At 40.4% G+C, this 60,948-nt stretch overlaps 4 protein-coding genes across 8 annotated transcripts; 3 read left to right on the top strand and 1 right to left on the bottom strand.

Annotated features, from left to right (window-relative positions):
• Positions 1-7,420: 7,420 nt before the first annotated feature.
• Positions 7,421-9,656, bottom strand: DHRS1 (dehydrogenase/reductase 1). The gene has a single exon (XM_060753227.2). The coding sequence runs from the start codon at positions 9,639-9,641 to the stop codon at positions 8,478-8,480; it is 1,164 nt and encodes a 387-aa protein (XP_060609210.2). The 5' UTR covers positions 9,642-9,656; the 3' UTR covers positions 7,421-8,477.
• A 6,667-nt stretch (positions 9,657-16,323) lies between these two features.
• LOC132760904 (amine sulfotransferase-like) lies at positions 16,324-35,527 on the top strand. 3 transcript variants are annotated; one of them, XM_060753226.2, is made up of 8 exons: positions 16,324-17,083; positions 20,298-21,255; positions 23,687-23,839; positions 27,929-28,137; positions 30,688-30,814; positions 32,758-32,852; positions 33,436-33,616; positions 34,834-35,527. In XM_060753226.2, the coding sequence occupies exons 3-8, from the start codon at positions 23,698-23,700 to the stop codon at positions 34,956-34,958; spliced, it is 879 nt and encodes a 292-aa protein (XP_060609209.2). In that variant the 5' UTR covers positions 16,324-17,083; positions 20,298-21,255; positions 23,687-23,697; the 3' UTR covers positions 34,959-35,527. The 3 variants fall into 3 exon arrangements, with proteins under 3 accessions (XP_060609209.2, XP_067323082.1, XP_060609208.2); XM_067466981.1 differs by having other exon boundaries at positions 16,325-17,083; positions 23,690-23,839; XM_060753225.2 differs by lacking the exon at positions 16,324-17,083 and having other exon boundaries at positions 20,295-21,255; positions 23,690-23,839.
• Positions 35,528-38,893: 3,366 nt separating this feature from the next.
• Positions 38,894-46,585, top strand: LOC132760901 (amine sulfotransferase-like). Its single transcript, XM_060753219.2, has 7 exons — positions 38,894-39,054; positions 40,866-41,015; positions 41,766-41,974; positions 43,542-43,668; positions 44,046-44,140; positions 44,303-44,483; positions 44,615-46,585. The coding sequence occupies exons 2-7, from the start codon at positions 40,874-40,876 to the stop codon at positions 44,737-44,739; spliced, it is 879 nt and encodes a 292-aa protein (XP_060609202.2). The 5' UTR covers positions 38,894-39,054; positions 40,866-40,873; the 3' UTR covers positions 44,740-46,585.
• Positions 46,586-50,092: 3,507 nt separating this feature from the next.
• LOC132760902 (amine sulfotransferase-like) lies at positions 50,093-60,711 on the top strand. 3 transcript variants are annotated; one of them, XM_067467012.1, is made up of 8 exons: positions 50,533-50,718; positions 51,336-51,384; positions 51,540-51,731; positions 53,731-53,939; positions 56,016-56,142; positions 57,764-57,858; positions 58,928-59,108; positions 60,553-60,711. In XM_067467012.1, exons 3-8 carry the CDS (start codon positions 51,590-51,592, stop codon positions 60,675-60,677), a joined length of 879 nt encoding a protein of 292 aa, XP_067323113.1. In that variant the 5' UTR covers positions 50,533-50,718; positions 51,336-51,384; positions 51,540-51,589; the 3' UTR covers positions 60,678-60,711. The 3 variants fall into 3 exon arrangements, with proteins under 3 accessions (XP_060609203.2, XP_067323113.1, XP_067323109.1); XM_060753220.2 differs by lacking the exons at positions 50,533-50,718; positions 51,336-51,384 and adding an exon at positions 50,093-50,515; XM_067467008.1 differs by having other exon boundaries at positions 50,533-51,384.
• The last annotated feature ends 237 nt before the right edge of the window (positions 60,712-60,948 follow it).

The following is a 60,948-nucleotide window of genomic DNA, read 5'->3' on the forward strand; positions in this document are numbered from 1 at the left end:
TAGGAGTCTTTCTGGTTGAACGGTGGGGTGTAAAAGCTCCAAATCACTTCCCAACCTTTGGTCCTCCAGATGTTTGGGACTTCAGCTCCCTGTATTCCTGACTGTTGGCCAATCTGGTTGGGGTTTCTAGGAGTTAAAAGTGCAAAACACCTGGAAGACTCAAGTTTGGGAACCACTGTTCTAAATAAATAATTGGGACACCAGTTCTTTTTTACCCCAGCAGCTGGAAATGTAGGTAGTTCACAGTTGACTGAAGTCTCATTCTCCTTTCATTTTGTTTTGATAACTAATTTCAATAATCACCAGTTTCATAGCATTCAAGCTGAACTTGTAAACCAGTGGCTCTCAAACCTTCCTAATGCCTTGACCGCTTAATACAGTTCCTCATGTTGTGGTGACCCCCAGCCATAAAATTATTTTCGTTGCTACTTCATAAATGTAATTGTGCTACTGTTATGAATCCTAATGTAAATATCTGATACAGAGGATGTATTTTCATTCACTGGACCAAATTTGGCATAAATACCCGATATGCCCAAATTTAAATACTGGTGGGGTTTATTTATTTGTCGTGTCAGGGCAACCAGTCACTTATATAACATTTCTAACAGAACAAAGCAAACAAACAGACAAAATACAAAATTTGTGAGTTTGGTAGTTGATTAAATGTCCTTTGACCAGTATCTGGCTACTTGGAGTGCTTCTGGTGTTGCTGCAAGAAGGTCCTCCATTGTGCATGTAGCAGGGCTCAGGTTGCAATGCAGTAGGTGGTCAGTGGTTTGCTCCTCTCCACACTCGCATGTCGTGGATTCCACTTTGTAGCCCCATTTCTTGATTGGCTCTGCATCTCGTGGTGCCAGAGCGCAGTCTGTTCAGTGCCTTCCAAGTCGCCCAGTCCTCTGTGTGCCCAGAGGGGAGTCTCTCATTTGGTATCAGCCATTGTTTGAGGTTCTGGGTTTGAGCCTGCCACTTTTGGACTCTCGCTTGCTGAGGTGTTCCAGCGAGTGTCTCTGTAGATCTTAGAAAACTATTTCTAGATTTAAGTCATTGACGTACTGGCTGATACCCAAACAGGGGATGAGCTGGAGATGTCTCTGCCTTGGTCCTTCCACTATTGGCTGCTACTTCCCGCTACTTGTCAGGTGGTGCAATACCGGCTAAGCAGTGTAATTTCTCCAGTGGTTTAGGGTGCAGACACCACAAGATAATGCGGCATGTCTCATTAAGAGCCACCTCCACTGTTTTAGTGTGGCGAGATGTGTTCCACACTGGGCATGCGTACTCAGCAGCAGAGTAGCACAGCGCAAGCACAGATGTCTTCACTGTGTCTGGCTGTGATTCCCAGGTTGTGCCAGTCAGCTTTCGTATGATATTGTTTCTAGCACCCACTTTTTGCTTGATATTCAGGCCATGCATCTTGTAGGTAAGAGCACTGTCCAGAGTGACTCCCAGGTATTTGGGTGCGCTGCAATGCTCCAGTGGGATTCCTTCCCAGGTAATCCTCAGAGCTCAGGATGCTTGTCCTTTCTTAAAGTGGAAGGCACATGTCTGTGTTTTAGATGGGTTGGGGATCAGCTGGTTTTCCCTGTAATAGGCAGTAAGAGCACCTAGAGCTTCGGAAAGCTTCTACTGGTGGGGTGGGATTGGGAGGGGGGGTTGATTTTGTCATTTGGGAGTTCTATTTGTTTTAATGTATATACCAAACTTGGCACAAATAATATGCCCAAATGTGATCACTGGTGGAGTTTGGGGAAAATAGACCTTGACATTTGGGAGTGGTAGTTTCTGGGATTTATAGTTCACCTACATTCAAAGAGCACTCTGAAGCCAGCCCACAATGGATCTGCACCAAACTTGGCACACTACCTACATGGCCAACATTGATTACTGGTGAAGTTTGGGAGGGGGCTGTTTTTGAATTCTGGGAGTTTTAGTTCAACAACACCAAAAAGGATGAGAAGAGCAGGCGGAGAGATCTTCAGCCTTCTCTGCCAAAAGGGTTCCTAAGACCATCAGAAATACGTGTTTTCTGATGATCTTTGGTGACCCCTCTGAAACCCCCCAGGTTGAGAAACTCTGCTGTAAACCAAGAAGGTTGAGGAGTGAGGCATTGTTGTCCTTTGACAGGTAATTGGAACTTTGTCCCCTGCTCTTTGTGATCAGTCCACTGTCAACTTTAATGAGCCACATACATCTTGGGGTACATCTACACTGGAATTAATTCACTTTAATGCACTTTAACTGTCATGACTCATGCTATTGAATTATGGATCATATTTAGTTTTCTTTGCCAAAGAGCAATGGTGCTTGCCAAACTACCACTCACAGGATTCCATAACATTGAGTCATGGCAGTTATAGTAGTGTCAAACTACATTAATTCTATAATGTAGAATATGCACCTTTATTATTTTTTTCCATACAGCAGGCCTATAGGTCTATCTTGGTAAGGGCAGTGCACCAACTATTGCTTTCAGACACTTCTTATAACATAGATTTTTGGGTAAACAAATGCAAAACTGGTTGGTGAGGATGAGCTTTTAGCAACACAACATAGTGTGAATGGGACATTGAAGGGTGTACACTGTTCCTTGACTCTTAGTCTTCATTATGAGATGTACAGACTGGTGTGGATCAAAGCTGATAGGAGTCTGTGTTTGTACTTTTCAGACACAACTGCATTTTTTCCAGGTCCCTCCATCTTGAAAGGAATGCACTATATTCTAATGACACCATTACTGATAGAAAATCCATTTTTCATTTCTTTAGCTCTAGATCATTCTTCCCATCTGCGTTTGTCCTGCTGAATTGCTGATGTGTTTACAAGGAGACATAATCTAATCGCTTAGATACATTCAGAAACTATGTCATCTCCATTTGCTAGCAATAGCAGCTGCTTGAGTGTTTACTGTGGGTAACACTATAATTAAAATTAGATGATGTTTTGCTTTTTGTTAAAATGATAGGCTACATCTCCCTTTTTCTTTTAATACCTGCACTAATAAAAACGAACTTGCTTTCAACTATCCTTGGGAAAGATGCTATTTCAAGTAGCACATCCTATTTCCCTTGGATTGGCCTTTTATGCCCTTAGCCCCAGTCTGTTATTTTGGGCTGGAGGGAGAAGAACATGAAGGGCCTTCTACATATGGCTAAAAAACCAGGAGTAACCAGGTTAGAAAGGTGGGTCGCTAAACGTTTAACCAAAGTGCATGTGAAATCGGAAAGCATGTTAAAAGGGTGTGCTTAAAACTCGATTCTGCCTGAAAAATGTGCATCTTTGCATGGCTGTGTATGCCTGTAGTCATGCAAAACATCCTTTCCTTCCCCCTGTGTGGACTACTCCAGTGCATGTGTGCTTTTTAAAAGCCCATAACAGCAGGTCATCTGATCAAGCTGTCTAAACATGGAGCCACGGTCACACAGGTGGCTCAAGGGAAACACAAGTGGAAAGCAATTAGAAATCTCTGAAAGTCTTTCTTTTAAACTTCTTAATATTAAAGAGAGCTTGAATTAACAATAAGGTGATGAGAGGGAAAGATCTGACAAAAGTTTTTTTTTAAAAAAATCACTTTGTTATGCGCTGGACCTCATATGTGCACATGCAAATCTGCTTGGTTTACATTAAGATATTTGCATGTGTTCATACAAGATCTAGCACATAATTAAGTGATTTTTTAAAATAATAATAATAATTTCTGTTTTTGTTAACTATCTAGTTTACCTATTGCATAGTTTGCTAGGCCTCCATGAAGTTGCTTTGTTTATGGTTGGGCAATGCTGTTTTTAATTGAATATAATAATTGATGTAACCCAAATTTTGTTTTGCGCTCACTCTGCCTCATTTGGAGATCTTTACAATCCAGATTATATCTTCAATTTGTAATTACAACATGTTGGTCCTACTGCTTCTGACTTGTCTTCCACAATCACAGAAAATAAGTTTTTAAAAAAGAAATAAGGCTAAATCCATCTGAAAGTAGCTTTTGTGTCCACTATCAGCATTATATTTGAGAGTTTACTTGCAATGAAAGGGAAAGGGGATAAAGAAACAATATAATGGAAAAGTAGCCCAAGCCAACTGTTGAGTTGCTAAGTTACTATTGCCTGCTTCAAAACAATGTAGGAAAGAGGCTGACTCACAGATGAGCAGGGATGATTCACACACTAGAACTGATATATTTCATGTTATGTAACGAAAAGACAGCAGGGGTCCAAAAAAGGCAAAGCTCTTAGAAAGTTGTATGATATATTGTTATTTGCAAATGCAATATAGCTCAGAGCACTCTGCCAAAAAAGTGCTGCTAAACATGCAATCCCAACTAATACTGTGACCAAAAAACCTAATAAACCCATTACATTCTTGAGCATCTTAAACTGTGTACTGTTACCACTCCACCCTTGGTAGGTAGTTCGGTATTATACACAATGTTATTAAATGGGATTCCTTTATAGGCATGTACAGCCTATCTTTACATTGCAAAATGCTCTGAATGACCTCGTTTTAAGTTATTTCCCTCAGTAAGGCTTTTGATAGAGGTCACTTGCCTTTTTTGTGCCATGTGGAGACTGGGGCCCCTTCCACATAGCTGAATAAAACCCCATATTATCTACTTTGAACTGGAATACATGACAGTGTGGACTCCAATAACACAGTTCAAAGCATTGTAGATTCCAATAACCCAGTCTAACGTGGGATTTTCTGCCTTGATATTCTGGATTATAAGGCTGTGTGGAAGGGTCCTGAGGATCCTTTCAGACATACCGTATATCCCAGGATCTGATCCCAGGTTTTCTGCTTTAAACTGAATTATATGAGTCAGATAATCTGGGATAAATAGAAAACCTGGGATCAGATCCTGGGATATACGGCCTGTCTAGAAGGTCCCTGAGACAAAGTACAATAACATTTTAACTCCAGGATGTCCCAGTCTTTTATGAAGCCACATCTCAGTCCCCACACAGTCAAAAGAGAGTGATCTCTGCTTACGTCAGAGGAGCAACAGAAACATCTGACAGAAAATATATGCCTGAGACCTCAACACCATCTTTTCCTTTATTTGATTTTTAAACATCTTTTGCTGGAGGAAGGAGCTAATGGCACATCAAGTGTTCAATTTTGTTGACCAATAACATAATTGTGCTTTTGTGCATTTTATTTTGATTTGATATATGGCTGACACAGCTACTCCCAAAATGTTAAGAGGACATAATATGCACTGTTTTCAAAATACCTTTCTTATTTAGGAAATAATGATACATGATTGTGTCCATCTTTAGATTCTCTTTCAGACTTTGTTGTTGTTGTTCATTCGTTCAGTCGTCTCCGACTCTTCGTGACCTCATGGACCAGCCCACGCCAGAGCTCCCTGTCGGCCGTTACCACCCCCAGCTCCCTCAAGGTCAGTCCAGTCACTTCAAGGATGCCATCCATCCATCTTGCCCTTGGTCGGCCCCTCTTCCTTTTGCCTTCCACTTTCCCCAGCTTTCAGACTTTAGGGGAGAGATAAGTAGTAAATCTCTTTCAACAGCATTTAAACCTAAATGCAGGTGTTAATCCCAGCTAGAGACCAGTGAAGCAATGGGAACTTGGGAACTCTATACTTGCATAACTTCTTTTATTCATTCAGTCTGTTGGGACTGAGGCCTAAGTTAATTTGTAAAATTTACATAAGATTTCACATTTGTTATTGCAACATTTGCTAGCTAATACTGGAAATGCAAGAGATGCTGAAGTCCAGATCAGTAACAGTAATTGGAGGAACAGAGCTTTATCTTCCATCTTGGCTGAGTGGATCAAAATCCTCTTTTAGCAGTGAACCTGTCTAATGAGTCAAAGACCAGAAGATTAAGACGAAAAAGGAGCCATTCAACAAGGAGACACAGGTGTTGCCTCACAGAGGTTAAACATGAACTAAGCAGCTTTACAGATGATATTACTGTCCTAAACCTTATTAAATGAGATTCTGATCCAGAGCAGGTGAAGAGTTTACTGTCAATCTCACAGGTAAGAATAATCTCATGCTACTAGATGTGCATGCCAACACAGGCTCTCGTGAGTTTCCAATGGAGTTTGGATCTGCATTTGGAAGGGGGTAAGGGTCTGTCTTGGGGTTGTATCTTTAAAGAAGAGATTGAGGCAGTAGGGTGAACCTGCCAGGCCAAATAAATAAATAAATAAATAAAAAACAACAACAAACTTTCCTGTGGCTCCAGAGAGGATTCAAACAAACAAGATTGTACATACAAATAAGGAAATTCCAGTTAAAACTAGGAAAGATTGGCTGATGGTCTAAGCTATTTGGCAGCAGAACATGTTGTCTTGGAAGGTAACAAGTTTCTCTTTCTTGCAGGTGTTAAAATATTGGCCAATAAATGCCTTATGGAATGCTGTAACTATGTACCTTGCACAGGCGGGGCATAGGTTAAGATGACCTTTGAATTCCCTTGTCAGTTCTGATTCTACTTGCCAAAAGGGGCATATCAATTGAAGGGTGTGTATGTGACCTGCTTTGTAATGTTATCTAAAATGTTGCAAAACAAATCTTGAATGCCTGCAGCACCAAGTGTGTCAAAACAGCATAGGGCAGTATAACTTTTGACACCATTTTGAAAGTGCTGAGAACCTAACTGGAACTGGGAAGCTGTCCTGTGATCCAGTTCCATAATTTATTTTTTATTTTATTCTTTCAGCTCCTCCAGAACTCATGAGGGAAGAGCAGGGAAAAACGTTTCAGATTGGCTCTAATTACTTCTTTCACTATGGTTAGTAGCAAGATCATTGTATTAGTAATTTTTTCAGCACCCTGAAATAGCTATGCAACCTAACATGCAGAAACACAAGCACTAGGCTTTGTACAGACATCTGATTGGCCATTACGAGAGAAGAAGGCTGAGTAGGTAGGCTCTTCATCTGATCTAGTACAACTAATGATGTTTCTCTGCTATATTTCAAAATAATATAGCAGAGATGTTGTTCACCGCTTTGAGTGCCTGAGGGCTGAGAAAAGCGGTATATAAATAAATAAAATAAAATAAATAAATAAAATAATAGCCTGGACCATTTAAGTGTTAGGAGCTAAAACTCAGAGGCAACTGCAGTATGTTAACCCTAGCAAAAAGAAGTTGTTTAATTGATGCCACCCCTTTAAGTCACATATGAGATTGAAGTCAGACAGAATTGGGGGTGGGGAGAGGACCACCATCTTTATCATTTCCTTTGCATATAGACATTTTCTGTACAGTTGCCTTAATAGGTCCTATGTTAGGTGCAGGTTATATTAGTGTTTATGCCTTGTATGCAGTGACACTAGCAGGCCCAGGCCAACCACTGGGTGTGTGGGAGGAAGAAGAGAGAGCAAATGGCAGGAAGAGGAGGACTGCGGCATAACAAATTGGACAAAATATTCCCTGACAAAAACTGCCAAAACAAGTCCGTTTAATAGCAAAATAGTGCAACACAGCTTGCTCTGATACATTTTAATGCAGCCAAAGCCTCTAAGAGTTAGATGAATAACTAGATAGAGAATTAAAGTTCCCGTTTCCCAGTCGACATGAAAAAGGGAAATGAAACTATTCAGTTCCTTAAACTTATTTTCCCCGGAAAATCTACAAGCAGTTTTCAAACTTGTCAATTCCATTCTTGCAAATGATTTAAGGTGCTTCCATACTATAGAATCAATACAGTAGTAATACAATGCCCATTCAATACCCCACCACGATATCTCAGCCCATCTGCTGTCTGAAGGGTGGGGGGGCATCGCAAAGGCTCGTCTACTCTATAGGATCAATGTAGCTTGACACCACTTTAACTGCCATGGCTCAACGCTATGGTATCCTGGGAGTTGAATTTTGGTGAGGCACTAGCCCTCTTTGGCAGAGAAGGCAGAAGACCTTACGAATCTACAACTTGTATGATTCCATACCATTGACCCACAGCAATCTGAGTGATGTCAAAGTGCTTTAATCCTATGGTGTGGATACACAATTGGGGAGGGATAAAACACTGCATTGATTAGGAAATGCCAGAAAAGAAATCCTGACCAAAAAAAAGGTCTGCTGCCTATATTGCATACCAGGCATGGACAAACTCTGACCCTCCAGGTGTATTGGACTCCAACTCCCACAATTCCTAACAGTCACTGGGCTGTTCGGAATTCTGGGAGTTGGAGTCCAAAACACCTGGAGGGCCAAAGTTTGCCCATGCCTGTTGCATACAGGACACAGTGATGCATCACTGTCAACCCAACACAGGCATCAGCCCTTCTTTGAAGAGCATTGCCGTGTATACAATACAATCATCAGGTCTTTTTAAAGGAACATCACCACCTTTGCAATACAGGTGCCAGTCCTTTTTTGAAGGACCATCATCACATTTACAATACAGGCCTCAGGCCTTTTTTGGAAGAGCATCATCATGTATACAATACAGACGTCAGTCCTTTTTTGAGGAGCATCACTATGTAAGCAATGTAGGCCTCAGTCTTTTTTTGAGGTTTTCAGATTAGGCGGCTGGATGGGTCGGTAGATGGCAAACTTGCTGGAATAAAGCGCGAGGGCCCACTTTGGGACGGTGAAGAACCCGGGGATGAGGCGGAAAAGGAAGGCCAGCTTGGGCATGGCTTCGGTGAGGAGGGCCCGGATGGAGATGTAGTTGAAGACCTCTTTGCCGTCGACATCCCGGAAGCCGTACTGGCGGGCCAGGTCCGGGCTGAGGAGGACCTTGCCGGAATGACGCATGACGTCGGGGTCGGAGGCCAGGGCCACGATGCACTTCCCGCTCACTTCGGGGGACTCGGCCATGGTGCTCAGCCTCTCCCTCAGGACCTGGTAGAAAGGCTGCGTGCCCTCCTTGGCCTCCTTCTCCAGGATCTCGGTGCGGACCAGGCCCGGCCACAGCGCCACGCAGGCCACGCCGAAGGGCCTCAGCTCGACGGCGCAGTCGGCGGCCATCCTGTCACAGGCGGCTTTGCCCACGCCGTAAGGCACGTCGAACATGTAGCGCATCCCACCAGGCGAGGAGATGACGACGATGAGGCCCTTCCCGGCGGGCACCATGAGGCGGGCGGCGTAGACGGCGCAGAGGTAGTGGCCCCTCAGCCCGGCGTTGTTGACCTGGTCCCAGAGAGTGGTGGCGCTCTCCCAGAAAGGCAGGCCCATCTCCCCGGCGATGGCGGTCACCCCGGAGAAGGCGTTGTTGACCAGCACGTCCAGCCGGCCCGCCTGCTCGGCCCGCACGCGCTCGAACAGCGCCGCCACCTCCTCCTCGCGCGAGGAGTCGCACACCGCCGCCACGCACTTCCCGCCGCGGGACCGGGCCTCGGCCGCCGCCCGCTCCAGCGCCTCCCGGCCCCGCGCCGTGATGTACACCGTGGCGCCGGCGGCGCACAGCTGCAGCGCGATGCCCTTCCCGATGCCCCGCGAGGCGCCCGTCACCACGCAGACGTGGCCCGACAGCGGACGCGCCTCAGACGCCATCTCTGCACCTCTGCGCCCTCCCTCCTTGGCCACCGGCTTATATGCTTCTGCCAGAGGCGGAGCCGCGCGCGCCCTTCTGGCCCCACAGGCGCCGGCCGGCCCTGCCCACCGCCGCCGCCAAGGCTTCGGGAGGGAGCCGGGCCAAGCACGAGCAGGCACGCGCATGCGCGCCACGCGGCTAATGGCTCGACGTAGCCTCCAACAGCCTGGCCAAGCAGCTGTGTTGCCAAGCAGCAGCAATCTCACGCATGCGCACAACACAACCTGTCAACCGTCAGCTCCTTCATTTAGGAGGGGGCAAATGCGCGCATGCTCATAATACTCTGTCAACTCCCCGCTCCTTGCTTTAGGAGGGAGCCCTGCCGCACAATACGCAACACCAGGCCTGGGCAAACTTCGTCCCTCCTCCAGGTGTTTTGGACTTTAACTCCCACAATTCCTAACAGCCGGTAGGCTGTTAGGAATTGTGGGAGTTGAAGTCCAAAACACTTGGAGGAGGGACGAAGTTTGCCCAGGCCTGCACTCCACTGTGAGCTGTCCGCTCGAGTAGAGGCAAACGCGCGCATGCGCACAACACTTGCTTTGGAGCCTTGCAGCAGGAGTCAACGCACGCAGGATCCTATCTCATCTATGTGCCAGTAATTTAGCCTCGTGGTGCATCCAGGCATGTAGCCAGGGGGGGGGCTCGGGGGGCTTCAGCCCCCCCCGAAATTCTCATGGTGGTTCGCGAAAAGGCCTTACTGGTGCATTATTTAAACTGTTATGTTTATTAATATCATGATCTGATCACCATACTCAATATATCCCATATGCATGGGGGTATTGGGGTAATGATACAAAAGGTTTGCTAGGCTACACCCTCTTTCACTCAGACTCAGCCCCCCCCCCGAAACTCAGCCCCCCCGAAACCCCCCCTGAATTTTTTTTAGCCCCCCCCGAAACGAAATCCTGGCTACGGGCCTGGGTGCATCTATATATTATTTATGTATTTACTATATTCAATGCCTTATAGTCACAAACCAAATCATAAATCAAACAACATATATCTAAGCATAAATTCTATAGGAAAAAATTCACCCTAAGATAAGAGGCCATTTAAACATGAGAACACAAAAATTAAAAACACCTAATAAAAACATTAAAGGGTTGCTGGAGGTTTTCCGGGCTGTATGGCCATGTTCTAGAAGCATTCTCTCCTGACGTTTTGCCTGCATCTGTGGCAGGCATCCTCAGAGATTGTGAGGTTTGTTGGAAACTAGGAAAATTGGGTTTATATATCTGGGGAAAGTCCAGGGTGGGACAAACCCGTTTGTTGGAGCTAAGTGTGAATGTTTCAGTTGTTCCCCTTGATTAGCATTTGATGGCCTGACAGTTTTTAGGTGTGGCTTGTTCCTGCCTGGGGGAATCCTTTGTTGAGAGGTGATTAGGTGTTTCTGGTTGTTTCTTGTCTGGAGTTCCCCTGTGTTTGAGTTATGTTCTTTATTTACTGTTATAATTTTAAAGTTTTTAAATACTGGTAGCCAGATTCATTTTCATATCAACAGGATACCAAAATCCACAGATGCTCAAGTTCCATTATATACAATAGCATATGGCAGCAAAACATACAACAAATCCATACTTTCCAATAATCTACATGTTGGTCAGTATGCCACCTGTTACAGCACCTACACTCGCTGCCAATATGTTTCTGAGCCCAGTTCAAGGTGCTGGTTGTGATCTTTAAAGCCCTAAATCAGGGGTCCTCAAACTAAGGCCCAGGAGCCGGATATGGCCCTCCAAGGTCATTTACCTGGCCCTCGCTCAGAGTCAACCTAAGACTGAAACTACTCAAAAGCACACAACAACAACAACAACAACAACAACAACCATTCTATCTCAGCCAAAAGCAGGCCCACACTTCCCATTGAAATACTAATATGTTTATATTTGTTAAAATTGTTCTTCGTTTTAATTATTGTATTGTTTTTAAGTGTTTTTTGCACTACAAATAAGTTATGTGCAGTGTGCATAGGAATTCATTCATGGTTTTTTTTTTCAAATTATAATCTGGCCCTCCAACAATTTGAGGGACTGTGACCTGGCCCTCTGTTTAAAACGTTTGAGGACCCCTGACCTAAATGGTTCAGGCCCAACTTACCTATCAGACTGCATTGCCTCTTATCAACCTGCCTGATCATTAAGATCTTCTGGAGAGACCCTTCTCTTGCTGCCACCGCTGTCACAAATATGAGACAGAGGGCCTTCTCAGTAGCCACCCTGGCCCTCCCTCCCCATTGAGATTAAAACAGCCCCTTCCCTGATATCTTTCAAGAACCAGTTGAAGACCTACCTGTTCAAGCAAGCTTTTGACAAATTCAATTGTTAATGACAGCAAGGTTGATTTGTACTGAACTTAACGAAATATGCTATTTAATTGATTCTCCACAATAATTGTAATTAGTTTTACATATTTTTCATGCTTAATATTTATTTATATCTTATTTCTGAATGTCATTATGGTTTGTGTGATTTTTGTCTTGTATTTTATGTTAAATGTGCTTTGATTTTTATTGTATGATGTTGTGAGCTGCTTTGGGTTCTGTTAGGGAGAAAAGTGGGATATAAATAAAGATTTTTAATGTTATTATTATAAATACGGGAGCCTCCACTTTATCCCATCACTTTGACATCAAAGTTACTACCACTGTTAAATTACCATAACTAGCTCCAATTGCCTGAACTCAGCCACTCCATAGCATTCTCAGAGGTGTGTGCATATATCATGAGAACAACTCATTCAGCAGAAATATAACATATAGTTAAAGAATATCCTTGTTTTCCGATGTGCTTTGAATCCAGGACCAAAATCCTGGATGCCCAAGTCCCATGACAAACATAGGCCTCTTAAAATGGCACCCCTTATTATAATAAAATGACAAAATCAAAGCTAGCTTGTTGGATGTTTTAAAGTATTTTCAAGCTGTGGGTACAGAATCCAACTGTATATCTAATGTATATCTAATGGTTGCATAGAAGGAGGAAGTCCTTTTCACATCACATCTGCTGATCAACCCTCTTCTAGGCAGCCTCTATAGTAGGTACTTTTACAGGCTCCATTGCACAATTGCCTCACCTAAACGCTGAAGGAATGTACGGGAGCCTCTTCTTGAGAGTATTTTTTATTTGGAGAGGAAGAGGAAGAGGGTGTTGCTTTGTTTGGCCGTTAATTGAAGAAGAGCTATGGTTTGATTCACACCATCAAAAAGGCAGTGGTAGTTGTTTGTTGAGTAGGGCGAGCACACATTGGTCCAAACCTAGTAGACAGCCTAATAGGAAGAAATCCAAATACTGGGGATATGCCGTTTCCTTGTCCGCAACACACATTTGTGAAGGATGATGCCTAAGCAAGCAAGAGGAGACATAGATTTGTCTTAACTCATTACATTTGGATTCCACCCTTCCTCCAGGTAATGCAGAGCAGTAAACAACACAGAGATATCTTTTCTTTATATCTTTCCCATGAGTCTATGAGGTGGATTCAGATGCAGTCTTACAGTCCAAAGTTACTCATTCAACTTGATGACTGAAGAACTTGAACTGAGGTCCAAGGGCAAGATGAAGCATATCTAATTGACAGGAATGATATTAAACTGCAACCTCATCATGTTATGGCTCTTTTTTTTTCTAAAATGAAAACAAGAGTGCTATAATGTTATTTATGTTCTGCACTAGTCTCAGTTGCATCTGAGAGACTAGACCTCTCACAATTGGTTTCTAAACAGTATACTTTCTATTAGTGAAATATTAATTGTGATGCTCCCCTCCCAGGCCTTCGTGTATAAGATAACTCGTTCGCTCATGTAACAGGACCATTATAGCTCCCTCATGTCAGTACTGAGAATCCATCACATAATCATAGTGGTTCATTAGAATCATGCTGTAAAATATATAGGATATGCTCTTGGCCTCAAGAGTGCTGGATCTAGTTTGGGGCTATGTGCAGCACTTTGGATAGCTCCCCAGACCTTTAAGCTCAAGGAACTGATATTCTCTACCATAGAGCACAGATCCTTAATAACAAGATCACTATGCTAGCTTTTGTATTGGATCTTTGTATTTTCATCTTTGTACCATGTGTTTTGGTGTGTGTATTTTTAGTAGTGATAAACTACTACCAGACTGCTGATTGGATAGTATAAATACACTCGAGCCTTGTTAGATCACATTAGCCCATTTAACAACTTTGGCCATACAATCAACTCACACATCTGTGAACCTTCGTGTTGTTTTGATATTAATTTGGATGTTTTATATTCAAGTTCCATATTAGTTATAATTTCCAATTGATTATGTTTTATTTGAATTATAGTTGTTATGCTTAAGTTACTCTTTATGTGAAGTTATTTTGGGTTATTATATTTGTATTTACTGTTACTGAGGCATTGAATGTTTGCCTTTTTGTTTGTTGGAATCTGCCCTGAGTTCCCCAGGGAAGATAAGACAGAATATAAATAAAGTTATTATTATTATTATTATTATTATTATTAAGAATAATCAATACAGCATCAATAGAATACAAATCAAAACTCGTGGTTTGAAGTTGACTGGGTAGGCCTGCCAGAAGAGTTGGATCTTCAGCTTTGTCTTAAATTCTGACAACTCATTTAACCGTTGACTCTCTCCCAGCAGGTCATTCCACAGTCAATGCAGCAGCCAATGAAAAGGTCACCAGTTGGGTTCTGGCTAGTTGGAGTAAAAGTCCCTCAGAGGCCCGCAGTGTTCAAGGGGCAGATTTTATGGGAGAAGGTAATTATGTAGGTAACATGGACCCAAATTGCCATGCAATAATAATAAAAAAAACTTCATTTATAACCTGCCCTATCTCCCCGAGTTAGATAGAGCTTTAAAGATTACAACCAACACTTTGCACTTTGTCTGGAAGCAAATTGGCAAGTCAGTGAAGTGACTTTAATATGGATGTCATATACTCACTCTAGATGTTACTGTGACCAATCTGACTGCCATGCTTTGAACCAATTTGAGTTTCTAAGCTTGGTACAGAGGTAGCCCAATGTACAGCATATTGCAGAAGTCCAAACTTGAGGTTAACAGTATGTATACTACAATTCTTTAGGTCTTCTAAATAAAGAATAGTCCTACCCTAAGATAATTCCCCTTTTTTCCCCATAATCAAGTACTTGTATAATCCCTGAATTATAATATTAATTAAATGTTAATCCATAAATTGAAAAATGATCACTGTTTGGACCACTATCCTCCTAAAGGGATATGTCTTGCATTTAAGAATCTGACTTGATGTAGCATTCTTATCTTATCTCATCTTATAGTTGTGAACATTTTATTCACCACTATAAATGGTCATGATGGAATTCCCAGTAGAATATAAATATCCCTCTGCTTTCAAAGCAATAGATGCCGTGATATTCTTGGTCTGAAGTATGTGGATCAGTGTAGAGTCACACCTGCACTACCTATTACCTGTTTTCTGCTCTACTTCTTAGGTTTTATATAATTGCTTTTTTCTTTGGGTGGTGTGGGTTGAAATCATAATGGCAGTATCATTATGAAGACATTACAAAATTGCTTCAGAAGCTTGCACAACCGTGCAGTGACGCATTCCTTCTCAAACCCAAGAGGCAAATTGTAGTGTTTACTGCCTTCTCACATTGTAGTGTATCAGCAGCTTACAAATGTGTTCTTATTGAGAAAAGTAACTTAATTAAATTGAAAAAAGTATTTTCCTTACCTACATACATGCATGAAACCACTGCAGCACTGTACTTATAAGCTCAGATTAATTAGTCTCATACTATAAAATATCACAGTCAGAGTTGCAGAAAGTCATTGAGAGTTGTTAGCAGCATCACACTTTGTTGTTTGATGTTATTTCCCATCAGGTTAGCTATGACTTAATGGTGATCTTATGAATGAGAAACTTCCATGACACCCTCTTATTAAAAGGCTCACAAAGGCCTTGCAAACTCAGGACTGTAGACACATCCACACAGGGAGAACAAATGCGTTTCTCATGTCTCCTAAAAGGCAGCCATTCTTTTTTTCAAAAGTTGTTTTGAAAATTTTGTTATTTTGGTTACATACAGATATAGCTTACTTTATTCTCCTCGGTAGAGGAGATGCAGGAAAGATGTATTCCACAGTTTTTAAGCTTCCGCCACCAGAGAACAGTCTCCAGATTCATCTTTTAACAACAGGTGTTGACATTTCCGCTGTTGAAGGTGCTTCTTTCTTGCTACACACTAAACCTATGAACACCAACCTGCATTTATAAGTGAGAAGTGTCATATCTTAGCCATAGTCCTGGCAAAATACTTTTCTTGAATCTACTGTGGAAGTATTATGTTCAATTAACAGGCTCAACTAAAAATTAAGAGCTTTTTATGCCAACGCAAGTTACACAACGACATGAAATTGCAGTGGTTAGAAACTCTTCACTTAATAGATACATTATTTGGGTCATATGGGTGTGTGTGAAGCCTTAAATAATAGTTAATATCAGCTTGGTATTGGATTGCAATCAGAGTAATTGCCAAATTTGTCTCTTCAGTATAACATATATATTGAGCCCATACAAGTGGTCCAAAAAGCTACAGCCAGGTTGCTCACTGGGGCTCACTGGGACAAACCTCCTGTTGCAGCAGCTCTACTGGCTGCCAATCTGTTTCTGGGCACAATTCATAATACTGATTGTGACCTTTAAAGTCCTAGATGTCCAGGTACAGGCTATATGGCTAACCGCATCCCCTTATATGAACCTGCCCAGACCCTGAGATGCCCTTCTCTCGGTCCCACTTCCATCGCAAGCTTGGTTGGTGGGAATGAGAGAGTGGGCCTTCTCAGTGGCTGCCCCACAACTGCAAGTGCAGCATTTTTCTGAATGAAGCAGAGAGTGTTTGAGGACCAAGATATCCGTAGGGAGACCAAGGTTTGTTTATAAAGCCATTGTCCTCCCAATTCTGCTATACGCCTTCGAAACGTGGACTGTCTACAGATGTTATATGCAACTCCTGGAAAAATTCCATCAGTGCTACCTCTGAAAAATCCTGCAGATCTCTTGAGAAGACAGGCAGACAAATGTCAGTGTGCTGGAAGAAGCAAAGACCACCAGCACTGAAGCGATGGTCCTCCACCTTCAATTCTGCTGGACTGGTCACATTGTCTGAAAGCCCAATCACCATCTCCCAAAGCAGTTACTGTACTCCGAACTCAAGAACAGGAAAAGGAATGTTAGCAGACAGGAAAAGAAATTTAAGCATGAGCTTAAAGCCAATTTTAAAAACTGTGGCATAGGCACCGAGAACTGGGAAACCCTGCCCCTTGAGTGCTCTAACTGGAGGTCAGCTGTGACCAGCAGTGCTGCAGAATTCAAAGAGGCATGAATGGAGGGCGAAAGAGAGAAATATGCCAACAGGAAGGTGCATCAAGCCAACCCTGACCAGGACCACCTTCCACCTGGAAAACGATGTCCTCACTGCGGGAGAAGATATGGATCAAGAATCGGGCTCCACAGCCGCCTACAGACCCACTGCCAAGAAACCACATCTGGAAGACAATAATCCTCGAGCTACGAGGGATCGCCTAACTAAGTAAGTAAGCTGTGATTTTCTGGGATGTACAGCCATGTTCCAGAAGCATTCTCTCCTGACGTTTCACCCACATCTATGGCATGCATCCTCAGAGGCTGAGAGGTCTCACAACCTCTGAGGATGCCTGCCATAGATGTGGGTGAAACGTCAGGAGAGAATGCTTCTGGAACATGGTCATACAGCTCAGAAAACTCACAGCAACCCAGTAATTCCGGCCATGAAAACATTCGACAACATAATAATTTTTCTTAGATTTATCAAGAGAGTAACACAAACCACAATAACAAATTATAAACCATCAAAATAATATAAAACACACACACAATAATACACAGAACATAGAAAATAAGATAAAACAGAAAAAGAATATTTAAAATGAATCCTATGTCATTCCCACCCCATTTCTACCCCTCACACCTCTATCATCTAAAACAAAAACAAATTATAATCCCCATTTTCTTTTCATTTCAAATTAAAAACACAATGACTCCTCATCTCCTCAGACAAAGGTAACAATGATACACTGTCCGGTATCAAACTAGAGCTGAAAAAGTAGGCAAGAGGAGGCATCCCATCTGAAACCCTGTGGCTGCCTCCTTCCTGCAGAATCCTGAGGGTTGTAGTTTAGGGAGGGCCTTTAAAATGCTCAGCCAAAGGGGCCCTGGAAATCACTAAAGCCCCGGGATTCTGCAGGAAGGAGGCAGCTACAGTGTTCCAGATGGGACGCATACTCTTTGCCTCTTTCAGCTCTAGTGGGATAAGACACAGTTATACTTCTTATTTCTACCTAGTGGCATTTCTGCTTCTGCTAAAGAAATGCAAATATGTTCAGAATTAATACATAACTCATGAGTAATATTAATATAAACAATTTGACATTTAAAACTAGATTTCAATTTCTTATTATATACTTTTTTCATTACTTCAATATTCTGCCAGCCCGATTTTTCCCTTTTAATTTAAATTAATCTTACCTTGTTTCACATATCATATTTCTTTGTATTTCAATCAATCTCTTTAACTACATTTTATTTCTGTGTAATATTTTATTTTATTCCCCCTTCATTCCTAATATTTTTATTTCACCAATACACCCCTACGCAGAAAAACCTTTATTTTTATTTTTATAATTTTATTATTAGTTTGTTTATTGCATTGTATTCTTCTTAATCTTCTTGTAAACCAAGTCTTCATGTTAATAGAAAATTGTCAATTTAAGTTCAACATCTTTCTCCCATCTAAATGGACTTCCATAGATTTTACATAGGCTTTGTATCTGAACAGAACTTGAAGGCTTCTTCCATCTAAATGGGCTTTCATATTTTCAGTGTAAACTTTGTCTATTTGAACAAAGCTTAAAGGCTTGAACAACTTTTCTTCTAATTTTTGTAGTCTTTTTTTGTATCCTTTTTGGTCAATCAGTTTTGTGAATTCTAAAATGCTCATAGATTCTTTTACTATAACCTTAAGATCTTGTTTAATTCTAACTCCTGTTCAATTCAATTATTCTTTGAATTGTGATTACAATGACAATATCTGGATTTTTGCCAACCTCATAATCATTCACATGTTTTCTTTTATTAAACACCTTTCAGTATTTTTTCACAAATAGCAAAGAAAAAAAGGAAAATAATGATGTAAAAAGATAAAACGTTTCCACTACTGTGTTTCTAAAATCAGTTCTTGTAAAACGATGCAAGTGAATGACAAGCTGAGAAAACACTTTCTGTTTTCACCAGCAGAGGCCATAATTTGTTCATCTGTTGAAACTGGTTTGCAAGTTCTTAATGCAAATTCCAACTGAGAGCAGAAACTGTGATTGTGCTCCTGGTTTGAAAACAATCTTTTCTGCTTCTTTTTTTTTAAAAAAAATTCTCCATATTGATTTACAATTTTTATAGTTCAAAACATATAATCATCACCTTAGCTTGGGGTTACAGACAGTACCCGAGTTACAAACATCTGAATTGCAAATGACTCACAGTTAAGAACAGGAGTGAGACAATAGGAAGTGAGAAAAATCTACTCCTAGGAAGGAAAATTCACTCTTGAAAGAGTTATAATGGGGAAAAGGTGTCTCCACTAAAGCTTTATCACCAATTCTTGTTTTCACAAGAAGCCATTTTTTAATAAATCCAAATCTCAGAGGAACAGAAAGTGAGGTGAAATCTTCTGAACAGGAACATAGAGCAAAACAAGCACTGCAGGAGTATTAACCTTCCCTGTAAATTTATAATTTGTGGTTTAAAATTGACTGGATAGGACTGCCAAAAGAGATGGATCTTTAGTTGGGTTTTAAATTCTGACAGCACATTTAGATGTTAGAGCTCTTCGGTCAGGTCATTCCACAGTCTCAGGGCGGGCGATGGAAACATCCTCTGGGTGATGGTCTCCAGTTGGGTTCTGGCTGGTTGGAGTAGCAGCCCCACAGAGGAACTCACTGTTCTGGGGGCAGATTTCTGTATCATTTCACTGATTTCAGGTGATTCTGTAGGCAATCTGAACCCAAACCACCTGGGCTTTAAAAGTTATAACCAACATTTTGTTCTTTGTCCAGAAACTAATTGGCAAACAGTGGAGGGACTTTAGCATGGGTATAATATGCTCCTAGATGTTCTGTAAGCAATTTGGTTGCCATGTTTTGAACTAATTGGTACAGAGATAGCCCAATGTATAGAACACTTCAGATGTCCAATCTTGAGGTTACCAGCGAGCATTGGATGGCTGTGTGGAGGGGCTACATCATGAGATAGAGAGGTCTTCAGGCAGTTGGAAAATCTTTGTTTAAAACAACTCATACAGATCAAAAATACATATTCCAAGGTTAGACTGGCATATAAAATTAATAGGATTTTATTAAGTCTGTGGCTCAACAGCCTCATTAATCGTGCTTACATATAGCAAGATATGCATATTCTTGAATAATTAACATGAATGTGCCATCAAAGCTGCTCATAGACTGAAATAATCTCTGGGAGATTCAGATTATTCATCCTGGAGTCAGGAACATAAGGTTCATTGGAGGTTCCATGGAGTTGGCATGAGTTTTAGGAAAATCCCAGGAGATCCAGTTACAGTGCTCTAGTGCTTTGTGACATTTCTATCTGGTATCTCAATGGGCATGGGTTAGAGGGCAATATAGTAAGTATTTTGTGATTTTTAAACCCCTTTCCCATTCAGAATACATGATAATAACCTTTTCTCTCTTGAACAGGTGCAACTGGAGACTGGAAAAACAAGATAACTGTGGCACAGAGTGAAAAAATTGACAATGTTTTAAAAGAGGGTGGAAAAGCTGCCCTTGTGGAATATCAATGAGGAGTTATGACATCTGTTGGCAACATTTGCTGAGCAAAATGATTTTAAAAACATTTATTGCAATGTCTCAATATTAAATACAATTTTTTGAAATATGCACAATTTTGAGAAGCATTTCCCCCCAAAATGAATTTGAAATTGACTCATTTAGTTGGAATAATTTATTATTGTATCTTCTGTTTTTTTGGCAGTGTAGATTCGTATAATCCAGTTCAAAGTAGATAATATGGATTATTTGCTTTGATAATCTGGATTTTATGGAGGTGTAGAAGGGACTAGGGTAGAGGCCGAGACTGCTATCCCATTTCCACACTCTTTCCCCAGCTGTACACCACCTTGGTTAAACCTGAAAAAGTGAAAGGATACAGAAATGCATCTGAGTTGCTGCAGAGCTTGGACTGCACATACACCAGAAGCAAAAAGGAGTGGGTATGTGTTTTAAAATACATCAATTTCACTAATACCAAAAAAAGAGAAACACACCAAAGGAGATTTCTGGGTGGTATACATTAAGACCAGTGATCCAATACAATAAAGACCAGTCTACATTTTGAATGGATAGATTTAATGACATTTGAGTTGACCTGAGTTAACTTTTCTACCCATGGGTTCATTCTTGGCAGTCAGCAGTGTTTGTGTACAGCAGGTTATGTAATGATGGAGTTGCTTATGCAATGATTTACCACGGCACACCCTTTTATTTAAATATCAGGCTGCAATAAAGTAATTCACACGCCCTATATGCTGTTAAATAGTGGCTTCCTGGAAAGCGACAAGAGCAGACTTTATAATTAACTGTAATAATCCAAGCAACAGAAGATTCTCTGCTGAATTTAGCAAACAAAATTAACTAGGTAAGTGCTGTTTGATAATAATTATTTGTATTAACTTCTGAACAAATAGACAAACAAAATGCAGGTCAAAGTTTGGGGAATGGGGTTCAATGAGGCCACTTAGTGTTCTGTATCTATCAGCTACTAGACATCCCAGAGATTTAATCAGGAAGCCCTGAGATGTTTTTAGGGTCCCTATTAAGGTCATGGTATGTTTGAGTGTATGTGTGTGAGGGGCCGGGGGGGGGGGGGAGTCATCATTGAAAGGTGATGTCTATATGTAGATACTTGTAGGGCAGAACATTTTCCTTTCACCATATGTTATCACTGAGTCCAAAAAGTTAAAAAAACAAACAAACCCCAAACCCATTATTATTCCATATAGTTATACAGATTTTTTCTTGTATTTATTTTTCAGTAATCAGAGTATTAATCATGAAATAATACATTTTATTTCTTACCTACCTCTCATCAAGGATTGAGACAGGATACAACATTGTTGAAATACATAAATAAAATACATAGATAAAAATATAAAGCCATTAAAACACATATTAAAAGACATAGACAGGATGACTGGTTAGGCCTGCTAAAAGAGAGAGGTATTTGGTTTTGTTTTACATTCTGAAACTCATTTAGCTGTAGAATATCTTCTGGGAGGTCATTCTGCAGTTTAGAGGTGGCCAATGAAAAGGTCCCCTGGGTGACAATTTCCAGTTGGGTTCCTGCTGCTTGGAGTAAACGTCCCAAGAGGACCCGATTGTACTGGAGACAGTGATCCTGAAGGTAGCCTGGACCCAAACCATGTAGAATTTTGAAGGTAATGACCAACACTTTGTACTTTTCCCAGTAACTAATAGGTAGTCGGCAGCGTGATTTTATTATAGGTGTGATATGCTAGTGATTGTACTTACAACCAATATGGCTGCCATATTTTGAATGAATCTGAATTTCTGAACTTGGTAGCCCAATGTAGAGTGAGTTACAGAAGTCCAACCAGTGTACTTCCATCTTTAGGTCTTTAAATTCTAGAGAGGGGCACAGCCAAAGCTGACAAGAGTACTCCTGAATGTAAGAACTGCCTGGAGAGACAGATCAGGAGCACTCCCAGGCTGTGAACACAGTATTTCTGGGGGGGAGTGTAACCCCATCCAAAACTGGTTGAAACACTTCCAACCCCAGGTTATTGAGCTGTAGAGCTATTTGCATGTGCACGGGCGATACACCTCCCCCTGCCGGCCTGAGAAAAACCACTCACACAAGGGTGTTGGGATAAACAATGGCCACAACTCATTTATTGATAACAGGAACAAGGGTTGGCAGCCATGCATGGGTCCTGGATCAGGATCGGGCAGCCCACTGCTGTCCGATACCGCGAGACACGCCAGGGTGCCGCCAGCACCGTACCGGGCCCAACATAAAATCGGCACCCCTGAGACCACCAGGCATTCCCCCTTACCACTAGGGGGGATACCAGACCAGATCCAGGGCCCATGCCCCACGCCAACCAGGAGTTGTGATGGGAAGCATCAAAAACAAGCAAGAACAGGAAACCGTAACAACTTAACAAAACCAGCTAACCGTAAACAAATACTTGAACAACATGCAGGGTGGGTAGGGTGGATCAGCTGTTGCAGGCCCAGTGCCTGCTTGAGAGCATGGGGCAGCCTTAAATAGGCTGCCCATGAGGGAGGGGAGGTCAGCTCTAACCTCCCCCGCCTGGAGGCGTGGCTAGCAGCTGATAGGGCCACCCTGCTGGATGGCGGGAAACCTTCCCGCCGAGCGAGGGGGCTTCTGGGAGGAAGAAGCCCCCTCAGGCGGAAATGGCGGCGGGGGGCGACCTGCACCGCAATTTCCCTGGCCCAATAAGTCGGGCCATGCCTTTTCCCACTGTGTCTCCAACTTTACCCTTTGTTCCCACACTCTATCTATGCTCCCCCCAGTCTCTTTATTCCCCAAATTCTTCTATTCACCCTGAGAATTGCTCCAGTGGTAAAATATTCTTCTTAGATTTTGCTTTGGAAAAAATTTTCCTTAGAGAAAAAAATATTTTGGGGACAAAACCGTACATGTTTACAGAAAGAAAACATGTGCATATTAAGTAACACAAAAACACATGTGTTTGTTCTGTCCAGGCTGCATATTTGATTAATGCCCTAGGTTTAAGGGATATTTGTTCCTGGGTAGACATCAGGAAATAACACAGTTCCAGGATGTCTCACATATATCTGGATATGTGTATATGCGACATGAACACATGCACTGTCTGAGATGGACATCTCTTTTTCTCTCCCCCTCCCTCCATGTCATTAACGTCTATTCATGGAAAAGTGAGTGAATTTCATGTAAATTTGGAATTAAAAATTAATTTTCTGATGTTGTTTTCTTGTTTTTCATTCCATCCAAGTAGTTGAAAGAACTATTGGCTTTTTTTTTTGTATTCTCCTGTCAGCAGCACCAACAATGGAGCCATCAAACAAGTTCCTGTTCAAACACAAACAAAGCTATTTTCCCTCAGATTTGGTTACACCAGAATATATTGATTTACTGGAGGATTTTGAAATCAGAGACAGCGATATATTTCAGGTCACTTTTCCAAAATCAGGTAGGAATGAAAATATTTTACTTAGAGAACATGATATTTGTATGATTTCATATGAAGACTGAATGGAGTGAAAATTTAAATTGATTAAATCATGCATCATCATTTTGAGGTGAGAGGAGAATGTACAATATAGAGGGTGTTGGAGCATGTAAGGAATCAGTGAGTGTGTATGTGTCAACTGTAAAATAAGATGCCTGAAGCTGATTGGTTGGGCGTTGCCCAGGGAGCAAGCTGAGCCTGGGACTTTTGGATACTGTTACATTTTTGTTCAGGCTTCAGCTATGCAGATGCAGAGAGAGAAGCAGAAAAACACAGAGTTTGGAGTGTGCTCTCGCTTCATGAGTTGCTGAAGGAGAGTATCCACATGAACAAAGGAAGACAGTTTTAAATCTCTCATAAGGGATATTATGTGAGTTGATGCAACTGACCACATGGTACATTAATAATAATAATAATAATAATAATAATAATAATACTTTATTTATACCCCGCTACCATCTCCCCAAGGGATTCTATGCGGCTTACATGAGGCCGAGCCCACAATACATCAATACAGGCAATACAACCACAATACAAAGCAAAATACAAATACTAATACAAAGCAATTAAAATAAATCTCATACATAAATAGCATAAACATTGAACAATAGCACAACACACATTTAAAATCTATGGCTGGGCCAAATGTAATTAAAATTAAAAAATAATGCTGGGCATGAACAAGATAGAGGAGGTGGGGTATTGGTGGAAACGGACAAGCAATCCTAAATCACTATAAAGTGCTTTAGAGGACATAATGCTAAGGGTTCATTTTTCTGGGAAGGCACACTGGAATAACCACATTTTCAAGCTCCTCCTAAAGACTGCCAGAGTTGGGGCATGCCTGATGTCCTTAGGAAGTGAGTTCCAGAGTCGAGGGGCCACCACCGAGAAGGCCCTCTCTCTCGTCCCCACCAATTGCGCTTGCGATGTAGGTGGGAGCGCGAGTAGGGTCTCTCCAGATGATCGAAGAGATCATGTGGGTTCGTACAGAGAAATGCGGTCATGCAGGTAGGCAGGTCCCAAACCATTCAGAGCTTTGTAGGTAAGAACCTGCACCTTGAATTGGGTCCGGAAAATGAATGGCAGCCAGTGGAGCTCCTTAAACAGGAGGGTTGACCGCTCCCTGTAAGGAGCGCCAGTTAACAACCTGGCCGCCGCCCGTGGGACCAACTGAAATTTCCGAGCTGTTTTCAAAGGCAGCCCCACGTAGAGCACATTAAAGTACTCCAATCTGGAGGTGATTAAGGCATGGACCACCCTGGCCAGATCCGCCTTCACGAGGTATGGTTGCAGTTGGCACACGAGTCTTAATTGTGCAAAGGCCCTCTTGGCCACTGAGCCTCAAGCATAAGTGATGAATACAGGAGGACACCCAAACTGCGAACCTGTGACTTCAGGGGGAGTGCAACCCCGTCCAACACAGGTTGCCACCCTATACCCCGATCCGGTTTACGATCGACCAGGAGGACCTCTGTCTTGTCGGGATTGATCTTCAGCTTGTTCATCCTCATCCAGACAGCCACAGCGGCCAGGCACTTGTCCAGCACCAGAGGGCTTCCTTGGAGTTAGGTGGAAAAGAGTAGTAGAGTTGCGTGTCATCTGCATAGAGATGGCACCCAACTCCAAAACTCTGGGTGACCTCTCCCAGTGGTTTCATGTAGATGTTAAAAAGCATGGGAGACAGAATGGAACCTTGCGGGACCCCACCGGTCAAAGGCCAGGAGTCCGACCAGGTGTCTCCCAACTTCACCATCTAGGATCGACCCTCCAGGAAGGACTGGAGCCGCAACAAAGCTGTGCCTCCAAGGCCCATCCCGGAGAGTCGTCTCAGAAGGATATCGTGATCTATGGTATCGAAAGCCACTGAGATGTCAAGAGAACCAACAGGGTCACACTCCCCCTGTCCAGCTCCCTGCGGAAGTCATCCACCAAGGCAAACAAAGCCGTCTCGGTACCGTGGCCAGGTCTGAAGCCGGACTGTGACTGATCCAGATAGTTGATGTCATCCAGGAAACCCTGGAGCTGAGAGGCGACCACCCACTCCAACACCTTGCCCAAAAAGGAAGGTTGGAGATTGGTCTATAGTTGTTCAAGACCGTGGAGTCAAGGGAGGTCTTTTTCAAGAGTGGTCTGACCACAACCTGTTTTAGTCCAGATGGAAAAATCCCTTGCTCCAACGATACATTAATGATCAACATAAACCAATCAGTCAAACTACCTTTGGCTGATTTAAGTAGCCAAGAAGGGCAGGGGTCCAGAGCCAACGTGGTCGCCCTCACAGCCCCAAGGGCCTCCTCCACGTCCCCAGGATGAACATATGTTGTTATGAACTACGGAGGGCAAACTGCTTGTTCACCTACATGGCATATTCTCTTACTCTGTCAAGGCAATGTGTGAGCTGATCAAATGTGAACTACACTTGGCTTATTTTTGCATTATGCCGCAGAGGGGAAGGTGATAACACAGAAAACACTTGGATTAATGGCATTTTTGTCAAGATGGGCTTCCTTTCATATTAACTACTTGTGATTGGATATAAATACCAAACAAAACAGAAACCTGGCAAACAAACATAAACAAACATAAAGAAACATAAAAAATGAATAACATATCTGAAGAAATTACAAAAGAAAGCACAAACACATTAAAAGTATGACATGTAAATGATTGTAGTTGAATCACCAGAGAGAAATATAAACATCCCCTTTAAGAATGTCAGTTTTCATAAAACCTAAAAGAAAAGTGATACCCAAATTCTCATCTTCTAAAATTCTTCTAATATTCAAGTCAACAAATTACTATCAGCTCACCACTTCAGCAATTCACCCATGTCACCTAAAGCAAGAAGATATAGCATCTACTCAGTAAGGTCATGAATTTTCTGTTCTTCAGCTTTCTACCAAAGTAAACTGTCAGAAAAAGGAGGTTCCATCTGGTTACAGGTTTTTCCTTGCAAGGTAGCTTGTGCAACTGCAGTTGATGACTTCCTAGAGGGCTTCCTCAGACTTTTGAAGCAATTTATAATCTCTTCCCCAACAACAGAAATTGACTAAATTTCATGATAATTTAATATCAGGAGAGATAATATCACCTCTTTTAAAATGCACTGGTGATTTAGTAATTACCATTATAGTAATGGGAGTGTGGCCTCTCTAGAGGACAGAAGAATAATATTATTTGACATGCCTCAGGCTGTGTTCTAGGACTTGACGCTACCATGGGGAGAATGGGAAGAACATGTGTATACTGACCCAGCCAGGGGCTTATGGTCTTCAGACAGGAGAAAAAAAAGAAATTGCAGTGTTAGAGTCATGGGCCTGCATTTTGTATGTTGTTTTTGTTGTCAGTTAAAAGGGCCATGAGAGATATCAATGCAGCCAGAAGGTATTCCTATCTTTTGCCATGTGGACTCTGAGATACAAAGAGGTTTAAAATCAGGGCAAAAAAAATTCATGTCTCTCAGCTACAGAAACAGTAACTGACTCCAGCAAAGCACTCCAGCAATGCGGAAGTACTTCATCAGTGTCGCAGATGGATGATTAAAGCGACAGCTCCCCTGGCAGCCAGAAAAAGCTAAATAGCGTCTGACTGTTTGTCTATATCTGTTGTGTGTCTTTGGCATTGAATGTTTGCCATATATGTGTACACTGTAATACGAAGAGGTTTAAAATCAGGGCAAAAAAATTCAAGTCTCTCAGCTACAGAAACAGTAACTGTTTCCCTCATGACTGAAGCTACCCACTCCTTTCTTAGGTAGAATGGGGTCCAGTCTGTGTAGCTCCAAAGGACTAAATGATCAAAGACAGGCTGCTCTGGAGTTTCAGCATTCCCCAGCTCAGCCCATGTTAAGGGCTGGAAGCCTCTGAACGTCATTTGGACATCTAGGAAGGACTTCTGGTTCACTTTGGATTTCAGGGCTGGTGTAGACAATCCTTACCATATGTTTCCTGAGAAACAGACATTATATTTTCCTTTATGTTACCTTGAAAGTAAAGTGTACCTTGATGGTCAGGAAAGAATTATACCAGTCCATTCATATTCACACAGGAACCATATGGACACAGAATATTTTAAGCTTAATTTTTCATGAAGGTCATCGAAATGGAACTGAAGACATGGACCTAGCAGACAGAGTTCCATGGCTGGAGTACAATGTACGCAAAAGAGATTATGTTAATCGCCCATCACCTCGCCTCTTTGCTACCCATCTGCCATATTATTTAGCTCCTAAGGGGATAAAAAATGGAAGAGGAAAGGTAAGGACTTCTAGTGCTTTCATTCACTAAATTAGTTGTCATTACTGGGAAGGAGATTTTACTGTAAAATGTGTACAAAACATTTTGATGTTGAAGTGAGAAGGATTAAAAAAGTTAGCTAGAAAGGTCTTCTGAGAATAAGCATCTCTAGCAAAGGAAGGCACACTGTTCAGTCATTGCCAGAGGCCCAATGATCAGAGTCTTCAAAACTTGAAGCATCTATAATTTTCCATTGTAAAGGTTCTTGGCACACATGTTACAAAAGTTATGATGGATTGTCGAAGTTTCTCTTTCATGGGTGGGAGAGCATTGGAACAGATTTGCATGTTTCATGAACGTATAGAGTACAAAGGAGTGGGTAATAGTTACTTTATTAGGAGACCATATTTCTCTTAAATCAGTAACAATTATTGGAAGGTTTCCTTCAAGGTTCTTGAAATACATAAATGACAATAAAGAAAAGATAAAGAGGCTAGTGTGTAATTAATACTCCTCATTCTTATGACAGAAACTCTGTGTTGTTGCAAAAAGTTCACCATTTATGGAGCCCCATGTTATTTATGTTTCTCCAAGATAAACCCTACAGCTGAGTGTCTTCAATCAAATGTTTCACTTTGTTATCAACAGTCTTGTTTCTACATATGATTCTGTACTGCCAGCAGTTTTCCTTTCATCTCTCCCAGCTGTGCTAGGCTTCCTGCCTTTTCAAAAACCATTCCCTGCCCCTTCAACACACCATCTGAGTTCATATGCTCCTGGCCACAATCCCTTCTTTCCCACTGTTCACTAGCTTTCTTTCATTACTGGTGCCTCCAGCTTTGTTTGCTTCCACTATAACGGCAACCCTATTATTGACAATTGGAAAATGTTCAAGAATGGGTGCTTTATTCTTTATCTATCTGTTGAAATATTTTTTCTACATTTATATACTTGATCGGGGTGTGCAATTCAGAAAAAAAACTTATACCATTTTCAGTGCTGATTTTCAGTCAGCCCCTGCTCTGTTTTTTAGGAAGTTCCTGAAACCGGGAGGGGGAAAATACAATTTCTTGTTCCATCAGCCAGAAGTACTGTTTTCATTTAGGGAAGATCTGACTTATTGGCAGCAATGGGGAACTTTTGAGGCTCCCCTTTCAGTCATTTCTAGGGCTATTGGGAGGTAAATGGCCACAATTGGAGGACACATTTATGAGGGCAAGTCCCCCAAATTTCAGAATGTTTGGGTTATCCACGGATTTGTAGACAATTCTTAAATGTGAACTGGGGCAGGAATACACACTAGGCCTGTGAGATTAATAAAAAACATGTTTCAGTACTCTTAACTAAATTAAGGGGGGGAATGATTTCTAAAATGTTTATAAAAGTTTCCACGGGGTCCATATCGTAAATATAATGATGCAATGAATTTAATTACTTTTTCATTAAGTAATTACTACAGTCAAAAAGTGATCCTAAGAAGTGATGGCATTGAGATAGGACACGAAGCAAGCTAGCACACAATCTCTCTCTCTCTCAGAAGCCAAGATGCCACAGGAAAATGGAAGAGTTCACCCTGGTATATATAGATCAGCTTGGCAAAAAGACACATGATCTGCTTTCTTGCTCTGATTGGCTCAGGCAAGGCTAGGGGGGGGGGGAACCCCACACATGTAATTGCTGCCACGGTGCAGCCCCCATGTGGTCCGGTTCGGTCAAGTCAATTCAAGCCCCAACACCTGTCCCATTTCCAGAGCTTCAGTTTCTGGATCCGGTTTTGAAAACAGTACCGTGCACACCCCTAATACCTGACATTAAATGTTGGTCCCAAAGTCAGTTAATAAGTAGCTGCTGACTGAGATTCAAGGTAGCTTACAAAGTTTTAAGAAAAGCCTCTAAAATTACATTGTGTGTTCATCCATGACTTCTATTCTATATAACATAACATAAAACTCTAACACACTTGAATGGAGGGATTACTTCACATGTGACGTAATACATCAAATTACATAATGCACGTGGCAGTGCTGCCACATGCACGAGTCCAGATTCAGGCATTAATCAACTTGCTTATTGATCAATGAACCCTACCTACCAGTCTGATGCTGGAATTTTTGCAATGAGAGAAATTGGATCTACATGGATCCAAGCATGAGTTGCAAGTGTGCAGGAAAAGCATTTACCACCACTTCGACAAGACCTGTTCTGCCCTGTATTGTGAGGTTTCAGTTACTGTTGTTATAAACTTGTGACAACACAACAATCATAACATAGATTGCAAATATATTACCTATATGATAGAGAGTGGTGGATGGGATGATACTTGAAACAAATTCAGCAATGTAGGGAACTAGGATGCTACATATGTTCTACATGTGCATTCATTTCTCTCCAGTTGGGCATGCTCACTAATGAATTCCTTAAAGAGGAGTAAATTTAGTCTGAAACCAGATGACACCATCAAAAGAACTCAACTTGCGAGGAAGTCCAGTTACTAGACACATTGTTTGGGTGACTGGAACCTTTTTTCCAAACTAGATTTTTAATATAATTTTAATATCATTGCTTCTGCAGATTATTTATGTGGCCAGAAACCCAAAAGATGTCTTGGTCTCCTACTATCATTTTTCCAGAGTTTCTGTCCTCCTTGAAGAAGTGGAAGACTTTGATATTATTATGGATAGGTTTCTGGCTGGTAAAGGTACGCCTTGATAGATTTAAAAGAGAAAGGAATAATTTTATAATCCTGAACAGATATCAAGTAGTGGGCAATTTGTTGGGCAGAGGAAAAAGTTATTTAGCTGGAAGGAGAAGGAAGGACAGCTATGGGAATAATGCACAATTTCTCAACAACTGACCATAACTTCATGGCATCCTGTCCCAGACACGTAATACACAGACCTTCTGGTTTGGTATGTCCAAGAGAGCTGACTAATGCAGGCTTGTATATTTGAATATGGTGCCTACAGGAAAGTTGGGGATATGCCTCATTATATTTCTGGTTCATTATTTATAAGTTAACCAGGTTCACATTGTTCATTAGTTCAGTCATCTCCGACTCTTCATGACCTCATGGACCAGCCCATGCCAGAGCTCCCTGTCAGCTGTCACCACCCCCAGCTCCTTCAAGGTCAGTCCAGTCACTTCAAGGATGCCATCCATCCTTCTTGCCCTTGGTCGGCCCCTCTTCCAGGTTCACATATCTTCTGTATTATGTTTAAATGAAAGACACTGCACAACAGTCTTTTATTTAACATTGGCAAATAGTTGCATCCCTCTTAACATCATCATAGTTCATAGACTTTTGAAGTGGAAGGTGCTTGAGATAATGGTGATGGCCTAGTTTTATGTCCTCTTGGAAGTCTCCAGAGCCAGCAGATCCATCTAGTGCACTGAATTTATACAAGGGATTTATTTTGAGATGTTAGTTGAGACAAAATAGAAAGTTTAGGAATACATTTCTAGTCTAGCTTCAAACTGGATTGAAATCTAGTTTGGGGATGGAACAATTTCTCATTGGCCTAATGAATAATGTTTATTTGGAAAGAGATTGCTACTGTTGCTCAGCCTCTTGGTGGGTTTACATACCATTGACCACAGAAACCAACTGGACATCACAACATGTTGGCAGTTTAGATACATTTTATGATTGTTTGGTTGCTTACTCGTGGCACTAGTTATAGAAAAGAGCACTGAGATTACTAAATTGAGGTGACAGTACTTTCCACATATCATGAGCTGGCATTATTCATTATAAAAAGCAATGATGATTACTAAAGTGGAAAGCAGTGGATAAACTCAGTTAAGGAAGCCATGATCCTGAATTGCCAGACCTTAGCAGAGATGGCAATAAGAGAGGGTCTTGGAGGTCTAGGAGCTAGGTTTTTTTGTGATCTCAAGGGGATTTTACTCCCTCTTAAGGAGCAGGCAGGGCCATGATCTGGTGACTGCATCCTAGAAATTTGAGTGGAGCCCCAAATGACTACAGTGAAATGGTGTACCTTTCACCAGATTCCACTTGGTAAACAGTTATGGCCATTCCTGGGTAAAATTAACTTAGACAAGGTGACCTATGCATTGGTAATCATACATCTTGATTACTGCGGTGCATTCTGTGTGGGGATGTGTGTGTGTGATTCAGAAACTTGCACCAAGTGCAAAAAAATTCAGCAAGGATTAAGTAACTAGCCACACTATCATATTGCCTCATAATTTCTCTACAGATGAAATAAGTATTAAAATGTTTTGATAAAATAGCATTACATAAACCAATCTTCAATAATGTTACTGAAGTGGTGAGAAAGGGCAACATGCTGGTCCTACGTATTTGCTCATTCTAGGTACAGGGAGGAAGTATGGTTCCCTGACATGAAATTCTGTAAAAGGCCTAAATAATTGTGCACAGCAATACCATACACCATTTTGTGTTTCACTGGGTTGGTTCAGCAGCTTAGTCGACATAATGTTCTGTGTGTATCATTCTCAGTCATCAGGTGCAAAGGACCCATCCCTGCACAGAATTTAAGCATTCAGTCCAGATGTCTGAGGCCAAAACTCTAACTGCAACTCTGCAGCACACACCACAGCAATCTATGATGCCAAAATCTATTTTGAAGAATTCTAACATTTACTCTCTCTTACAAGTGATAGGTGATTTATGGCTAGATCATGTAGAAGGCTGGTATGCTCAGAGGGACCACTTGAATATTCTCTTCCTAATGTATGAAGAAATGAAGAAGGTAAGGCACAGTTTTACCACTTGGTGTTAAAAAGCCATGCTCAATAAAATCCTAATATCATGAATATCTGCCTTTCCATATCAGTCTCATTCTTGTCCAACTAACCTTCCTTTTGAGATTAATAGACAATTTGCAAATATTTCATGGTTGAACATGTGTAGCAGGCCTTTCCTGTGCCAACAGTCTCTTGGAACGATTGCCTCATGTTCACCCAACATGTCACAGTGAATGGCAGGAATCACAGTTGAAAACAGAAGGAATATTCTGAAGGTTAAATGTGATTTTTGCAATTTCCAAGTATCTGAGAAGACAATAATCAAAACAACAATGTAATAAAACACAAGCTACTGAAACAATGCAACAATAAATATCCTCAAAGTAGCCACAGCAGAAGGCATTCTGACTTGCTACCTTAACATTAGACTAGAATATAAAATTGGACTACCATAAAAATTTTAACGTTCTTTAAGGGGCAAAAAATAATTTCTTATCAAACTCTTTTTACTTTCCAGTGTAACCTATAATGTGAGTAGTCTGTAGTGATTTCCAGTTGGTGTCATTTCTAAACCATATCCCGTTTTAGGATCTGAGAGGCTGCGTAATGAAAATATGCAACTTCCTAGGAAAGAGACTGACTGAAGAGGAGATAGATGATGTTGCTGATAAGGCTTCATTTGACAAAATGAGTATGGATCCTAGAAGTAATTATACCGCTACGAATGATAACCTCCTAGATTTAAGCAAAGGAGGCTTTATGCGCAAAGGTAACTCAGTGGCCAATGAGGGCAGTGTGGTGGACCCTGTCTGAATATTCCATAACCTTGCCTTACTTACTATTTAAATGTTTTGGGTACAAAGAAAAAATATTTGTAATTTTCCAGGCTTGGATTAACATGCTTTATTGTATTGGATTATGTATAAGGATTTAAATCAGAGGTGAGCAATTCCACTATGGATCTCATCGCAAAGGGCTATGGATTTGCAATGCATCATGGCAAATACATGGGTTCCATTGAGGGGCAGAGGAAACCCATCGCCCCATGCCTCACATCACCTGGCTTCCCCCCATTGTTCCAAAGGCAACACAGAAAGCCTCCCATGTTGCTGCAGGGGTGGTGTCTGCTGCTTGTTCTCCCTTCTTGGCATGGAGCCTGGTCAGAAGTTCCTGTGCATCGTGGACTGGGCTCTTTGTTGAAAGTGGAGAACAAGTGGCATATGGTAGGGAAATCAGCTGGTCTGATTAAGTTGTGAATCTAGAAATCACCCCCCCCCAAAAAAAAAAACCTTCCAAGGGATGTTAGGAGTGCAAAAATACTAAAACAGACCAACAGCAAGAAGGGCTGGAAGGCTGCTTCCATTTGGTGGTGGTGGTGGTGGGGGGGGGGGGGGATTGTAGGGGAGCTCTAAAACTTGTTCTAATTTAATAGAACTGTTATTCTACTACACTTATCAATTTTGGCCTGAAGTGCAAGGCTGGGGAACATGAACATGCCACTAATGTTGTTTTTATTGTGTACCTTCAAGTTGTTTCTGACAAAGACAAACCTATCATGGGGTTTTCTGGGTTTGAGAATGTATGACTCACTCAGTGTGTTTCCATAGCCAAGCAGGGAATCAAACCCTGGTTTCCAAAGTGGTAGACCAAACCCCCTACAGTGTATAGGAAGACATAATATCTGGTTGAGTCAAATGAACCACACCAGAATCAAGACCAAAAAATTAATTTTGAGTTCTGTGTATTTTGTACCAGCAGTTCCCTCTTTGGAATATCTCAGAAACTCCTGCTACAGTACTCAGCAGCTCTGTGATATTTCTAGATGATCTCATAAGCAATGTGAGACAACAGGTAGTGGTTTGGTAGTGGCATACCAAATAGCATCAGTTCCCCACAGTAAGAATTTAGCCACTACCCTGTCTCCTTTGTGAGTAATGAATGCTAACCATCATTTTCAACTTTCTTTTTCTCGGAACTCTGCACCAGGAACTATTGGAGACTGGAAAAACACAATGACAGTTGCACAGAATGAAAGATTTGACAGTGTTTTCAAGGAACGGATGGATAAGCTGCCCTTCAAGTTCTGCTGGGATATCAAGGATGAATTATGAATAAAGACCAACAAATTTGACTCTTTGCTTTGCACAGATTTTTTTTAATTTGGTGAAAATAACAGATTTGTCCCAATTTGTTTTCAAATCAGTTTGCAAATTTTGTTGGGTATAATGGGCACGATTTTAACAGATTTCTCATAATGCCCAGATTCTGAATACCCTTCCCAAAAAAATACATATTTTTGAAGAGAACAGATAGATAATTATACTTATAGGGAGGTGTGAGAGAATTATAAATCTTCTGTTTTGTGTCATGTATTCCTTCCTTCACAAAATTTTGTATTTTCCTTCAGTCTGAGACAACATTAAGATCATTGCAAGGTATTATGGATTGTGTAATGTCAATAAAATATGACTTGGATCAGATCCCATAAAAATATGAACAGAAGGAATTTTGTTCCAAAATTCAATCAGCTGCTCTCTGGCTTCATTTTGTGATGTTAGGCTTCGTTTTGTGATGTCTTCACACAAGTTGGCTATGCTGTTTTCTAATTTTGCATTCTAAGGACATGTTACTCTTCTTTTTTTCTTGTCAAAGCAGAGAGAATAAATCATTTAATTGCCAAAACCCAGTCTGGTTTCAAATGTCATGTTGTCCAGATAATTACTGTATTCAACTTTGAGTGGAGCTGCATTTGTTTAACTACTATTTGTGAAAGCTGGAAAAAAAGGACTTAGAAAGGCTTTTTCCAGGAGCAAATGCGCAATTTTTAGACATCTAAAAATGCATTTTTAGACTCGAGTTCCATTAGTAACTTACACCAGTCTTATAGCCACCAGCACTTTTAAACATTTTTTCCTGCAGTGGTGCCTAGCACCAGCAAGAGTATGATAGAAGAATCTCTTTTCTAAGCATTAAAGAAAGTGAAGATGTGCTTTTTGCTGCACTACAGCTCTTTTGGGAGAGCATAAGTATTTCTTGGGGAATAAAGAGAAACATTAGAAAGGCCTCTGGTTAAGGAAATCTAGGAGTAGAGAAACTATCTATGTATAGATGACCACTTGTGACTGAATAATATTGTCTTCCAAGGGTAGAGTCTTGGCAATGGGTCCATAAGTGACTGTAGAGACCTACTGTAGATTTGGATGGTCTTTCACAAAGAGGACATAGATTTCCAGGTGGAAGGCTGTCACCACAAAGGTTTGCTTGATGTGCCTTTGTCTTGGCACTTTTCTCCCTTTTGAAGACACTCAGGTGTCTTCAAAATCCAAAGGACTATTGGTAACAATTGACCTCCAGTTACAGTGCTTAAAGGCCAGGGCTTCCCAGTTCTCTGTGTTTATTCCACATTTTTGAAGGTTAGCTTTAAGCCCATCTTTAAATCTCTTTTGCTGTCCATGGACATTCTGTTATATGTTCTTGAACTGACAGTAAAGTAACTGCTTTGGGAGACAGTGATTGGGCATTCAGACAACAGCAAAGTCCAGCAAAGTTTATGGCAGAAGATAATTGCTTCAATACTGATTATCTTTGCTTCTTCCAGAATGCCAGTGTTTGTCTGATTTATGGGATATTTAGGAGGCAATGCTGATGGAATCGTCCCAGAGGTAAAGAGTGACGGTCCATGTTTTGCAGGTGTACAAAAGAGTTGGAAGAAAATTGCTTTATAAACAAGCCCCATAGTATCCCTACAAATGTTCCAACCCTCCAACACTTTGTGCCTCATTATAAGAAATGTTGCACAGAGGGACCTACTATGAAGACACTTTGTGTTTTCTCAATGTTCAGTGAGAGACCAAGCTTTTCATACGTTTCTGCAAAGGTATTTAAAGAGGCCTGTAGGCCTTCCTCTGAATGAGCACAGACTACATTATCACCAACACTTTGGAGTTCTATAACAGAAGTTGTTTTATCCTTACTTTTGTCTTTCAACCTGCTGAGGTTAAAGAGTTTGCCATCTGTCCAATATGTGATTTCCACACCAATGAGAAGTTTCCCATCAACAAGATGTAGAATCATAGCTATGAAGATGGAAAATAACACATCCCTGTTTGAAACTTCACCCCACCTTGAATGGGTCACTGGGAGTCACTGCTGTCCGAGACTATTGCCATCATGTCATCATGGAGGAGGTGAAGGATGTTCACAAATATATCAGGATATACAATTTTCAAGATAATTGTCCAGAGAGTATTACAATTCATGGTGTCAAAGGCCTTTGCAAGGTTGATGAATGCCATGTACAAAGGTTGGTTTCATTTCCTACATTTCCTTCAGTTGATGTCAAACTAGGGATTCCATGCCATTTGCAATAAGAAGAGAGTCACTCTTACTTCTTGCTGATCACATGGATTCCCTTTTATAACTTGGCAGATGCCACCACAATCACTAAGTGCTCACAGGGAGTTCTATGGCTGGTAGGAAATTACAGCAGAGACACAGAGGATAAGTGGATAGCACAATGTGTATGATATAGGTTCAGGCCAGCCAGATTGGCTGGACACCAAAGCAGTAATGTAGATTTGGCTTAGTGTGTGTGGCCACCATCATGGTTGATCCAGGGCTATTATGGAGCATAATACTCTATATTGGCCCCAGATTACTTGGCTGCTAAAGATGTGGCCTAAGGTTGTATTCACACTGCAGAATTGTAGCAGTTTGATGCCACATTTGACACCATAGCCAAATGCTATGGGATTCTGGGATTTGTTCTTCTCTGAAAGAGTACTCAGGTGCCACAACAAACTTTTATTTGACATGTACACTCCAATTAACAACCAAAAAGACATACATTCAAAAATAAACAGAAAGAAGAAAGGCATGAAAAGCAGAAAAAAGAGAAAGACAGCTAGACGGATAGAGAGATAGACAGATAAATAAGAAATGCATCAAATAATATTCACAAGAATCTGAGACCCCAATCTTGACTATAATGCAGTTTAATTTTTGCATTTTGATTACTCACAGATTTGATTTCTATGCTCTCTCTCTAGGGATTTCTAGGCTCTCTGAGGAGGTTGACTTTAGAGTCACCACGAAGGATTTAAAGATTTCTAGAGATGTATATTCCCTCCTTTCTGTGAAGGGGAAAATAATAAGGAACACCCACACAGACTGGCCAGGAGTGGTAATACTCCAGCGCATCTACAGGGACAGTCTCTATCCCACTGCAGTGACAGGACTGACTGGATCGTCCAGTTGCATTGAATACTTTTTGGCCTTTGTCATCTTTTGACATTTTCAGAGAGTTCCTGGCTGTTACCAGAATTTTGCAGATGTTGGCAAAGGTGCCTATGTGATCTGGAGAAATACCTTTCTGGGGCAGTTAAAAGAAAGAGAATATTCAGAATCAGTTCCATGAAATGAAAATGGATTTCCACTGAAAACCTTGTAATGCTGTACAATTATAGCACTATGTTTCTACCACAGCTGCATCCCATGGGGGAAAGAAGAAGAAGATCCCCCTCCTTACCCCTTTTCCACACTCCTTTCCCCAGATTGCCTGGATGTCCAGCAACAGCCAGGAGCTCTCTGGATTTCCATGGGAAGTGCCACAGCAACAAAGAACCAAACAAAAAAAGAAGTAAATTCCATTCCATTTTCCTACACCACAAGGTGCAAGGAAAATGAAATGACAAAGGGATTATGTGTGACAGTTTGAAGTAACTGGTATTACCCTGCTGTGGGGGCTGAAATGTACAAGAATGACTTCTGGCCCATTTCAGGATTTGAGGCCCATTCAGAAACCTCCATGCAGCAGATTTAGAAAACCTTACAAAAATATAACATGTTACATCCTTTTTGTCTATTTAGTTTGAAGGAGTAATAAATCGAATATATGACCAATTCATTGACTGAGCATTTTATTGACCTGAATTACACTTTGGCTTTTCCAACTTATCTGGAACTCAGCAGTGTTTGTATATAGCAGCTTATGTAATGATGGAGCAGCTCCTGAAATGATTTACCAGAGTCCAACCCCCCATTTAAATTTTGTGATGCAGCAAAGTAATTTAACAGTATATTCTTAGGGAATATACATTTCCTAAGAATAGACAGTTAAATAGTTGCTTTCTTAGAAGGTTAGAAGATTAGCCTTGATAGTTAAATTGAAATAGTCCTTTGCTGACTCCAGCAAACAAAATTGAGGAGGTAAGTGATATTTAAATAGCTGTTTGTGTTAGCTTACTAAACAAGCAAACAAAAAAATACAAGTCAAAGTTTTGTGGATATTGTGTTATTGTTGTTGTTGTTGTTGTTACTACTGCTGCTGTTGTTATTGTTGTTATCAAATTCTTCTCTCAAACTGGAACTAGAAGTAAGAAAATTTGTATCATTTGAAATGCTCTTTTTTCCTTGCTGGTGTCAGAAAAAATGTACCACGAGCTTCTTTGAGGTAAAGCAGGATATGACTGTCAGAGAAAGAGAGAAACTACAAGTGTTTACATTTTACAACACAGGTAGAGACTGTCAACATGTGTGTACAAAGACCATTGTTCTGAACATTGGCCCTTCATTATTCATATTAATATTAAAGATGTAGAAACTATATGCGAGAGAAAGTACATACTTGATTGTTCATTTCCTGATGAAAAACTTATTTCTTGCTAGTTAAAAATGTTGAGATGAATAATAGAGAATGAGATTTTTAACAGATTGTTATCCTACTATTCAAACACCTCGATGTGCTATAGGAGATGAATCTGGGCAAAAATACACATTTTTTCCCCACAAAAAGAGTCTTTTTCTGCCAAAACCTTTTTTGCACAGAAAAACATATATATTTCTGCACAGAATAATCTCCCCCGAACACATGGATGTTAAAGAATATGAGTCTACTATTGCCATCACGGTTTCAACTTATGTATCAAACAAAAACCCTATTATGAAAAAAAGTCAAAATGTTCACTACCAGCCTTTACTTTGGGTGCATCTATATTATAGAATGAAGGAAATTTGATACCACTAACTTCCATGGCTCAATTTTATGGAATCGTTCCTGCTAGGGAACCGATGGACTGGTAATGGTTATCACTGTGCTGTTTTGCCACCTCAATGTCCACATGTAACAAAATTTGAACATTTTTCTATTCCCTGGTTGAAAGTGTTATTTCCTGTTTAATTGTGCAGTAACTTACTTTGAAAGTAGTTGTTCTCCTCCTGAAATTTCATTTTGGTGGCTGCCACAAACTATGTTTGAATTAATTGAGACTCTATGAGATATTAATTGAAAAACTATAGCAACATGTGCTGCAGGATGTCCCACTAAAATAAAGTTTTTGTAGTTTAATAAACCTTTCCCATGTTTTATGATAGAATGAATTAGGAAATGGTATTTATAACCCAGAACCAAAAATCACGTGACATAGTCTAATTTATTACCAACATAAATCTATTAATAGGGAGTCAAAATCAGCAAGTTTTAGAACTTTGCAGAGTTTTGAGCAATTCAATAGATTTTTGGATTCTGAACTAGGCATGTCCTTACCTTCTCTCTACCTTGATTTTTGGGTATTTTTAAATAGTTTTTATTGATTTTATATATTTTACAACAAAAAACCAGTGAAAGGTGTGTGTTAGCGAAATTGCTGAAAGAGTAGTGAGAAGTGAGAGTAGGAGTAAGAAGGGGCGAAGGTAAAAAGAGGGAGGGAAAAGAAAAAGGGAGAGAGAGAAAAAAAAAGGAAAAGCAAAAGGAGGCTTCCACCCGTGTATAGGAGAAAAGCAACTTCTCCCCCCACCCAAAGTCCCTTCATGCCCGAGGTTCGACTTCCCAATATCTTCTGAGAATATCTCACAAGTAAAAAAAAGATGATTTTTGTTTTTTTTCGATAATTGAAGAATGACTGGATTTCATGAAAATTTAGATTAAAAAACATTTTTATATATTGCTTTGTTTCTGATTTTTATTCTTTGCAACTAGTTGGAAGAACTGATGTTGTTTTTCTGTGTTGTCCTGTCAACAGCACAAGCAATGGAGCCATCAGACAAGTACTTGTTAAAACACAAAGGGTGTTATTTTGTTCAAGAAGCAATTACACCAGAATATATTGATTCACTGGAAAATTTTGAAATCAGAGACAGTGACATATTTCTGATCACTTTTCCAAAATCAGGTAAGACTGGAAATATTTTCTTCAATAAAGAAACTGCTGTTTTGTGGATATTTTTTTAATGATTTTATATAAAAGATGAACAGAGTATTTGAATTGAATAATTTGTGCATTTGGGTAAGGAAGGATGTATAGGACAGAAGGGTATTGTGAGGAAGAAAATAACAGTCAAAACATTTATGGAAAAAGATTTCATCATGGAGTATATATGAATTAATAGCATTTTTATGGAACTGCAATTGGCAGGCCTTCCATTTAAGTAGACTCCTTACGAGTAGAAGACAATACCATGATAAATGAACAAACAGAGATCCGGGAAACAAATCTAGGGAAGTATTAGAAGAATATGATGATCCACAAAAAGATGCAACTGAAGAAATAACAAAAGGAATCAGAGATACATTTAGAAATATGACGTGTAAACTTATTGTATCTGAGAGTCACCAGAGGAAAAAAAGTATAAAGCTTGCAGGATATATTCTGTGCATTTTTGGTTGCCCCGATAAAGGAACTGCTGTTTTGTGGATTTTGAATGTTACTGTGTTTTGGTGTATGGGCAACGCTGCTATCTCTGGATATTTTTTTCTGGTTTTAAGGATATTTTAGCATTAGCTATAATAGAAGAAACTTAAAGAAGTGGGAATCAAGCTTTACAATACGTTCCCTGAGAAATAGATACAAACATTTCCTTGAAAGTAAAAGGCACCCTGATGCTCAGCAATTAATTATACCAGTTGGTTCATATTCACACAGGAACCATATGGACACAAAATATTTTGAGCTTGATTCTTCATGAAGGTCATCGAAATGGAACTGAAGACATGGATCTGTTAGACAGAGTTCCATGGCTGGAGTACAATGTCCGCAATATAGATTATGTTAATCGCCCATCACCTCGTCTCTTTGCTACCCATCTGCCCTACTATTTAGCACCAAAAGGGTTAAAAATGAAAAGAGGAAAGGTAAGGGCTTTATCATTTCATTCATTTAATTTGTAACATAACAGGGATGAGACCTTGTTGTAAAGAATCTATATAGTAAAAGTTCCTGACATACATACTCCCAAAGCTGCTTTGAGTCTCCTTGTGCAGAGAAAAAGTGCGGTATAAATAAACATAATAATACTGGTAATAATAATAATAAGTTGTGATGGGACAATAGCAAAATGCTCAAGAGAGCATGCTTTATTATTTTTAATCAATCGGCTGGCAAGAGGTGCAGGAAAAGCATCCACCCTGAGCTGGGCAAGTCCTATACTACCCTGCGATCCCCAAGTACCTTAATGGGATTCACCATACCTTATCAATGCCTATAAGACACTGATGCCTTTGATTCTGGTCCCTTCTGCACAGATATATAAAATCCACATGAACTGCTTTGAACTGGATTATATAGCAGTGTAGACTAAGATAATCCAGTTCAAATCAGGTAATATGGATTTTCTTCTTTGATAACCTGGATTATCTGGCAGTGTAGAAGGGGCCTTGGAACCCCTTCCTAGGCTTGCCAAATTATTTTGCTCCATTTAAGTTACTGTTCCTCTTCCTCAGCAGTGTTTATAACTCACTGGCTCTTTATCATATACATAAGGTTAGTCATGCAGGAGGGAAATGTGATAGAATGAGATGTCACAATTGCTAGGACCATGATTAACTACTTTAAAGAGATGTAAAATTAGTCTGAAATCAGATGATAATAATGTTGTATCCCAGAGCAGGAACACTTCTGTCCTTAAACACCTCACCAGTATAGTAAAATCAGATAGCAATTTATTGAAGGATATATGTAAGCAAAGCAATAAGAATGATAAAAACAGTATAGTCCAAAACAGTATTTCCCAAAGGATACAAATAATCAATGAAAAATGCAAAATCCAAAAGACCAAGACAGCATAGAGATCCAATGCCCAAAACAGAAATCTGGCAAAACTTGAAACATGAAACTAGAAATCCACTTGGAAACAAGACCGTCATGAAAATCCAACCTTGATGAGACTGACCTAAAATCCTTTCCTCATTTCATATAAAGCTTTTCCTGTCCCATGAACTGAAAGGAAAGCATTCTGTTTGCCCATGCAACCAGATAAGAATTTCTTATATCTCTTTTCTAGCAGATGGACTGACCTTTGGAAATCTTGAGAACTTTGTCTTAGTTCACAAAAGTCTTGTTTTCTATCTTAAAACTCATTAAATTCTGCATCCAACAAATCACCCTCAGAAGACAGTTTCTCAGAGAAAGACTGCTATGGACCTCTCCCAGGAATTTGACTGTAGGAATCTACGGGAGAAGCACTCCATTCATGAGAGACCTTGGGCCTCTCAGCAAGACCTGGACTTAACTCAGGACCAGAAAAACCCTCACCCCCATTGACATCAGTCACAGGCCCAGGAAAACCATCATCCCCACTGATATCAGACACAATCACAGGCTGAACTACAACACAGAAAAATCCAATTTGAGATAAAATCCCATTAGTAGGCAAATTGCTGGGCGATTTTACCTCAATTTTTTAAACTATTTATCCTGCAGGTTATTTATGTGATCAGAAACCCAAAAGATGTCTTGGTATCTTACTATCATTTCTCCAAAGTTTCTGTCAAACTTGAAGAAGTGGAAGACTTTGAAATTATTATGGAGAGGTTTCTGGCTGGTAAAGGTAAGCTTACATAACTTTAAAAGAGAAAGTTATTTTGTTTTTTTTATATTTATACATCTTGACAAAAAATTGTAATATGGAGTTGGGAATAACTCACAATGCCACACATTTTGAACACAGATACTCCAGGTTATCAAAGCAAGAAATCAAAATCATCTGATTTGAACTGGATTATCTTAGGCCTCCTCTACTAATTAAATGATCCTTTCCACATATATCTGGAGTTCAAATTCTGTTTTTTTGAAATTAAAAGCCACATTGTTCTTCATATATTTGTGTGTGGTGAGACCATTACAAATATATCACATAAAGCACAACAATTTGTGATGCCAAAATATGTGTTTAAGTATTCTAACATGTATTATGTCTCTTACAAGTGGTAGGTAATTTATGGCTAGATCATGTAGAAGGCTGGTCTTCTCAGAGGGACAACTTGAATATTCTCTTCCTTATGTATGAAGAAATGAAGAAGGTAAGGCATAGCTTTCCCACTTGGTGGTCAAAAGTCATGCAAAACAGCCCAAATTTGTCAGGAAGTTCAGAGCTGAGAGAGGAGACAGGGGATGTTAAAGATGAGTGAAAGCTTATGTGGATATTAAATACCAATAGATTAAAACCAAATGTCGCATTTTAGAATCTGAGAAGCTCTGTATTGAAAATATGTAACTTCCTGGGGAGAAAACTAACTGAAGAGGAGTTGGATGATGTTGTGGACAAGGCTTCATTTGACAAAATGAGTGCAGATAGTAGAACCAATTACAGCACCACACCTCCTGATGTCCTAGATTTCAGCAAAGGATGCTTTCTGCGCAAAGGTAAATCAGTTGACAAAGAGGCAATGAGGTGGAGATTGTGTAGTGCCACATCAATCATAATCAGTTCTCCACATTAAGAATTATGGTTTTGATTCCCATTCATCTCCCTTTCTCTCTGATTTCTGCATCAGGTACTATTGGAGACTGGAAAAACATGATGACAGTTGCACAGAGTGAAAGGTTTGACAGTGTTTTTAAGGAACGGATGGAAAAGTTGCCCTTCAAGTTCTGCTGGGATATCAGTGATGAATTATGATGGACACACCTGCCTCTTTTGCATTGCAGAATTTAGGAAATTGCAAAGCACAAAAGATAATTGCATAAGGGATTGTGTATCAGTTACGAAATGTGAATTGGAAAAAATCCTATAAAAATGGAAATGAAAGGATTTTCTTCCCAACTAATAATGAGAACCCAATGCCAAATTAAAATAGCCACGGATTAAATTAATTATTATTTTTATTTGGTGGTCAGTGTATTGTATGAAAATTACATGGAAGATGTGCATTATGAATTCTATATCATTTTGAAAATGTAAGTTGGATGAGACAGTATAACTGTTGCAAGACAGATCCCTTAAAGCGCCAGACCAGTATTTAGTAAAAGTAAAGTTTATTAGTTCACAACAAAGAGAATCCTAAAACAAACCTAAAAGGCTCAAAACACTTATTCTTCAGTGTGAAACACAGTATTACACACAGTTAACCCAAATAACAGGACCTGGAAAATAACCCAGATTAAACAGGAATATTATCCGGTTTAAACTTAAAGCTATGCAATCAGCAGGGAAAAAAGCACTCCAATCCACAGCAGGACGTCAGTGAGTACAAAGGGTCGAACAGAAAAGCCGGAGTCGTCTACCGAAGACAGTCCAAACGTGGCGTAGTCGTGGTGGTGAATCCAATCTGGGTCGAAGAGGGAGAAGGCAACAAACACGGTAATCCAGTCCAGGTCATACACAGAGCTAAAACGAAGAACGGCAGTGCAGCAGGTCCACAGAAGTCTTCCCAAACACGTCTTCCCAAACAGCTCTCAAGGACACACGAATACCCATCAACACCTTGCTAACTGCAAGGAACCCCATCTCCCAACCCCACTTTCATTCACAAATCATCCTCAGAACTGTAACCAGCCAACACCCTGTTACCAGCTGAAACCCCTTACCCAAATTCCTCCTCAGAACTGGAATCAGACAATGCACCACCAGATCTCCTTTCAGCTGAAGGCCTTTGCTGATCCCTCCAATCTTTCCATCTGTTATCCAGACCCATAACTCCCCAAGACTCAGCCAGATCCCCACTGTGCCAACCAGAGAACCCCATTTAACGTGTCGCTACTTGTGGGCTCTTCACAGACATTCTGAACCTCCCACACTTTAGTCCAATCCATTTCTCCATCCTCTGAACTTGCCATACCACTCTCCTCAGTCTCAGACCTATTATTCCCCGTGAAGCCCTCAAATGATTCATCATTACTGGATTCCATAAGTATTTCCCGGATCCGCTTTCTCTGTTGCTCCTCATCGGAGTCTTGCTCACGAGTAGTCTTTCTTCCCCTCCTAATACTCCCAGTAGTATCACTACTCGAAGACTCCATCACAACAATAACAAAGCAAAATGTTTCATTTATCAGTAATGGTGAGCCAACACCAGCTTAAAATGAGAGGATTATGCCATGTATAACACTCTTAAAATAATCCTTTTTGTAGCACCCTAATTCTGAAATACAAAATGTGTGCAGGCTGATCCAATTTATTAAAACATACACATTCAGGTTATCCCATGCATTTCAGCAGTGTAAATACCCACAGCTACTTCCTATGCAGAATCTGTAATGGGTATCTCGACAGCCATCCCACACAGAAGTGATCCTATTTTGCAAGCTAAGTTCTGCTGCTTGATTCATTCTTATAACTTCTTAAGGGTGATCTAGCTACTATCTTCCTGTCATAGTTTTGCCTTTGCAGAAGGAATTGCCAAGTGGAAAATAAAGTCAGGAGGCATCTGAATTGAGGGGGAGATGGTGAAGCATGGAAAAGCACAGACAGCAGGACACAAAGAGTTAATAGATAACAGCAAGTGATCTCAGATGGAATGGTGAAGAGGGGACCATGGGGCACACTTGAAAAGACAAGAAGCCAAGCATGGATGGGTGGGAGATTCGAGCTAGATGAGAATGGCTGGAGGTACAAAAAGGAGGAATTGATGACACTGTGTCTGCTGATACAGAGGTAACGAGTTGGCTAAGACATTCAGACCTTGCAGACATAGGGTTTATTTTGGAGAAAGATAAATAATAGGAGCCTTGATGGGTAATGAACTTTTTCCAACAAGGAAGTGTTTCTATCATAAGAAGCAAGGGAACTGATTACACACTAATGGTTTTATATTGGTTTACTTATGTTATGTATATCTTACAGCAACTGAAAGGGGGATAGGTTTCACCTGCATATGCCTGTATCATTACTGATTTAGTAGAAACATGTTCACCCAATAAAGCACTTGTTACCCACTCTGGTAAAGTCTGTGCCTTCGTGAACTATGTGAGCCAGGAGATTCAATGTTCCTTTATATGGAAGAGGGAAAAACTGCAACATTCTCTAATTCACCAACCCACAGTCTAATATAATGTAGCTTGTTCTGTGGTAACTGAGACTATTTCTGTACATTAAACACTGAGCTAGGGCATGATCTTCAGTCTTTCTGCAAAATGCCATAGGATCTATTAAGACAGTATAAGCTGCTCATGTAGCACACCAAAAGGAAGTTATCCAGTTAACATGTAACACTAATTACTATCTGACACTTGACAGAGAGTCCGCTCCAGGAAGGTTGTACATTTCTCCCTGACACAGAACACCCCATTAAGCGCCTGTGTAAATCATTTTATCAAATGGCTCAAAGTCCAAAGTGGTTGAACAGGCATTAGATAAAACATTGAACAGATATCACCCTTGGTTCAGTTTGAGCCTGACTCTGCAAAATCTCACAATCATTATGGCCATACTAAAGGTCATGTGTTGAAGTATGCAAAAGTAATTGAGGATGGCATTACTCTTCAACTACATCATTTTGGTAGGGAGGATCCTGATTACCCCTCTGTTATCTGACATTTCAAGATGCTTTTAAAATGTCACAGTTTCTTTTGCTTCAATTACTGTAGAGTGATAGTGTCAATGATTCTGATGGGGATGATGGGATTCAGATTCAGAGTCAGATGCAAAGCAAGGATGTTCCTGTGTTAGACGAAGAAGACCAGGAACAAGGGGCAGAAGTTCAATTATTTCCCATAGCGGTTGACACTGGGGAAAGTGAAACTACTGAGAGTGAGAGCCAGGTGTCCAATGCAGGAAGGGAAAGGGAGGATAGTTCTCAGCCAGCTAACGAAGGATTTGACTTTGATGGGGCTGGTGGTTTAGATCAAACGGATCAGTTGGAATTCAAAGTGTGAAGGAGTGACAGGATTGCTGGTAGGCGAGAGAGGGAGGCCCGGGGCCATAGTAACGCCTTCATGTTGTCCAAAGAGTATTAAACAGACTGTTTGAATGTGCCTCAGTGTCAAAGCAACTTCATGCTTCAGTCAAGAGACTTTGGGATTTATCTTGCAGCTTTTCATGTTCATGTTTCAGGACTTTGTCATGTTCTCATGGGACTTTGCCTTGCCTGTGTTTTCATGGATCTTGTTTGCCTATGTTACCTTGGATTGATCTTTTAAAATATACTTTTGCTTTTTGAACTTTTTGTCTTTTATTTTAATAAAACTACAAAGACAATTGCTGTTGTGTTCTTTGGTGTCCTAAGCAAGATGGTTCCTACTCTGAGGTGCGACAGTTTGCTTTGACACTCCACAAAATCCTTGCTGACGCCAGTCACCATGAATCCAGCGGATGTGCAGCAGATGCAGCAGTTGCAACAGCAGTTGGAGCAACAGGTGCAAGTGCTCCAGGCACAAGTCGCTGCCTTGAACCCCAGACCCAAGACCCCGATAGCCATGCCGGCCAAGTTCTCTGAGGACACCCAGCGGGTGAAAGACTTCATGGGACAATGTGATGCTTACATTGAGGTGAGAGGAGCAGATTTTCCCAATGAAGCAGTGAAAGTGGGTTTCATCTACAGCCTGCTGGAAGGGCCCAGGCTGTCTTATTTATTTATTTATTTATTTATTTATTTATTTATTTATTATTTAAACTTATATGCCGCCACTCCCCTGGGGTTTGGAGCGGCTTACAAGAATAGCTAAAATCTAACAAAATTTAAAAGCAGTTTAAAACAATTTAAAAACAACAGTATCAAACATTAAAAGCCTGTCAAAACAGGTATGTCTTACATGCCCTGCGGAAAGCTGGTAAGTCCCGCAAGGCACGGATTTCAGGTGGCAGAATATTCCAGAGTGATGGTGCCACTGCTGTGAAGGCTCTGCGTCTGGTTGTGGTTAGACGCAAGGTCTTGACACTGGGGATTTCCAATAGATCTTGGTCCTCAGAACGGAGGGATCTCTGGGGTTGGTAGGGGGTGAGGCGGTCCCTTAGATACATCGGCCCCAGACCATGCAAGGCCTTAAAAGTGAGTACCATCACTTTGAAAGTGATCCGGTGCTCAATTGGTAACCAGTGCAGCTGTAGTAAGATTGGTGTTATGTGGCATCTCATCGGAATTCCCGCAAGAAGCAGAGCAGCTGCATTTTGTACCAACTTGAGCTTCCGGATCACTGACAGAGGAAGGCCAATGTAGAGGGCGTTACAGTAGTCCAGTCTTGAGATGACCGTGGCCTGGATCACCGTAGCTAGGTCGTCCCTGGACAGGTAGGGGGCCAGCCGTCTAGCCTGCCGCAGATGAAAGAAGGCGGTTCTGCTAACGGCAGAGACCTGGGCCTCCATCATCAGCAGAGGGTCCAAAAGGACTGCCAGACTCTTTACCAATGATAATGGGCGTAGTGCCTTGCCATCTAGGGTAGGCAGCTGGATGTCCCCACTGCCCGGTCGACCCAGCCATAGGATCTCCATCTTTGCTGGATTCACCCTCAACCTGCTGGCACACAGCCATCCAGTAACGGCCTCGAGGCACTGATGGAAACAGTCTTGTGCTATGGCGTTGCATAGGCCAAGGCTCCCGTACTGGCTTCCGCCAAAGGATTTATGGATCATTTGCTGGAAACTTGGGGAGGGAGGCAAGTGGCCAAGGAGTCCGCAGACCGCAGGCTGTGGGCTCTGTCACACAAGGAGGGTCGGCTGGCCCAATACATTTCGGAGTTCCGTGTTTTGGTGCAGGAATTCGCTTGGAATGATGCTGCACTCCTGAGCCAGTTCAGGATGGGACTTAGTAGGGAAATGCAGCTGGAGATGACCTGAGCAGCTGTCCCAGCCACCTTGGAGGAGTTAATTAAGCTATGCATCTGATTTTCCTCCTGCCCCTCTTCACTTTTCTGACCTCCTGCCTCTCTTCTATGTGTCAGAAGAGCTCTGACACCTCTCTAATGGAGGCCGGGTATGTTCTTTTACTTTAAAAAGGCTTTTTGGGGGTGGGGAGGGGTATAGAGTGTCCGGGTGTTCTCCCAGAAAATTCCAGGAGGGATGGGGGCCCAGGAACATGTGCGTTTTTAAAACATGAATGTTTCTGGGTTAAAAGGCTGTCTGGAAGTGTGCTGGGATATCTGAGTTCACACTGCCATATATTCCAGTTCAAAGGAGATAATATGGAATTTTATTCAGCTATATGGAAGGGGCCTTAGTGTTTGATTTGACCTGAATTACACTAACCCTTGTCTTTTTCTACTCACATGTTCATTCTTGGCAGAAAACAGGAACTCAACAGCAACTTATGTAATCATGGAGTAGCTCATGTAATGATTTACTACGGTTTGCTCTTTCATTTAAATATCAGGATGCAATAAAATGATTTATACTTCCTAAAATTATACTGGTAAATTGTTGGCTTGTTGGAAAGTGACAAGATCAGATCAGTCTTGATAGTTAAGCTGAAAGAGTCCAAGCAACAGAATTATTTGCTGATTTTAGCGGAAAAAATATTAAGGAGGTAAGTATTGTTTGATAATAGCTATTTATATTAGTTTACTTAACAAATATACAAAATGCAAGTCAAAGTTTTGTGGAAATGCTGCTGCTGCTGTTATTGTGATTGATGTTGAAGAAGTCCCAATTTGAGATTACTAATATGTGTACAATTTTCTTTAGTTCTTTTGATTCTAGGAAGGGGTGAAGCTGGTGTATCAGCCAAAGGTGATAATACACTTTTTTGACCATAACATCTATCTGGGTTATCATTTGGATAGACAGACCTAAGCTGAAAATACATTATTTCAGGTGGAGTGTAACCCCATCCAGAATTAGTCCCCTGAGTCGCCTGCGGGTTGAGAAGGGCGATATATAAATATAGCAAACAAATAAATAAATAGTTGACAAGCCTCCAACCTGTTAACTCCATTACCATTTGTTCCCATTCTCTTTCTATGCTCCACTCAGTATCTTTATGCCATAAATTCTGCCATTCTCACCCCATATTCTTAGAATTGGGTGTGTGTGTGTAAACAAGACAATGACCCTATTGTAGTTGTGACTAGCTGTCAGATATGACCTTATTTTTTTAATCATTTGTAACAATTGGGCCATGTCCTAAAACATTTAACAAAACGGTGCTCAGAATACTTTTAATAAGGCTTGTCATAATATATTATGAATATAAATCTATTGGTAGGAAGTCTGCAGATTTTAGAACTTAACTATGTGTTGATCAATTCATAAAGCCTGAGCTGCACATACCCCATTTTCTGATGCTAGTTGGTTGTTTTTCATTCTATCCAACTAGCTGGAAGAATCATTGTTATTTTTTCTCATAGCACTGGCAATGGAGCCATCAAACATGTACCCATTGAAGCAGATAGGAAGGTATTTTACCTAATATTTGGTGACATCTGAATACATGCTCTCCCTTTCTCCCCTCCCCCCATGATGTTATTAATTTCTGGAAAAAATGAGAAACTGAATGGATTCATGGACAATTTTCTGATATTACTTTGTTGTTTTTCATTCCACCCAACTAGTTCGAAAAACTATCGACATTTTTTATATTGTCCTGTGAGCAGCACTAACCATGGAGCCATCAAGCAAGTTCATTTTTAAATACAAGCAAAGCTATTTTCCCCAAAATTTGATCACACCAGAATATCTTGATTCACTGGAGGATTTTGAAATCAGAGACAGTGATGTATTTTTGATCACATTTCCAAAATCAGGTAGGACTGAAAATATTTTACTCAGAGTAGATAAGGGGAGAAAGAATAATAGTTATAGTGATACATAGTCAGTTTTGTCTGCATAATATTAAGTTGCTAACCTATTAACATACTAACAGAAAAAAGTGAATTTTTAGATTTCTCTTGTACTAATTAAAATCAGATAAAGACTTCAAGTAAATTATAACAACGAGAAGAGAAGAATAGCAAAGAACAACACGAGGTAATACAAGAAGAAAGACAAGGGCCCCTTCTGCACTGCCATATAAAATCCAGATTATCTACTTTGAACTGGATTATATGGCAGTCTGGCAATGTGGACTCATATAAACCAGTTCAAAAGCAGATAATGTGGATTATCTGCTTTGATAATCTGAATTATATGACAGTGTAGATCCAGCCTAGGTTAAAAGCTACTTGACAATAACACTCCTTTCTTTGTTACAGACGGCATGTGGAACTTTTAATACTTCGAGTAATGTTTGTAAGTGTAATAGAGATGAAAAATTGATGTAAGAATTACAACTCAATGTCTAGTTTACTGTCCCCTCAACTCCTCTCCATTCCTCTACACCACATTACATATTGGTAAAGATTTAAATTACTAACAATAACTCCATTATCCCCTTTATATATTTTTTTCTTTTTCCTTTTCTTTTACACTTGACTTTTCCACTTTCTTTCTCTGTGTCTGTGTAAAAAAATGTAAATGTTTAATAAAAAAGTAAAAAAAAATATTTTAAATGAAAACTGAATAGTGTGAAGTTTAAATTCACACCAACATGCTGAGGTGACAAGGGGATGTACAAGGATAGAGGGTATTGTGATGAAGGAGATGACAGAGAAAACGCTGATGGGGAAAAGATTCTTAAGGTGCACCCAGAGAGACCCGAAAACTGGGACCTGTCCAAATGATGCCTCTGAATTAATTTGGAACAAACCAGGGTTGCCCTGATTTGATCTGAATTTATTTGATACCCCATTAGATCTGGGCCTCCCTGAAAGGACTGGGTTTCATAGGGTATTGGGCCTATGGGGATTCACCTCCGGGTAGTCCTGAGACTACCTGAGGGTGAACCCCCATTGCTTCTCACACTTTTTGGGTTCCTGGAACTCAAAGGTGTGGGATAGTGCCCACTCTCTCCCCCCAAAACCCAAAATAACCCCTAAAAATAAAATAAATCTTACCTGGCCACCATTATGTTCCTCCTCATTCCAGGAGGGCATGAGGAAATGACATGCCAGGAGACTGGTGGGGGGGGGGGAGGAGGGGGATTTCACTTGTACATGCCAGGAGAACTCTGGCAACCAGAGTTTAGTGGGCCTTCTGGGGAGGAGGTTACGTGTCCCAGTGTTCTACTGGGAAGTCCCAATAGAACATCTGGACACCCACCCCAGAGAGTGCAAGCTTTCTGGGGTGAGTGTAGATAGGCCCCCAGAACATCTGCATTTTTTAAACGTGGATGCTCTTGGGACAACAGCCTATCTGGAAAGGTCCCCATCTCACCACGACCCCCAATTCTCCCCGATCAATGGTGGCCAGTGACAGTCAGCAGTTCTCCAGAGCCCTCCAGTCATCTGCTGTGGCGATGGGCATGGCATGGGCTTGGTCCATCCACTTTTCTCTTTACTGTTGAGCACTGGGAAGAAGGGGTGGCAGTGCCAGTCCATGTAGTTAAAAAACCACTTTACAGAGGAGCATGTCAGCTGTTTAGACTGTATCCAAAGTGCAAGGCTGATCTGGAGTTTCAGCATTACCCAACTTTTCTTAATACAAGGCTAAACTGGTTCATGTGTTAAGGTTGGAAGTCTTTGAATGTCATTTGGACATCCAGGAGCAACTTTTGGTCCACTTTGGATTTTAGGATTGGTGTAGGATTGGTCCTTACCATATGTTCCCTGAGAAACAGATATTATATTTTCCTTTATGTTACCTTGAAAGTAAAATGTACCTTGATGGTTAGGAATGAATTATATCAGTCCATTCACATTCACACAGGAACCATATGGACACAGAATATTTTAAGCTTAATTCTTCATGAAGGTCATCGAAATGGGACTGAACATGTAGACCTGTTAGACAGAGTTCCATGGCTGGAGTACAACATCCGCAAAATGGATTATGTTAATCGCCCATCACCTCGTTACTTTTCCAGCCATCTGCCCTACTATTTAGTACCAAAGGGATTAAAAAATGGAAAAGGAAAGGTAAGAAGTTCTAGTGCTATCATTTCTTTCACTTAATTTGTTGTCCTAATAAGATAGGAGGCCTTACTCTAAAAGAAGAATTTAAAAATGAGATACAAATTTCTTTTGTGAAGAAGCATCTCTAGCAAAGGAGGGCATACTGTTCAGTCACTGGAAGAAAGCGCTTCTGCACATACCAACATTGCAGCAATATATTTTTTTCTACTGTAAGAGTAACCAATGTATTCTTGCTGCCCTCAAAGTTTTTGAGGCTAGGATTGGTTCTCTGTTACTGTATGACTGCTATGCACTGAGATGGATCACACCATGCTTGAAACCTTTACATAGATGAGAGCCATCAAATTCTGGCAGCATATTCATTTTAAAGCACACCCCAATAGCTATATTCACTCTCTGTTATCAGATAATTTTATTTCAGAATTTTATTCTTTGATTCTCAGAAAGATAGAAGCAATTGGCCTGTCTATGGAAACACTCTTAAGCTTACAAATGTGGAAATCAATCAAGAGCAGACTTTTGGATTTTGACTTTCATAATCTGACTCTTGCAGCAAAGACAACTTGTTCCCCTACCACATCATTAATTCCATGCAAGCGTGGAGTTATGGCAACTTATTTTCACATTTTGATTAATCCCACCCAGAGGAGAGCTTTGGCAAATGCAAGATGTAATGTGTTGCCATCAGCTCTTTTGGATAGGAGATATAAAAATGTGGAACGTTCCAAAAGGGTTTATTTTTGTGACTTGGTCTCTGATGAAGCACTTCACTATTCTCTGTTTGCTTGCCCCAAATATGATAATGTATAGATGAAATACTAGAATTCCATTTTTTCAAAGTGTTCCCAATGCAAGGGTGTTATAAAATTCCATATTTTCTAAAGAGCTCTGATGCATTCTTTTGTGAGACTGCTGCAAATTTTATTTCTGAAATTAGTATCTTTTAAGTATGTTTTCCTTTTTTAGCTGTGACTTTGTGTTGTATATACTTGTGCTGTGATTTCACTGTTGTATGCCAATAAGGCCCTGTGTGTGTGTGTATCATTTTCCATGGTAAAAGTTCCTGACAAACATGCTGCAAAAATTAAGATGGGGTGTCTGTTCCTCTTCCACAGCAAGTGGAATATTATAACCCCAGCTTGCATGGTTAGAGAAATTACAGATTTTATGGGATCAGGTAACAGTTGCTTTATTGGGAGAGCGCACTTCTCTTGATCCATTAAAAGTGCAAGTAATTCAATTACTTTTTAAGCTGTTGGAATACATAAATTAGAAAGAAACAGTAATATAAAGGAGCACTGAATGGTGCTAGAATATAATTAATTCCCCAGTTTCTTATTAGAAGAACTCATGGAGGCTCCTGTTATTTATATTTCTCAAAGATAAATCCCATGGCTGAGTGTCTTCAGCCAACTCTTTCACTTTGTTCCTAGTAGTTCTCCACACCTACTTCCCCAGTTGTTCCCCTATCTCACTTCTCCCTCACAGCTGTGTATGGCATCCTGTCTTTTCAAACCCCCTCTTCAAGACACATCTGACCTTAACCCTTTTTCCCCCAACTGTGCCCTTCCATCCTCCATTAGTTTTCCTTCTTTTCAGGAGCCACCACCTTTGTTTGCCCCTGGATAATTCCCCTCTCTAAGGGCAGCTCTGTTACATGAAGCAGTTGGAAAATGTACAAGAAAAATGCTTTATTCATAATCTGTCTGTTGAAATACTTTGATGTAATTCATACCAGATGTTGGTTCCAAAGCCCATTCATAGATAGCTGTTGTTGCTGTTTTTCTTAATAAATAAATAAATCTGAAGTTACATTATGTATTCAGGAGTAAGTTCTCCTCTGCATCACATAATAAACCAACACAAACATATGAATGGAATAATTAGATCACAAATTTATTGACTACAGTGGCTGACAGGGATGGCACATGCATAGTTCTTGATCTAGGCACTGACCAACTTGCCTATTGATCAATGAGCTCTACCTACCAGTTGGATTCTGGCATTCTTGGGATGAGAGATTGAAACATTTTACTTCACAAGATTTTTAATATCATTTTAATATAATTTCTTCTGCAGATTATTTATGTGGCCAGAAACCCAAAGGATGTCTTGGTCTCCTACTTTCATTTTTCGAAAGTTTCTCTCCATACTGAAGATGTGGAAGACTTTGAAATTATTCTGAATAATTTTCTAGCTGGCAAAGGTAAGCTGTGACAGATTTAAAATAAGGAGTTATATTGTCTCTTAAACAGCTTGACCAAAAAATTGAAACGTGAGGTAAGGAATAATTTCATAATGGCACACATTCTGAGCACAAAAAATAAGTAGAGGACAACTTGTCAAGCAGAGGAAGAAAAATTGAAGTTAGATTTATTTATCATGGAATGGAACAAGAGAAAGAAGGGCAGCTATGGGAATAACACAGAGATCCAAAACAATTGACCATAATTTCATGGCATCCTGTCCTAGAGATGTAATAAAGAGACTATTCCCAGACCTTCTAGTTCATTATGTCCAAAATAAAGTTTGGAATATTCCTCATTATATTTCTGGTTCATTATTTATCGATTAACTAGGTTCACATACTTTCTGTATTATGTGAAAATGAAAGATACTGCACACTTGTATACATCCCTTGTTATAGCATCATAGCTCATAAATGTATTTTGGCATGGAAGGTGCTTGAGATAATGGTGATGGCCCAGGTTTAGGTCCTCTTAGAAATATCCAGGGTCAGTAGATCCATCTAGTTCATTGAATTTATATAAGGGATTTATTTTGAACCAAATGGTTCTACATTAGTTGAGACAAAATAGAAAATGTAGGCCTAAATTTCTACTCTAGCTTTAACCTGGATTGAAGCTAGACTAGTTTGGGGATGGAACACCTCTTCATCGGCCTAATGAATAACTTTTATTTGGAAAGAGATTGCTACGGTTGCTCAGCTTCTTGGTGGGTTTACATATAATTGATGACAGAAACCAACTGGATGTCAATGCATATTGGCAGTTTAGATACATTTTATGATTGTGTGGTTGTTTACTTGTGGCACTAGTTATAAAAAATAGCACTGAGATTACTAAACTGAGGTGACAGTACTTTCCGCATATCATGAAATGGCATTATTCATTACAAAAAGCAATGATGATTACTAAAGTGGGAAGCAATAGGGACAGAAACATACTTCGTTATGGGTGGATAAACTCAGTTAAGGAAATTTGCCAGACCTTAGCAGAGATGTCAGTAAGAGGGGGTCTTGGAGGTCTAGGAGCTAGGAATTTTTGTGATCTCAAAGGGATTTTACTTCCTCTTAAGAAGCAGGCAGGGCCATGGTCTGGTGATTGCATCCTAGAGATTTGAGTGGAGCCCCAAATGACTACAGTGAAATGATGTAACTTCACCAAATTTCACTTTGGAAACAGTTACGGCCATTCCTGGGTAAAATTAACTTAGGCAAGGTGACCTATGCATTTGTAATCATACATCTTGATTACTGCGGTGCATTCTGTGTGGGAATGTGTGTGTGTGTGTTTGTGTGTGATTCAGAAGCTTGTACCATGAAATTCTGTAAAAGGCCTAAATAATTGTGCATAGCAATACCGTACACCATATTCTGTTTCACTGGGCTGGTTCAGCAGCTTAGTCAACATAATGTTCTGTGTATCATTCTTAGTCTATAGGTGGAAAGGACCAGCCCCTGTACAGAATTGAAGCATTCAGTCCAGATGTCTGAGGCCAAAACTGCAAATGCAACTTTGCAGCACACAGTGAAGCAATCTGTGATTGTTTTGAACTATTCTAACATTTATTCTGTCTCTTACAAGTGGTAGGTGATTTTTGGCTGGACCATGTAGAAGGGTGGTCTGCTCAGAGGGACCACTTGAATATTCTCTTCCTTATGTATGAAGAAATGAAGAAGGTAAGGCTCAGCTTTCCTACTTGGTGTTAAAAAGTCATGCAGACCTGCTCAAATTTGTCAGGGACACAACAGGATGTTCAAGATGAATGAGAGCTTGTATGGATACAAAATAACAACAGATGAAAAACCTAGTATCATAGATGTCTCCCTTTCCCCACCAGTTCCCTCCTTGTCCAAGGAACCTTCCTTTTGAGATAAATTAACAATTTGTATATATTTCATGGTTTAATTGTTGGAAATAACAACCTTCAAGCCTTCTCTACCAATCTGTCTATGATCTTGTTGCTTACTGTTTCCTGTATGTGTGTTCTAGTGTGCAGCTTCCTTTACTCAATGGTTTCTAAAAAGTTTAAAAAAGGGGCTGCAGACCACATGCTCTTTTTCTTTTCTTCTTCTCTCTCCTTCTTTTGACTATGTGACCTGTTGATAGCTATTTTTGTTACAAGGGAAATGCCCTGGCCAATTGGCACAGGGAACCATCTCAAAGATATTTGAAACTGGACAAATCAATTTTTGTACCTGTATATACTGAGTACATTAAAGTTGTGAGTAAACCAAATATGCTATTTCCATCAAAGTGTACTTCATTTTTATCTCTTCAGTGCAGGATATGAAACAAGTTGTTTTATGGGAGAGTATTTTGGGCACCTAATACAAAAACATTTCTAAAACTCTGCTTTTTGTGCATTTGACAAAATTCTGTTTTCCTGACAGATCTGAGATTGCAGGTTATTCAGTCTAACAACTAAAACCATTGTCAAGCATAATTATATTTGGAGATTCTGCTGTAAAGTAGGATTGTGCATTTCGGCTGAACCTCAATCCATTTCTGCTAGCCAATTTTTGGGAGATCCCAGGATCTGTTTTTATGCGCCTCCCAAAAATGGTCAGGTAGCCAAATGGCCATTTTCAGTCCACATCTGAAAAATGTGTCTGGATCCAGCCTATTGATGGCAATTGCCGGGGGGTGGGGGGATCTTTTTATTTCTTATCAAACTGTTAATATTGCCTAGTATTACCTGTAACATTAGTAGGCATGGTGGCATTTCTAAACCATATCTTATTTTAGGATCTGAGAGGCTGTGTGATAAAAATATGCAACTTCCTAGGAAAGAGACTGACTGAAGAGGAGATAGATGATGTTGTGGATAAGGCTTCATTTAGCAAAATGAGTGAGGATCGTAGAGCGAATTATACCACTGCACCCTCTGACATCCTAGATTTCAGCAAAGGACGCTTTCTGCGCAAAGGTAAGTCAGTGGCCAATGAAGGCAGTGTTGGAATTCACACATCCTGCATGAGCTTGTAGTTCTCATCAAGGGCTAAGATGGGCAAGTGAGTTAGTTGAGAGAGAAAAATCCCTTCCCCATTAGCCTCTTTGTCTGTCCATCTTGCTTTCTCTCCTCCTACCACCTTTCTCGTTAGACTGATACATCTCAAGGACACAACTCCTTTTCTGAGCACATGGCAAACCCAAGAGTCCTCCATTTTTGTTCTGTTCCTGTGAGCATGGAAAGAGAAAAGATGTCTCTAGAGAGAGAGATAGTTAGATAGGTAGGCCATAACTTTCCTATATAGAAACCTAGATCTTTCAATAAAGACTTTTTGTCATTTTAAAAGCCTGACTCTGCTCCTGATTTGCTGAAACTCATTTGCTCTACTGCTATGCTCAAGAAGCTTCTGATCACCTAAAACTGCTGGTACTGCTGTTGTTGTTGCTTTACTATTTTTGAATGCTTTTTCCTTTTTAAAATTATCACAGACCTGACATATTCTCCTCTGATTTAGCTACATTTAAAAAAGTTTGTGCTTTTCCGGGTTTGGATAAACATCCTTCATTATGCTGAATTATATAGCTTTATGGTTTCATTTCTATGGATTTACATGAGAAATGATCAGCTTCACTAAGTCTGGAAGTCAATTTTCTGCCCCAGAACCTTCCAGGGGCTCCACGAAGTGCCAAAATACCAAAATAAACAAGCAGCAAGCAGGGGTTGAAGGCTGCTTTTGGCTTTGAGGGGAAAGAGCATTTTTAAAAACTTGTTAAACAGTGCCAGGCAGCTCTAAAATTTGTTTGAATTGAACTGACATTTCAGAAGGCTTCCAGAAGTAAACATTCACTCTCCTCCTTTCAAACTGAAAGATAGGCTGGAGAATATGAACACTCCACTAAATTTGTTTGCTATTCTGTATCTTCAAGTTATTTTTGGCTTATGGCAACACAAAGGCAAACTTATCATGGGGATTTTCTAGGACTGAGAGTGTATGACTTACCCAAGGTTACCCAGTGTGTTTACATGGCCAAGCAAAGAACCAAAGTGGTAGACCAAAGTGGTAGACCAAAACTGAAATGCTTACACTACATGCAGAGATTTAATATCTGAACAACACAAGAATCCTAACAAAATAATAATAATAATACATTTTGGGCTCTGTGTATTTTGTATGAGCAATTCTCATTTTCAAACACTTTGGAAAATCCCAGAAACTCCTGCTATAGTCCTCAGTAAGTTTGTATTTCTAGTTGATTTCACAAGAAATGTGGGGCAAGAGATTGTGGTAAGGTAGTGGCATACCAAATAGCATCAGTTCCCCATGGTAAGGATGATGGCATTTGACCATACACCATTTCATGTATGGACATCAGATGCTAACTGTCATTTTTCAACAATTTCTTTCTGACTTCTGCACCAGGTACTATTGGAGACTGGAAAAATACAATGACGGTTGCACAGAGTGAAAGGTTTGACAGTGTTTTCAAGGAACGGATGGAAAAGCTGCCCTTCAAGTTCTGCTGGGATATCAAAGATGAATTATGAATAAGGATCAATAAACCTCTACAGATTTTAAAAATTTTGGTTAAGCAAAACTTGTTTTAAAATGAGTATGCAAATTTTCTTAGGTCAGGCAGGCTTGATTTCAATAGAATTTTCATAATGTCCAGATTCTGAATGCTTTTCTGAAATACACATTTTTTATAGAGAACAGACTGGATGAGGACTTTTGTAGGGAGACATGGGAGAATTTTAAATCCTCTATTTTGTGTCATGTATTCCTTCCCGTACAAAATTTTGTATTTTCCTTTGGCCA

This window comes from Anolis sagrei, chromosome 1 (assembly GCF_037176765.1).
Source record: "Anolis sagrei isolate rAnoSag1 chromosome 1, rAnoSag1.mat, whole genome shotgun sequence".
Lineage (NCBI taxonomy): Eukaryota > Metazoa > Chordata > Lepidosauria > Squamata > Dactyloidae > Anolis > Anolis sagrei.

Bases quoted from the DNA above. Each gene is read 5' to 3' on its own strand.
- DHRS1 (XM_060753227.2), bottom strand. From the start codon at position 9,641: ATGCGCGTGCCTGCTCGTGCTTGGCCCGGCTCCCTCCCGAAGCCTTGG.
- LOC132760904 (XM_060753226.2), top strand. From the start codon at position 23,698: ATGGAGCCATCAAACAAGTTCCTGTTCAAACACAAACAAAGCTATTTT. The intron at 30,815-32,757 runs GTACGCCTTGAT...CTCTCTTACAAG, and splicing joins TAGGTTTCTGGCTGGTAAAG to TGATAGGTGATTTATGGCTA. The intron at 33,617-34,833 runs GTAACTCAGTGG...ACTCTGCACCAG, and splicing joins AGGAGGCTTTATGCGCAAAG to GAACTATTGGAGACTGGAAA.
- LOC132760901 (XM_060753219.2), top strand. From the start codon at position 40,874: ATGGAGCCATCAGACAAGTACTTGTTAAAACACAAAGGGTGTTATTTT. The intron at 41,975-43,541 runs GTAAGGGCTTTA...TTTATCCTGCAG, and splicing joins TAAAAATGAAAAGAGGAAAG to GTTATTTATGTGATCAGAAA. The intron at 44,141-44,302 runs GTAAGGCATAGC...GTCGCATTTTAG, and splicing joins TGTATGAAGAAATGAAGAAG to AATCTGAGAAGCTCTGTATT.
- LOC132760902 (XM_060753220.2), top strand. From the start codon at position 51,590: ATGGAGCCATCAAGCAAGTTCATTTTTAAATACAAGCAAAGCTATTTT. The intron at 56,143-57,763 runs GTAAGCTGTGAC...GTCTCTTACAAG, and splicing joins TAATTTTCTAGCTGGCAAAG to TGGTAGGTGATTTTTGGCTG. The intron at 57,859-58,927 runs GTAAGGCTCAGC...ATCTTATTTTAG, and splicing joins TGTATGAAGAAATGAAGAAG to GATCTGAGAGGCTGTGTGAT.